Here is a 72089-nt window from a genome sequence, read left to right as displayed (position 1 = left end):
CAACAATATGCAAAGTGTTATCACCTGGGACGCTCAAAAGGAAGTAGACTTCGGCATTAAATCACTGGAAAGTCATTATTCAAAGAAGGTCTATATTTTTGTTTTCATAGCACACTAAAACACATGATTTATCTACACTGAATTTGTAATGTGGTATTACATATGAGAATGATGGGATCGTTGTATTTCACATTGAAGTAATTTACCACATATGTGAGCGGCTGCATGTTTTCAAGCTGTATGAGGGGATATTTTATGTTTGAGTCTGTTGTGCCCGTCTAATAAAAAGTCAAAAGTCTCTGTTCCTCACAGCTCTGAAAAATGTAGACCTTTTAAATCCAGCTTTGCCTCAATGGCTCCATGTATCACTTTGCAAAGTGCTGGTCAGATTTGTCCTGAGGCACTTGTGTGCAGAAGAGATGTACTTTGTAACCCTTGATCCAGACATATACAAGGAGAAGCAGAGGGGAGAGCCATGTTTGAATGAGCCATTTCTTCTGATGCTGCACCCAGAAAGGCTTTAACAATGCAGTAAAGCTTAATGACAGGGCCCTCTGAACAGCGCCATCATCACAAGTAGTAAAACTATGCAGATGGTGGCTGATGATCAGCGCTGCCTTAACAGAATACAAATGACCGCAGTCCAACAGAGTGAACTGCACATCCCGTTAGGACAAAGGCACGGTAATGGTCGCCTATGGGATAATACGTAGCCTGCTGCTCTTGGTGATTTTATTGAAACAAACTTTTCATTTGTGCAAAGTTATTAAAGTTATTTGCAGAAAGCTGCAAAACTGACAGTGTGCTCATGTTGCCCATTAAATCCCATATGAAGGGTAAGTGTGATCCCATTGTATGTGCTATATCTGTTAATACAGCTGGATATTTACTGAGGCAATTCAGGTTAAGTACCTAAGATACACAGCAGCGTCCCAGCTGGGATTCCAACCTTCTGGTCACAAGCCTGGTCTTTTAAATATCCCTGCTAATTGGGCTGTGGGTAGATTTCCAAAACTGTTCAAGACACCAGCTCTCCCCTGGTTACCACTGCCAGACAGAAACTTTGATCACACTACTCTGTTACAAGCGCATTCTCTTAAAAATGTGAGTAAAAGCATACGAAGCCTTTAACAGTAGTTAACATGGCCTTTAATAAGAAGGTTTTATACCGAGAGAGAATTATATTTCATTAATCTTCCCTGCAGTTTTTATTTTCCAAAGATTTCCATCACATCAAATCTCATTTAATGACTTGATGTGATGTGATCTAATTTTTCTGCTATGTCCTTACCCATTAGTTAGCTGTATTACCGACCTCCGGGAGGGCCTGATGAAAGCATGAACAAAAGCATCAGTATAGACTGAACACCGAGCAAGCACAGGCTTCTAGTCTGGAAATTTTGCCCACTCTATTCTTTTTCCAAAAAGTAGATGTGAATTTATAAGAGGGAAAAGTAGCAAGTTATGTAAAATTATAGGAATCTGTTTGAAGGTGTCTGAGACTAAAGTAAAACTTTTTTGGACCCATGAATGAATCATACAGGCCTGCATAATCCCTTTACCGCCATAATTACAAGCATTAAGCATTGAGGTGGTGTTTTCCTTCAGCAGCAACTGTTGGTCATGGTGGTGTAGCTTGCATCATTGATTTTATACTAATTAGGAAAGAAATGTGTAAATTTAGATCTGATAATATACTGTATTTGTTTGCAAGAAAATAATTTTTTTTCAAATGTGATTCAGGAATTGTTTCTGGAATATGATTAAAATCTTGCTTTGCTGGATTCAAAGGAATCAGTGGCAGCATGGAAACTAATAAATATTAAAAACTGGAAGCTCTTTGTTGACTTTGCGAGTGAAATTATGTTTTATGGGACTTAATTTTAGTATATATAGAATGGGTAAGCGCAACATTATTTTCTAATTATCATCTATTATTACAAATATCATAAGAAAGTGTGACCACAACTATAAAAGCTGAAGTTTTGACAGTTTGCTGGTCTGGAGCATTCAGGTGTGTGTTAACACAACACCAAGGAGGAAAGACATCTGGAAAGGCTTGTAATTATGAATTGTAGAAAATATAGATAGTCCATCATTCTGCAGTGAAAAAGATTATTCACAAGTGAAAAACAGTGCCTGAGTGGATCTCCCAGCAAATTCACCCCAAGGTCAGACCATGCAATGCTTGTAGAAGCTGCAGAAAATCCAAGAGCTACATCTCAAAAGCTTCAGTTTGCATGTTAAATGTTAAAGTTCATGACAGTACAATTAGAAAAAGATTAAATGTGTATAGCGTGTTTGGAAGAGTTACCGGAAGAAGACATTTTCTCTTTAACAAAAAAACAAAAATATGGCAGCATGGCTTAGTTTTTTGAACAAACTGCAAGGATTCTGGAACAATGTCCTTCAGACCAGCGGTCCCCAACCCCCGGGCCTCGGACCGGTACCGGTCCGTGAGTCGTTTGGTACCGGGCCGCGAGAGTTGAGGCTCAGGTGTGAAATGTATGGTTTTCAGGGTTTTTATCGGTTTTCAGTGTTATGTTTTTTTTATCGTTAACTCTGTTTTCCTGGGTCTTTTCACGTGTGTTATGAATAAATCTTCTTTTTTTCGGTACCGGCACTAGTTTTATTTTGTTATATTTATCCGCGACACCCTAAAGGCCGGTCCGTGAAAATATTGTTGGGCATAAACCGGTCCGTGGCGCAAAAAAGGTTGGGGACCGCTGTTTTAGACAGAGAAGACCAACGTGCAGATGTTTTTACGTGACACAAAGTGCTGTCTTTGGAGAAAACCAAATATAGCATCTTAGCACAAACACCTCATATATGGAAGAAAAGAATGAAGGCACTGCAATGGCCCAGTCCAAGTTCAGACTTCAACCCACCTTAGACGCTTTGGTGGGACCTTAAGAGCTATTATCTACAAGCTGTTCAGTCACGGAGTGTACATATTCTTTGACAGGAATGCATAGATGTTACAATTACATTCCATCTTTTCATAGCACAGCATTTTTTTCACACAGGACAAAAGATGACAGCTCTTTGCAAGAGGTTCTTCTCATGTGTTGCCACAGACGTTTCTGCCCCCTGTGATTGATAAATACAGCATTTTGAGTGAGTTTTAAGGTGGCATGTATAAAATGTTGATTTAATTTGTCAGGTTGTTGATGGCAACCTAGGCTTTGTTGTTTAGTTGTCAGCACAGATTAGTGAAAAAAGCTTGAAACACGCTGAACCCCACAGTAGTACTCAAATGAGTTCAAATCTTTCCGTTAATGTGTACGTACTTGTATATAATTAACAACCAGCAATTGGAAGTTATAGGTATCACCAGTTTTTACACCATGTGAGATTGGCCAGTTGTCACTCATCAGATTAAACCAAAAGCATGTCTCCTGTCATATTTTGTCAGTGTAATATTCGTTGGATGATTGGGCTTGCATGGTTTTAGTGTGTGACAAACCCTGACAAAAGCAAGTGGCACAAATAGGTCACTATATTTTTACAGTTATAGTTCATTACCGTAAATGAAGTAATGACTGATAAATCAAGCTGATATCATCCTTTTTTTCCAAAGTTATAATGACAATAAGAAGATCTCTGATTTAGACGAGCATTGGTTTGTGTATTTGTATTGAATGTGAAGCAGACAATAACTAAATTAATCTAGTTTGTAATAATCACAGTGCAGCTTAAAATTTCAAATAGAGACTGTCTGGTACCGGGAGGTTGCTGCTGGCAACTCAGCTTTTGTTGTGTAACAAACAATTTCTCCATCCTGCATAAACACAACATACTGCCAGACGCTACACGATCTGACTGCTAAATCATTGCGCAAACTGCTCCCATGATGGCTTCTGCACAGCTTAAAGTGGGTTTGAGGTTGAATTACTGAGCTGAAAATGTTTGGGTGTGGAAAGTAGGTTTAGGGGACTGTATGTAACCCCTTTATGCCAACCACTAACACACTTACATATACGGCTGTCTCATTCATACTGTAGATTAAATCATGTTGAGGTATGTCATGCAGCATTAGATTAACCTTTAACCTCTGAATCTTGACTGAACTGTGCATAATTGGTTGGTCAGCTCCTTTGCTAATTAGTGTGGCATTAATGTGTGCCGCCTTGGGCTAGCGTAGAGTTGCAGGGGGTGTATGGGGGGGCTGGCATGGCTCTGTAGAGCAGCCACCATTAACACTGGCCCAAAGCAGCCTGCTGGGAGGTGAGAGTGCTCTACACTCAGTCCAGCCTCGACCCGGGCTGCAGGCCCAGAGCTCCCTCTGATCCATATATATATGATGTCCTTGCGAAGCAGGGCTGACATAGGCGCACATAGCAGCGGTGATGTTACAGTAGCCCCTCTGTGATCCCTCTCTTTTTTAAAACCGTGACAGGCATGCGACCCATGCCACTCCTCAGCAGGCTGCCCTCTCTGCCGGCAGGGCAGCATCGAATGGTGACTGATGTTGGCATGAGATGTGCTGCCAAATGCCCTAGCTTGTGTGTCCAATCATGGATGTTGATTTCAATTAGCTCAATCACATGCTCCAATACTGACCTCTCGCTTTCAAGGGCTTTTTCTTTGGTTGCTTTTTTCTTGCACTTTGCTTCAACTGCCCCTCGGCAAACAGGGTCAAATTGTTTGGTGTTTGTGCGGCTTCTGGTAATGGTGGGTCCTTGGTTATGTTGGCCAAGACATTTCAGCTGCAGCCTGCCAAGCCTTGTTGGTCATCAGGAGGTGGGGTAAAGGGGCAGGGGGTTGGGCCAAAGATGTAAAGCTTCTCTGATAATCAGTCTGAACAGTGGTTGGTCCTGATAGCTGGTGGCTGCCTGGTGCTTGGTTGATTGATGCTGGCTTGTGCTTCCATACAGAGCCCTGCCATGCAGACCCCACTGTGTAAACACTGTCACTGCAGTGAATCTCTTAGTCCCTTAAAGCCTAGATCAGTGGTGAGCTTTGTAATGTGCAGCAGTAACCAAAAGGAAGCATGTTGGAAATCACAGGACTGTGATCGCATGCATAACTTGACAGTGTTTGGGGATTTTCGTGGACACTAAATGTAGCTTTGAGGTAAAATACCAGCTTGAGTTTTAAATTGATTTATTGGCACCATTTATCTCCAGTTTCAAGACAAAAAAATCAGTATCTGTTAGCGTTTCTATTTTTTAAAATCTTCTATCATACCTCAGCGATGAATTTCCTTGCTATTGTCTGAGGCCCAGTGGGGGGAGGCCATTTCTTTAAATATCCTCAATGTCACTGTGATGCAGCGTAGGTCGGTTCTGGGGCCTGCAGACCAGAGCGGTACTCCTCTCTTTCATCTCATCCCAAATGCTGAGCTCACAGTCAGAGATAAGTGCTTCTCCAGAGATGGCCTCGCTCCCTCAAATTGCCCTCCACATCTGTGTAAGAATGTCCACAATGTGCATGTTTAACATGTGATCATTAATCAAAGCGAGACAGTCAATTAAAGCCATCAGAGCCACGGGGGCTTGAGCCAGACGCATGCACTGGCAAAATGATACGGTCACTAACATCAGAGGACACTTTCTACTTTTAGCGGGGTTGCAATTAATCAACGATTTCTCAAATATATCTAACCAGGATGAGGACTCCTGAAGGCCGACAACTGACCTCCATGTTTCATTTTTAAATAACCAGCTGACATTTTAGTACCACTTCATGGTGAGAAAGTGTAATTTCTTTTATCAGCCTAGAATATTTCTTTTAAAATTAGCCAATTTATTTAAAAAACAACAACTTTTCATCATGTATATTGCTTTGTACCTGTACAGTCTATTGCAGTCCAATACCTGGATTCAATTGTAACTTTACCAATTTGTGATGTTACGATTATATTTCTATACAATTTTTTTTTTCATAGTAAGACCTCGTCATTTAAATATTGTACCTGTACTACAATATTCAAACTCTGCACATCCCTGTGACTACAGTGCTAAATCGTATATCAGGAATAAGGTTTAAAAATCTATTTTGCTAGCAGTGTCACAATTAACTTTATACTAAGACAACTGTAATATAAACTATATGTAATGAAGCTATAGTAGTGTGCCTTGTACACTGGACATTGACTGTATGTTTCAGCATGATCGTGATTTTGACTGCATAACCCAGCCCCAGTTAAGGTTAACATTTAGCTACTGCCAGCGGTGGATCGAGCCTTCACATTATGCACTTTCATAAAAATAATAAGGCAAGTAAAAGAATACAGTATGTTCTGCATTCAAAATGTTACTTAGTGAAAAGCACAGATGTACTGTCAGTACAATGGCATGTTTTTAAGCAAAATTGCCCCCTGTTGGTTATTATGGAATTACATTGTTATTGTTAATGCAATAATAAGCATATTTCAGTTAAGAGGGGATAATTTCAACTTATAGAAATGCATCATATTTAAGAAAATTAAGTTCTGAATGTAGCTGAATGTGCAAAGTAACCAGTAACCAGAGCAAAAACAATGGAATAAAAAATAAACTGTATCTATCTGAAATGAAATGGGGATGTAAAGTTGCATGAAATGAAAAAGTTAAGCACAAGCAACCTGCTTAGAATTGGTTACTTTCTACTGCTGGTCAACAATGTAGGCTTGCTATGTAATTAAAATATATTCCAACAGACTGGGAAACACATCAGCATAAACATTTCAGACATCATAAACATACAGAATCAGCCACAGAACTGACATTTAACCATGCAATTATCCTCCTTCAACAGATACCTTTCAGGTCATCATCAGAAGCGCAGTCTGCTCTTTTATTTTCTCTTTCTATCTGTCAGCTGTGCCTTTGTCATGGGCACAGACTATAGATAGAGATGTCAAGTCAGACCTGTGGGTCATGGGGTTGGGGAACCTCTTCACTTCTGTTGACCTTCAGACAGACAGATTTATACACTGTCAAGTCTCGGCGCTCCAACCACGGCAGTGCCTTCTGCAATCGGAGACAACCATAATAAAGACGTCAGGCTTTGACCCCTGTCTCTCTTCATTTCACCAGTAATTGTCATGATTGCTGAATAACTTTCAGATTTCAAACAAATGCATTAGCCAAATGAGCTAAGGTGAAGACTTTGATGGGTAGCCTTTCTGTCCTCCTCTCAGAGACAGACTGATTGCAGGGGAAAAAACCCCAACTTGGCTGATTTGCCAGAATAATCACAGTAAATTGCTTGTAGCTCATTTGCAGATTGTTGTCAGCGAGATGGAGAGCAGTTTACCCATTTGACAGCTTAGTTAGCAGTCCAAGGACTTGTGAAATATCACACTTCATATGTATTCCAATTTGAGAACCATGTGAGACTGGAAATTGTGAGATTAAAGCGAGACTCAGCTCAGCTGCATTTGGCTGCGTGTATTCATATGTTTCATAAGAAGAATTCTTTTGATTTTAAATGAAAGATTTTATGTGCTTTTAATAACGAAACGGTATTAATTACAAAACCAGAAGAGTTCAGTTTTCACAAATAAATGCGAAAGGTCCTTGTCATTGCATTGCAGCATCTTCGTCTCCCTTTTTGTCACCCCATGTGGGTAAACAAGCGGTTGACATGAGTTAATTATTAATTAAACAAGAAGCAGGAGTGAGGAAATCATGGAGCAGTCCCTAAAGAGACCTCTAAACAAACGGGGCGTGGAGCAGGTACCAACGTGACCCTTCTCCCAAGAGTGCTGTCTACGGTGAGACTGCCGACTCACTAATGAGCTGTTTGCAGAAGTGGGTACACAGTGACAATGACCTCTGACCTTTGCCTACGCCGTCTGGGGAGCAGGGAGGGCTAGAGAACAAGAACCTGTCCTTTCTGTGCTGCTTTTTTGCTTTGATGAAACAAGTTTTGTGGCGCTTTCTCAAATGTTCTCCCTCTGAATGAATCGCTGCCGCCGAAGAGCAGCATTTCATTCTCGACGTGTGAAATTCACCCTGTGTGCTTCATAATGTCAGCGTGTTAGGAACTTGTTAACACTGGCTGAGCTGCACAATCACTTACATAATAATTATAGTAAAAAAGCCATAATGAGCATATCGAGACACATGACCTTCAGGCACTCTGTCTCCATACTTTTTTTAATTACCCTGATCATACACGATTTTTTTTATTGCGACATACAGTGAAACAGTATGAGACGCTAATGACCAGTTTGACAGTTTGATAGTTGGTGGAAATACTGCGTGTGTTCGAGGATGCCAGCGCGTCGACCGAGGAGCCCAGCGACAGTAAAAAGCCATCTAATTAACCCGCCTGGTATGACATCATGTGATTAAATTAAACCACATCATCTCCCTCTGGGTTTGCCTGGAAACAAACCCTAACAATTCATTCGCTAAGCTTTAATTTTCAAACCTGTTTCAAAGGCCTGATGCAAAAGATAATTACCAGCTTCATCTCGGTGGGTTTTTGTTCCATCCGCTTGTTCATTAATAACGATAAGAGGTTGGAGGTTAAAAACTCATTTAATTGCCTTTATATTAATGACATTATGAATAGCAGGCACTGTGGAGTCTAATTCTGTCCAGTAGTTAGTCGACATGCAGGGCCCCCTGGAGGGCCGCTCATTTTGCCAGAATTACACTACGGCAAAAACTAGAATTAATGTGCACCACACTATAACAGCGATGACAAACATGCTCTCCAGCATGGAATTATCTTGAGAAATGGCCACGAAGACTCACTCTCCACTCTTTTTCCACATGCACACTCACGAACACGCACTCTGCGGTTGCATCATGAATCCTGTTTTGTAAACAGAGTCCAGTCCAACCCCCCCCGCCCCCTTTTTAAAAAGATATTCTGTTGCCTTTAGTGCCCCAGAACTAATTAGAGTCTCTTTACCCTTATGTCCTGTAAAGGTGAATTCCCTCCCACCTCTGGAAAAAAAAAAACCCTGAAAAACTGGAGCCGAGTTGGGCACTGATGACTAAATTGTACTCTACTTAGGAATAATGATAATGAAAATGCCTTTCAGCCAAGCCATTTCACCCATGAATATTGCAAAGAGGTAATTTCAGCGAAGCGTTGGCATTTTAACTAATTTAAATTCTTGTTATCTCTCCAATTCTTTTGGCTGGTTTTATGGTTACTGGAGCAGATTTAGTTGTGTATGCATTATAGCCACAAGAGCCTAACCATACATCTGAATGCTAATTAAACATTTGAATAATCATCTGGGAAGTTCAACACAGGGGGTGCCCCTCTATTCTGTGAGAATCAAAATCCCGATTTTCAAGACTGATAAATACATCACTGATGTCCCAAATGCTTTTGGTAGTGTTAGTTTTTGGAGTTCATTATTTCTTTTCGTCGTACCTTCCTTTATCTTTTCACTCCCCACTTTCCTGTCTGAATAAAGTAAAAGTAAGTGAATTTGTAGAATAAGGATCTTAACTAAATAGCACAAGGAACTTATTAGTTTACAAGTATCGCCAGCCAGAAATGAGGCCAAGGGGGGATGATGAATGAGTATATTTCCCCAAGCAAACGGCTGACCTGGATACTGCTTCCTTCCTCCCCTTCCCCAGTGCCAAGTGGGCCACCATTTTTCACTGGCCTCACACTTAGCTACGGACAGCTTTATACGGGCCCGCGCTAACTGTGGACCCGACCCACAGTCTGTCTCCATCGCAGATCACCTCCTTCTGCAGTCATCTGAAAATTGTAATCCCTTAGTCAGGGCCCCTGTAATTTGATCAAATAGCACGCACCCTTCCCCACCACTTACTGGCCAATTAAGTCAAGTTCTCACGCAGGGGGTCCAGCTGGCTCGGTGTTATCTGGGGATGAATTGATTGAAGCCATTCCACATCTATGAACCCTACTTTAATGATGTAGGTGATAATACTTGTAATTCTTCTCAGTCAGGGGACTCATGGGCACAGCTGTTACCGCCGTAATCCTTGTCCTGATACACTGAAGTACCAGCAAGGCATTAATCTGTCTCTCAGATTCTCCTCCGCCAGGTTTTTCTCCACCCTTTTCCCTCCCTCGTTCCTGCCTGTGCTTGTGTCTCGTAGCTAATACTACATCTGCGAAATGTGACATTGAAGTTGGGGTGGAAAAAAAAAGAAAAGACAAAGATGAGGCGTAAAACACGATTGTGAAGGATTCGCTGTTAATGATTACGCATAGCTTACATTGCTCACTTCAGGCCCTGACCACTTTGTTAAAAAAGAACCCCTCCTCCCGTCGCTCCCCCACCCCCTCCAACTAAACCATGACAACTTAAGAAGGATAGATTTAGGAGTGAAAAATCAATAAATACATGCATTAGTTTCAAAGGCAGACATTAACATTCTAAAACAGACTTCTCTTATAATCCTGCCTCTAGCCATTCAGTCAAAATATCAAATTATCATAATGAGGTCTAACTGCATATAAATGCTAAGCATTAAAATCAGAGAAGGAGGTTACATATAATGCAATACATTCTTTATTAGAAGATATCATTATACATGTGTCTATAGCTTCTATTCTTAATATTGCAGGATTAATTTGCATTGGAGCGCATTTCATGACTCTTAAAATACCTCTGTGACAATGGGAACAGGTTAATCACAGAGCACAGCGTCGGGCCTTTGTTTTACATATTTCTTCATGAAGGTGGAAGACTTTGTCAGAAATTAAAAATACAACAGATGACCTGAATTTTAGGCATATTATGCACAAAAGAGTTGAGCATGCTCTTAAGAGTGTCGACACTGTCTTTTAACTTGAGATCAGAGAGTGAGAATTGCATAAAAAGTAATCTGAAACCAGCGCCTCCATCCCCGTCCTGTTCCTCAGTTGGAAATGAGGAGAGGTTAGCTTCATCTGCTGGAACCTTGACAGGCCCTGTTTTACCCACTTGACTGGTTGCAGTTTTACCCGTCATGCGCACACACAAACAACAGCCGATAACACGCTCCCAGTTGCCATCAAGTCCCGATTAGGGTCCTCAGGGGTGCTTCGCTGATCAGGCCGGGGTCAGAGGGCTGCCGAAGCCAGGTGGAGTCTGGGAACGAGATCATGTAAGCTACACTTTAAGGTAGCATCAACAAGGCCAAATGCATTCAGGCCAGCTGCTGCTCTGTGGCACTGATAAGAATCACCTGCCAATAAAGAATGAAGATATTTATCACTGCTGCAGTTCATCACGCCGCCTCGCTTTGTATCGTTCCCTTAAAATGCTTTGCTGGGCATCTACTGTCTAAAGTTATTAAAATAATTTCCACATATTAACGCTCACAAGGCAGAATATCCATTTATCTGTGCCATTAAATTTACATTACCAACTTCTGTAAAATGTATTTCCCTTAAAGCTATTGTGTCTTGTAGGGAAACATAAAATCTTACATTTTGTATTATGTGTGTAAACTTAAGTATACTGATAGAATTTGCAAATCACTCTGAAAATGCATTGAATAATTATGAATAATACATAACCGCTGAACAAATTAGCCTGGTGTGAGCTCCAGTGCATTAGTGTTAGCTGAATGCCATGAAAGATGTTTGATATTAAGGATGAAAAATTGGGTGAGTAAGCAGCACTAGCAAGCTGGATCAGTCTCATGGTAAACAATTTAGCGTGGGGGCGTACAGTAATTACTGCTTTCAGTCTCATTTAGAAAGCCTGTTGGCACTCGGGAGCACGATGTCGCTGCGATGCTGGATGCGTTTCTGGATTTGTGATGCGCAGATATGAACAGTGATTTAAGTGACAGGAGGTTTGAGCTGTCATGCCAGCTTTGAGCACTTCCTACTAACCCCCCATTTTTTTATTATTTTTTTTGTCTCTCTTCAAGACAGTGTCACGCCTACATTTGTCTGAACACATATTGCTCAGTTTAACTGCTACTTTTTCTTCTTACAAATAGATGCGTGTGTGTGTGTGTGTGTGTGTGTGTGTGTGTGTGTGTGTGTGCGTGAAGTGTTGTTTATCTATTCAACTGATATAGGGCTTCATTGAAAAATCAAATGGAGAATCACATTATGTACATGTATGTAAAAACATAGCGAATTAGAAAAAGCAGTGCAGCTTTGCATATGTATGTGTATGTGTGTGTGTGTGGCTGCAGGATAAAGCAACAAGCATTTTGGTCTTGTAAACACAACCATAGAGGAGCGTCTGTTGGTTTCTGTCCTTATTATTTTTGGCAGGGTTGCATATGTTCCCCGTGCAGAGCCGAGCTTGATTATCATTCCAATCAGCTGAGGTGGAGAGAGTCACATTAATTTGTAGTAATTAATAGCACTGCCGCATCTGACAGCACATGCTAACGAGACCCTTTGATTGTTTGGATCTCTAAGTGTGCCTCTCCTTGTTTGCATCACCTCGGAGGAATTCGTAATATCAAAGCTTAGCGCTATCTGATAGTTGTCAAAATGCAATTTATAAAAGTTTAATTCTTTTATTGATTTAGTTTAGGTTTGATGCCTGCAGTGTCAGCTCCCTTGGTAGAACTTAGTGGATTCAAATGCTTGTCACCAGCTCGGCCTCCTTTTTACTGAGAACAATTGCCATAGGCCAGCCCAACAGGCATGGTTTAATTGCCATTAATTAAAAGCATAAATCTTTTTCTTCAGTTGCTCTGCTCTTAAACAGGGCTTTGCGTATCTGCTTTTTTCCTCTGCTTGTCAGAATCCCTCCTGGCTAGTCAGGGTTCACCCCCCACCCCCCTCTTCCTCCCTCCCTCTCTCTCTCTCTCTCTCTCTCTCTCTCTCTCTCTCTCTCTCTCTCCCTCTTCACCAGACGTTTCTGGAATCATCTTTTTAGCACACTCCTGCCTGATCTGACATGAAGTGTGGGCAGCATGGTGATATTTAGTAAACCGGCTTCCTTCTTTATTGATGTATAATGAGGTCAAATGAATCCTCTCGTACGCATGCTTAGATGGCTCCTCGCCTCAAATCCTTTCTGACAGCGAGTAAAACAGCCGGCAAACACAACGCCGGCTCCCAGAGACATGGTTGTGAAAAAGCAGGAGAGAGAAGGGGGGGAGAGCTCTTTTATACCTTGGCAATTTTCCTCCTGTCTAGTCCTTAATTAGAGACTTTTTACCCTCTGAACAGTATTGCTCTTCTGCTCTAAGCCTCTAATACTGCAAATACTGGATGAGAGAATTAACATTAATGCTGGGTTTATTATCAAATGACAGCTCTATTTACTTAAAAAAATAAAAACACGGCTTGCTATCTTTTTTTCTCAAACACTGCGCAGTTTTATGAAGCTTCTGTGTGAACCCCGCTGTGTTTTTCAGTCATGTTGGGGTGATGTTTGACTGCACAAATAAAGTCACCATGATTTAAAAAAGAGATTGCTGGCATCCTAAATCATCAGCGGTGTCAAAACAATTCACTTCCCTTTCGTTGCCAAGCCTCTGCCTGTCGCCCTCAGCCGCGTGGCCTCCGCTCCTGGGTGGCCGTGTCACCACGAGCGGCTCATCCCGGCCATGCGCCTGTTTATGCATATTAGCTTTTTTTGCCTCATGTGCCTGCATTCGCAGCTATTCCCTCGCGTAACTGCATATCTAGTCAGGGCTGAGGCTTCCCAGGCCTTATTAAAACCAAGAGAGTGTTTCAATTCAGGGTCATCGAGAGAGTGCAGCACATAAATATGTTAGGGCAGCGCTATCAGCCGGTCAGTTTACAGGGGGGTGATCGATGATGGTCATGGCACACTCGCACAAACATCTTAAGCGGATGCGGCTTTTGCTTAATTGGGAGCTTTGCCGCTCAGATTCCGACTTATTTGATGTTGATGATGAAGTCCCAGGAAGGCTGTGAGATTCTTGTAAACTAAATGTGCATGCATGCTGTCTTCATTTGTACGCTGGTCCGAACTGTTACCCGTCAATTTAACCTGCATAGTTTACCTCTTCTTCTACGGGAGTATCAACACACACATACGTACACACATGCCCCGAGCTCATTTTTAATCCTCGCGGCTCACTGTGAAGGCAGGAGGAAGTTCCAATTAAAATTAAAATAAGCTCTTTTAACGGTCTCTTAAATTGACAACTGAACAATGATTTTCGAATTGGTATCTGTCAAAGGTCTCGGAAAATCCTCAGTTGATAAGGCCCAACGCATCCAATTAGTAGCAGAGTAGGGCCTCAGCCAGTAATGATTTCCAGGTCCCTTAAGATGTGGCGTGGACACTTATTGCAAATTACTGACAAAGAGCCCCGCTGTATTGATGAGAGGGAGAACAGCCAAGTCTCCGTGTTCCCATCAGGTGGACGAGCACTAAGAGGGGTCTGAAGGAGAGCCCAGGTGTCTCTCTCGCTCGTTCTCTCTCTCCTCTTTTCCGCAGCCATAATGTGGCCTTGCTGTGTAGCTCGTATATAGCCCCCCTGCTGACACGGACTCTCAGAGACCAGCCTCTCTTGACATGAGCCCCAGCTCAGGGAAAATGCTAATGCTAACACGAGGAAGGTGTCAGGAGCGGATCATCAATAATGTCTGCAAGTTTATTGCCCTCTTCTAATTATAGCTTCTATCTCTCAGGGCCGCAGGAGACTGCAGGGCAGCTCCTTAATTGAGCTGAGGTAGATTTACTTCCCCATCATATTCGCGGCTCCATTGTTTACAGTCCTTGAAACTGATTGAAAGGAATCAAAAGATTCGTTGAGATGTGATTCAGTACAGAACATGTTTGGTATGCAGGAGGAATGACTAAAGGAGGATGATTCTTGCTGGTCAGGTAGGGATTTAGATTTGAAGGCCATGCTATAGCCAGAGGTCATATCATTTAATTCTCAGCATTGATGCCTCTGGAATGCTGTATGTGATGTTTTTTTGCTTCTTGCTGTTACATCGCAGGCTGGTTCCGGAGGGGCAAATAAGAGCTGCTTCAATGACAGTCTAGTAAGTAAGAGCTGCTCACCTCAATTATGGGAGTTAATGAATAGATAATCACATTTTGCATTTAGATTTGCTGCTTGTGTTGCAAGATTGTTGCCCACATTCCCTCCATGGTCTCTGGGGAGGGTTGCTGCTGGTCCACAAAGCTCTCAGGCCATGCTAAGTCCCCTGATGCTTCCACGGGTCTGCCGCTTCCATCCTGCTGTAGGCTCAGTGAAGAAGGTGTTGACCCTGGTGACCTGAGCCTGCTTCCATTGGGTGAGGAAGGGCTGCTCTATACTCTGTGCTTCAGGGTCAAATGGTTTTGTAGTTTGTAGTTTCCTCTAGTTAGATGTTTGTTGCAAATGACTGTTGAGAAGAGGGAGGGCTGATAGCTGAGTAGGTATCTCCAGCAGGGAGGGGTTTGGGATGTTTTTGACATTTTGCTCAAGGTGATGATTGTGCTTGTGTTTTGTGCTGCTTGCGAATACAATATGAGCTAAATACTGATTGGTGATTATCGTTATGTCACTGTTTATCTTCATTTTTAATTCATGCCCCCAAAAATTCAATTTCTGTGAGATGATTTGCATCTGCTCATCATCTGGATGCCGTTGTAATCCCCGCTAAACTTGTAGCCCTCTGCTCGCCTGTGTTCCTTTAAGATGAGAGAGGCTTTGATTTCCCCCATCTTTGTGTCACACTGACTGGCATGCTATTTGACAGGTGGAGTTAAAATAGAGAAAATTGTGGATGAAAATTCGTCAGTCTCAATCTCTTGCCCTGGGCTGTAGGCAGCAGAGACAGAAGCCCACTGCTTCGTGTCAAATGTTTATCAAAGGGCCTGATTAAATTGCTGTGTTCAGGGTAACAGCCTTATAGAAAAAAAAAAGTGAAATCCCTATACCTTGGCAAGGAGTCCTTGTATGATTGTGAGCAGAATAAAGCAAGTGGATGTTTAGGTGCCAGAAGAAACCTCTGACCAGCCAACTGTAAGGAAGGCTGGAATATCATATGCCCTTTGTTGTCGCACAAAAAGAGACGCAGGCTCTGAGATCTGTTGTTGTTCTCACTTTCCTCTGTCTTCTCAATCATTCTTTTTTCTTTTTATTGCTGGAGGAAATAAACCTGGCCCCTTTTGCTGAGGCTAGCTAGCTTCCCCTGGCCATTCCTCTCTGTTTTGTTTCAAAAGGGCAAGGCTCTCCAGCCTGAGCAGTTTGCCCTGCAGTCCCACGCCAGGGGCGATGCTTGCCTCAGCTGCTTCATCACTGGGGGACTGGGCTAACGTCTCCTGACTGCACTTAGCTGTGTTTCTCTGATACGGTCATATCACATCAGCCTGGGCACATGTGACATTGCATCTCTCCCTAACTTTAAGCAGTTTGTTGCCATCCACGTTCTTTCTGCTTTTATCTTCCCATTTTTTTGAGTGATGTTATGATTTGCTGCAATATTTTCTGGCAGTGCTGCTGCCACACGTTTGTGTCGGATAACAGGGCCTATTACAAGATCTCTCGATCTGGCCAGTTTTCCCCTACAGGAGACAGAGAGAGCTATGACTCCCCCTCCCAATTTTTTTTTTTTCGCTCATCCTTACCCCCGCATTTGAATTTCTAGATAATAGGCTTTGACTTCTGGCTGCACGTTTATGGGTCTTTTCATGTTATCAGCTTAGCTCATAGCGTGGAGCTGAAGAACACAGACTCCTAGTGACAGGCCAGCCAGTCAGCAAGGCGAGCCTGTCAGGATCTCTCATACACTAATGATTTCCCTTTAGTCTATTTTCTGTCTCATTGGCTGTTTCCTTCAAAAACAAAATTGCTCATTTAAATTCTCATGCCTGGGGCATTTTGGTCTTCAAATATTGTTGGAAAGTGAAAGGATTAGGCAAAATATGCTTTTTTAAAATGTTAATATATTTTCTGGTTCACTTTCTCCTCTGAGGCCAATTAGAGAATTTCTGCTGGCTGCATTAATGTCAAACTGACATCCCCAGCTATAATTACACTGTGCTTGAAACCTAACTTTCACTTGTGGGTAGATGAGTGTGCCTTGCAGTGACACATAGACTCGCTCTGCCAGCTTTTGATCATTTAATCATTGCTTGCTTTCTTTCACTCTTGCCTCCCTTGCTTGCTGATGATCTCACCTTTTATTCTTTCTGTTGCAAAATGCAGTGTTGTGTTTCATTATTCACCGCCGTATTTTGCAGGGTTCATTAGTGACATCATCCCCCCCTTCTCTGCCTGCTCTCGCAGCAACACGAGGAGAATGGGATGGTCCCTTCAGGTGCAGATACCATATGTACATTGTTTACTCGCTTGATTCCCGATTTACATTGTCTTGTTTGTGTTCTCTGCATGTTCTTTTTTTTTGTTTGTTTGTTTACGGTGCGACGACTGAGTGCTGTCAGGATTTGAAGGATGGGTACACATTCACCGTGTTTTTGCCAGTCCTCCTGATGCTGTGTCAAGACCAGGGAAACAGTTAAAGTGGTTAATGCTTTCACTGTGAATATGAATGCCTCCACACAGCACTCTGAAACTCTGTGACAGACTCCACAATTTGGGCTTCATTTCCCTGTCAGTTAATATAGAGGCAGTGACGCTTCATTCTTAATATCTATGAAGAGAAGAGTCGCTGACATGTTGAATGAGCAATAATACTAAACAAAATTAGAAGGGAGAGATTTTCAGAGGGATTGGTGCAAATGTGTGCAAATCTGTAAACACTCCAAATGAGGAAAATCACAAATTGCATTGAGACTTAAATGTGTTTCTGACACTGGATTTCTCTGGAAAGGGAAAAAGAACAAAATGCTTCAAACGCTCAGATTTCTGCTGTTTTACTGACACCTTTTAAAGGCTGGAGATGATAGGAGTGTTATCAGACATCAGTTTTCTTCACAATGCGCCCTGCAGAGGTGGAAATGCTCGCACACCTACACATTTTAAAACCAAACTCCATCACTGTTTTCAAAATGACTTCAGGCACCAATTGCTTCTGTCAGGAGAGCAGAGTCTTGTGAATGAGCTGCACTCCTCCTCCCCATTTAGCCTCCAACAGCTTGACAATTGTGATGCCAATCAGCTTAATGACCCTGTGATTGTTCTGAATTTCCATTACCCCGTGTTGGACACCATCAATCTGTTGCAGTATGTGGTGTTTCTGGAGGGGGAAAAAAAATCACAGCATAATTTGACAAAGTGTACCTAAGCTTCCTTGGCTATTCGTAATGTCTACCATCCACCTCTGTTCACCCCCCCTCCTTCGTCTTTTCTCCCCGCCTCACTCTGTTTGCATTGTTTTACTCCTTTGCTTGGACTTCAGGTAATAGGAAATGGCACTGACCCCTCCTGATCCCCCCGATTACCTTCGTGAAGCGTGAATGTGGTATGGAATCACACATCAGGAGACGAGTTGTAATTATTTCTGCGATGCCATCAGCATGGATCAATCACTCAGGGAGGCTGCGAGTGGAACGCCGCTCACAGCCATAGATGGAGCCAGCAGCGACCATCTTTGACTGACAGCTTTGGTAATTAAGTGATTGTATAGACCCCTCCGACTGTTATAACAACCTTGTCAGGGCCAGCCTGTGTTTGGAACACACTCAAATCAATGTGTTCTCCACTCCCTAAGCATTTCTGATCATGTACCTCAGACAGAAGAACTCTTTGCATTGACGCTGCTTTCCTTTAATAATTGACATGGCAGTAAAAGAGATTTTAAAACGCACATTTAAAAAATATACTTAACATTAACATTTTTAGCATATTTGTTTCTCATAGGAGGCCAAAAAATTGCAAATTTCAAGGTTGCTAAGGCTTGATGAATAAAAGCAGATTTTACTCTCTTCCTTGTATCAATCTTAGAATTTCATGGCATATAATAACTCTAACGGGCACTTCAAATCTGAACTTGAATGTCACATGTTTCGTTATTGCGTGATGTGTAGAAGTTGAAATAATATACAGTGTTTCCATCTTAAATGTCAGGTCACTTTAACGCTCCAACCTTTAATTCCAGAGCTTCAAAGATCTAAATTACCATTGGAATTTGCTTCCCATCGGCATATTGTCATATCTTTGCCTTATTTCACCACATAAAATGAAAAATGTTTGACAGCAGAGAACTAGGTTGTCCATATGGTCTCAAAGAGAATAATTGGTGTGAACATTGGCACACAATTCTTTTAGATTGATGGGCCATTGATAACTCATCTATTTATTATGTCAAACAGTCAAGAGTTCTTTCTGTTATTTAGTCTGAACTTTTAAACTGGCAACTGCAGTATCCAGGTCGAGTTAAATCAATAGTGGGTCAACGTGCTAAATAAACCACTTCATTTTACGCCTTCAGAGTACTCATAAGAGTAATATAAATGGTGAATAACTGGCTTATCACGAGGCTAAACACATAAGATATTTTTAAGGCTTTATTAACATGTCTGTTATATTTGCTGATGCAATTAGATGTGGCTGAAAATCACAAAAAAAGCCTAACAAATGACCTTCGAGTTAAGTTTTTTTTTTTTTGAAGAATTTGTTTGTGTAAAACAGCTTTTATGACATATGATGTCATGCATATGATGTAATGTGTGGTTATAGAGAACCCTCACATGTTCATTGATACTATATGTGATTACAGCTACATTGCAACAACATGTGTCATAAACCATCTGTTAAATATTTTTCAGTGGGTTTTAGTGGTAAACAGAGAGGCTATATTAACATATTCACAAAAATGTTGGCCAGGAAGGTTCTGATTTGATTGCATAACTTTGTGTTCACGTTTATAGCATCTGCCTTCGCTGTCAGACTCCTCGGAACAGCTTTTGGTCAGCTGATGTAAAGTTTAACGTTAGGGGGGGTGTTACTCAGCTTGCTATGAGGTCAGAGTTTAGCAAACTACTTCAACAGTTGTGCCAACATCTCCCACAGAGGGTCGATCCAAATTAAATTCAAGTGCCGCAGCCTCACTATTGGTAAACTCTAAAACATTCAGAAAAAAAAAGATGCAAAACATATTTTGATATCCGACATAATAAAGGACAAACTTTGGGATCAGCAGAGGTTTTCTGTGTCAGCAGCAATTCTGAACAAAATTAAGACATCTCTCTACTGGTGTCAAATTCACCCTGTTTGTTTTTCTTTCCACCAGTTCTTCACTGAACCAACAATTCTCTTGTGGTTTCTCTTGGCCACACACACACGCACACACACACACGCACACACACCAAAAAAGGTTAAGTGTGTGATATTTGCCAGAGCTGGATATTTCAAAACACAGAGGACCTCTAGGCACCCAGTTAATTTTTTGCATTTTTATTTGTTTTCTTTACTAGAGGTCATCATTGCAACAAGCTGATATGCACCAATTTTTCAAGACGTAGATTTCTGGGAAAAGATTTGTGAAGAATCCCAAATTCCCGCAGGGACTCAAACAATTATCCTTTTAAAAAAATGTATTTCTCCCTCTTAAACACTGACCACCTAACATTAGTGACGTGCGGGTGATACAGGTTTTATTTTTCAATGTGATACTCTGACTTCATACATACCTGCTATCCTTGTTGTTGTCCTTTTGCAGCTTTTAATCAATGCAATACTTCCCATCCTATTCCCACCATCTGTGATGGGATGGTCAGTCACAGCCCGTATGCTGACACTGACACTTAAGCCATTTTTACGGCACAACAATGTGAACTGCTGCGTGCAGCACTTGGCTCTGTTGTGTCTAATTTGAGATATTTTAGCAAAATTATAAAAGTTATACTAAAGCTTAAAATTCATATTAACATTTATTTATTGATGAATAGTAATAGTAGCTTAGATCATATAGAAATCCACAAAAAGACCCATTGTCCTCTTAGCTTGTGCAGTGTTATGGGCTTATGTTAATCAGGCACTTTAGTAGCTGATAAACTTGGATTTAAATATAACTGTGTTCTGAATTCCAAGCAGAAAAAAATCAATACACATACTGAAATGCTTCTCAGTCACTCTAACTTTTGTTTTACTGGCCCCTGAATGTGTAAAGTGTTATGATGTATTATTAAAATATTTGTAATACTGCTTGACAGACAAAGCGTGACACATAACATTTAAAGCTGTAGGTACTAAAATAGGAAAAGTGGCATTTTTACTTGCATAATTAAAATAAATCTCTAAATAGGCCTCCTCCTGTCCTGATTGGATCCTCCTTTTAATGACGTTGCTCATGAAAATTAAAAATATATAACTGAGTAAGATCTCAAGTCTGCGGTCATAAGGCAAGCTGCAAACCATGAATTCATTCTCATTAGATAAACACTACAGCCGACTGTTAAGTTTGTTTGTTTTCTTTTTTGTTTTTTAACTTGTCTTTTGTGAAACTCCTCCACCTCTCCGTGCGTGTCCGGCTGTCGCAGCATCCTCCTAACGACACCACCCTCCATCCCCGCAGTGACTGACAGGCTAAATGCGGGGGTGTCTCTGCGTAAACGCTGCAACTGTGCAACCTAAAGGTCGCCAGCGGTGAAGTGACAGCTTACACGCAAAGCCGCCAGAGAATCAATATGGTGCCAGCCACTGTTACACCGTCCCATCATCGACCATCAGCTGAGGCCAATAAGACGATACTCTAACTGGTAGCATTCAATTTGCTCCTGCGGCGCCTTAAACCTAATAAAGCGATTGATTGTTCCTGTTTGCAGTTGATGAGCTGCCCATGCGCCTCTCCACACATTGACTGACGTGTTTAAGCATCGCTTTGATCCGATCTATGCGATTTGTAGGGAATAAGGCTCAGAAAAGGCCCGATTACAGGCTGCATGTGGACAGGATATTCTAATTGGCTCTCCACCGCGGGGATGATGCACTTTACAGCCATGTGTGTCATGTTGTGCTCGAAATCTTTGTTTTATTTTTGGAGCTTCATCCGTGATCGATAACTATTTTAAAATAAGTTGTATAAGTTAAATGCGAAGCAATGCGACTCATTAAAGGGCAGCTGAGGCCCCAGTTTGCTCGTGAACTTCATTCCAGCACCGCCGGGTCACGCTTTGTCGCCGCCTTGTGTTTAAAGCCTGCCTGCATCTCACGCTGGAGGAGGGCAACATCAGCTGAGATGATCCAGAGGTAAAACATCATTTTAATCTTCTTAGTGTCCGCGGCTTTTCATTTAAACAATTATGAAATAAGGTTAGAAAATGTAATAGACTTTGTTTAAAATCTTAAAGAAAACCCCCCCAAACATATTTAGATTAAGAGAGACATTATTTTGCAATGAAAATATTCATATTTCACCGCACTGAACGTTTTCTATACGTGAATAATATTTATACAATATTTATGCAGTTAGGTAATAATAGATATTTAAATTATTTAATTAACACAAACGTTTTAATTTTAATTATGGTGCCGTTCCTAACAAATAAACGAATAAATAAATATAGTTATTTTGTTTTTAAGCAAAGTAATAAGTATATATTAGATTCCAAATTTGTTAAAAATAAAAGCTCTATGAATTCAAAATAAATAAAAAAAAACACTTTGCTGTTTTAAATCCCCGGTGTTATTATTTTTAAATGAATAAATAAATTAGGAACAAACCTACAAATCCGGATTTTGGACAGCAAAAAAAAATCTTCCTCCCCTTCACATGAATAATCAACACCAGCACCGTCTTCCCTGCCCACCTGCTGAAGGAGCAGAAAAAAAGAGAAAAAGAAATAACAACAATAATCATAAGAAGAATAATAAATGAACCCTTTCCGATGTCCCTGCATCAAATTCCAGAAAGGTCGCAGTGGCTGTGGAGAGAGGAAAAGATTCCATCTGAGAGAAATTACACGCGTCTGCCAAACAGAGAGAGAAACGTGCTGCTACATTCGCCTACCTACAAGAAGTGGCGTTTCCCATCATCCGGAGAGTGTGGAGCCTCTCTCCGCAGACACTTTGTCAGCTTGAGCCGCAGTTTTTTTTTTCTTCCTCCGCATCCTTCAGATCCACATGGAGAGGGGAAAAGTGCTGAATTTCTACTACCTTTGAACGCTCATTAGCACCTCATAATTACTTTACTAATTAGGGTGACATGGTTATTAACAAGATGCGCTGTCATGACAGTCCCCACTCCTCCCCGCTCCTAAATATGTCGACCTTGCGGCTCCTAGAATATATCCTTAAAGATAGATCAGATGCCAGCAGCGACACTGGAGCCGGTTCTCAGGGCGCACAAACGTCTGACCTGATATTTAGCTTTTTATCTCCACAAACTATTTTTAAAATAATAAATCAGGGCTGGAATTTGGCTGTGGTCAAATCTGGCAACAGCTGCACTTTTCTTTTATCGTCTACGAGGATAAAGAAAGCTTTAAAAAGAGTTTGACGGCTGGAAAATAAAGTAAATGTTTGTACTTCATCCTACCATGCTGGAGTTTCCACTGAGGACTTTTTTTTCGCTTTATAAAATTATTTCAAATCTGAATTTAATTTTTCTTTTTCTTTTAAATTCCCACATCTGTAGCTTTTTCTTGACGGCCAGGATTTAATATGAAATGTTCCCAGTTTGGCCTTAAAGCACACGCGTGTTTTTTTTTTCCTCCCTTTTTTTTTTTAAAGACCTGCACTAAACTCGGTGCAATGGTTGGATTGAACTACCTAGATAAAGAAACAACTCGCTGATTGGTGAGGTGCCCGAGCCGGTCAGGACGCGAACCAATGGGAGAGGAGGAAGGTGGGTGGGGAAGTGGAGGGGGAGAGAGAAAAAGGCGTCGAGTGTTTATTATAAAGGAGAAAATATTAATTCCCCCTCGCCGTGGGCCGTGACGTCAGTATAGGAAGTCATTGTAGAGCTACACTGAAGCGATTAGCAGCAAAAAGGGGGAGCCTGATGTCGAGGAGTCAGCCCTATGTATATCTCTCTATACGCCTCAACTTTTAACACAAAGTTCAATATCCAAACACAAAAAGGGACGTGGACTACGCAGACCCACACTTTGCTTTTTCGCATTTTCACTGAATGTAACTTCGTGGACCATAGGCTGTGTGAGCCGCCTGTAAACGTGGATTTTGTCTCTCTCCGGGGTTTATTTCTCAGCTCTTTTAAAAAAATTGATTTCATTTATTTAATTATTTTTTTTCTAACTCCGAGTTAATTTCGCTGACTTTCTTGTGATTTGCGCCGGAGGAGAAGCATCTCGCTGTTGTTATGAAGACTTCATCCGTCCTTTCTTAATATGGAAGGATCCAGCGGGTCGAGTTTTGGGATAGACACTATTTTATCCAGCGCGTCTAACTCTGGTAACCCTGTGCTAATGAACGGAGATTTTCGGCTCGACAGCAGGACAGCGGATTTCAGGAGCCAGGCGACCCCGTCGCCATGCTCGGAGATAGACACTGTGGGAACCGCTCCCTCGTCCCCCATCTCGGTCACCATGGAGCACGCCGCCGATCCGCATCTGGTCCAGGACAGCCTTCAGCATCACCACCATCACCACAACCAGCCGCAGAGTTTGCCGCTGTCGCCTCAGCAGCAGCAGCAGCCGCTCGCCGGGGCCGGCTGCGCCCCGAGGACTGCCACCTCCTCCTTTTTAATCAAAGACATTTTAGGCGACAGCAAACCCCTGGCTGCCTGCGCACCTTACAGCACCAGTGTATCCTCACCCCATCACACACCAAAACCAGAAAGTGCCACGGCTCCGGACGGCTTCAGGCCCAAGCTGGAAGAAGACGAGAACAGAAGCAAGTTGGACAAAAGAGACGACATTCAGATCGAAATGAAATGCAAGGGTAAGAGCTCGTCATACTAGCAGGCTTGTTAAATTCACATTTTCAATACAGTAGAGTTCAGGATGAGCCAGGGACTCAATAATAATAATAAGAATAAGAATAATAATGATGATGGTAATAATAATAATAATAATAATAATAATAATGATAATAATAATAGCGCTCGTTGTCTTAGTTCCAGCTTCCTTTATTAGTCTAATAGATGTGAAAACAGATGTATGCCTGGTGATTCTCCCCGTGCGCGGGGCCTCCCTAGTGGGTCAATTAGAGAGATTATTGTTCTTCCTGGAGGGGGGATTATGGAGCACTGAAACACAACTACAAATAGAGATGGATTGATATATTGATTTCTCGTTTTATGATAGAAAAAAGAAATCTTCAGGTATCAAATGCAGACGTTTCTTTTATTGCTGTTGTCTTGCCCCACGTGTGGCTGAAGGAAGTATTTGTACAAAGTTGGTCAAAGTTTGAGTGGAGGTGACGCACGCACGCCTCTGCGAGGTTATTATTCGAGTGTCGGTGTTGGGAGGAAGACTTAAAAAACGTTGGTGTGTGAAGAAAATTTCCAGCAGGCCTTTTATGGTTAACCACAATTCATCCGCCTTGCTCTGCGCCTATAGGGACTAAAGAAGAGGGTGACCGGGAAATCTCCAGTAGCAGAGACAGTCCGCCGGTGCGCACGAAAAAACCTCGCAAAGCACGGACAGCCTTTACCGACCACCAGCTCAACCAGCTTGAGAGGAGCTTTGAGCGACAAAAATACCTCAGCGTGCAGGACCGCATGGACCTGGCCGCGGCTCTCAACCTGACAGACACACAAGTCAAGACCTGGTACCAAAACAGACGGTAAGCGGCCATCATTTTTAATAACTGCTGCAGACACAACGAGCGAGACGAGGTCAAACTGGGGAGCAAGAACCCCTTTTGGCTCTGTAAAACAAATGAATACAGCTGTTATATCGGCCAACACTGGGTATTTAAATCTAAAGATCGGGTTTGCAAGCACTTATGAAAATCAATCTGACTTATTAATTGATACTTTTATTTTTTTAAAAGTGTTTTTCAGCCACTTACAAAGATCTGCGTTGGTTATATTTTTGCGCTGCGTGATCTTAACATTTCTAATCCACGTGGAGGGAGAAAATAAATTACACCACAAAAGAATCTCGTATTTTAATTGATTTAATTGTCGTTCTGGAAAAAAAATAGATTTTGATCATGTTTCATTTTTATTCCGTATAAAAACAGACAAATAGAAAAATAAGCAAGTTTTATTTTCTGAGTATTTGTGGACAAATGTGAGGCTGACATGATGACACGTTGATCAGGAGATGATGTGTAAAATAAGGAAGTGTATGTAATTTCGGACATTGTAGATCATATGAAAATATATTATTTGTCTTTTTTATATTCAGTTTTGTAATATTCATTAAGTCTTATTACATAAATTATTTCAGCAATAATAAATTGGTGCATTTGTTTAATTACTGGAAGTGTCCTGATTTATATTTTTCCTGCGCTATAAATATGGAACTTGTGCTTCTTACTCCTCCAGTCTTTCAGAGTTTCTAAAATAATCTCACTACAAGGCCCTTTACATTTTATCCCGCTACCCTTCACAGTAAAACTTGATCTGAAATTGAAAGAATGTGCGTGCATTATATTTTGTACAGGTGTGAGAAAAGTAGGTTTAGCTAAGTTTGGATTGAAGTGTATTTCCCCCCATCTCCTTCTCTCTTTTGCCTAATTAAACCATAACCATATATTCGTGCCCGCAATAATTAGGCCTCTGCATACCGATTAAAGGGGCGTTTGGGAAATCAGCAAGAGAGCGAAGTGATTAAATAATTCATCTGTTGTATTTTGATTTCCAGGACGAAGTGGAAGAGGCAAACGGCGGTCGGATTAGAGCTCCTGGCTGAAGCAGGAAACTACTCGGCCTTACAGAGAATGTTCCCGTCGCCCTATTTCTACCACCCGAGCCTGCTGGGCACCGTGGACAGCACGACGGCAGCCGCGGCGGCCGCAGCCATGTACAGCAGTATGTACCGGACTCCTTCCTCGCCGCATCCCAGCCTCCAGAGACCTCTTGTCCCGAGGGTGCTCATTCATGGCCTTGGGCCGGGGGGGCAACCGGCACTAAACCCCATGTCTAACCCCATGCCCGGCACGCCGCACCCGCGGTAAAACGCAAAATTAAGACGCTGACCAGAAACCTGGTTGAACACGTGATGTGAGTAACTGCATCGGAACCACATTGCAGGACTTTCTCTCTCTACCCGACCCCCCAAAAAGACACATTTAAAGACATTTTACAGAAGTAAAGGAGGTATTTAATATAGGCCCGAATAGCCTAAGTCCAGTCCTAAAGACTTTCTGTCCGGGCCCAGACACACCGCGAGGACTGCTCATGTCTGATTGTTTGTTTGTTTGTCTTTTGTACAAATACACTTACATTAGCAAATAAACTTATAAAGTTTATTAGATGGAGAAGAACTGAATGAATAAAGAAGTAATGATACTGATTGAATTGTAGAAGCTTTAATTCAAACTCGAGTCCAAATTAATTTCCTTTTAAACGCAAACCTTCATTCAAGAAGATGCAAAAGCCGGAGTCCAATTTTATTCATAAAGCACATTTAAAATAGCAACAGATTACAGAAGTTGTTTAAAATTTCCTTCTATTTTTTGACTGATAATCCCAGAAATTACATTAATCTGCGAAAGAACAGATATAAAAAAGTTTTCATGTGCGCTTTTTCACAATAATCGACCGCGCGCATTAATATTTTAACCTACCTCATTATAGCGGTGGATAACCAGCAGAATTTAATCACTTTTTAGCCTGACTTAATTTAAAGGTAAATAATTTGTTACAGGAGCATATGGTCTTTAAATTGGGAGACACAGAACCGGTGATCACCGACTGGAGGTCAGTTTCCAGCCCTTTATATTTGTGTTTACCAGCACATATGCATATGGATGCGCAGCAGCTGATTGGTGGTGAGATGAATGGTTTTGATGAGTTGGGTATACTGGGAATGTGGCCTTGGCTTAGCAGCTGTTCCCTGGGAGAACAGCAGACAATAAGCCTGAATTTCTCAGCGTGAACGATCAGTGCAGCAGGATCAGGACAAGAAGCCTGCAAGAAAAAAAAAGAAGAAGAAGAAAAAACTGCCGATAATCTGCACATTCTCAATAACCAATAGCCGCCAGTGAACTTACTTTCTTGAGGTTTTGTGGGAAAATAATCTCCAGTGACCCCAGAGCAGAATCGGTGTCATTGGAAGTTTTGCATCAGTCTTAAATCATCTGCAACGTTATGCATCAGCACTGAGTAAAAAATAATCTTAGAATGTTTTTACGGTAGGGAGCCGTGATTTTTTTTTTTCTGTTTTTTACACCCTTCCCGTTTCTCTGAATGTGTCTGTGCTGCGCTAATAGAAGCTGCTGCAGGAGCAAACCTGAAGATGTTCAACGCGGCTCTGAAATGAAATGTTAACGGAATACTTTGATTTTATTTAGCTTCATCTAAGCGCGCACTCTGGAGAATATGGCGAGGGGGCGCTTGGTGTGAATTAACGCCTCGGGGCCCGTTTGTTTGGGTTACTTATCTGGGCCAAATTGACCTTTGCTGCTGGAGTGCATGCAAACCTTCAGCAACCATAGCCTATATATTATTTTTCTTATATATATATTTTTAGTTAGAGATAAAACATATTTTTTTACACATTTTGTTTCTGATAATTCCATTCTCGTTTTGAAAGAAGTAGCCACAACATTCCAGCATTTAAATGCCAGTTCTCGCATATTATATTCCTGTCTTCTAAGAAAAGCGCACACACACACACACACACACACACACACACACACACACACACACACACACACACACACACACACACACACACACACCATCTAATGCACGGACTCGCACATAAGTCAGCTTTGTCACTTTGCCAGTGGAAGCCGTAAACACAGGCTTAAGTTTAGCCGTTCCTTAATACTTTGAGCACATGTTAATGTTGCCTATTTAAGCCATCTGCCTGTCATTCACTCTGTGGACACCTCTCTCAGCCATTTAGAGGAAAAACAGTCCTGCTGGTTTCACCTTCGGCGTGCACGGCTGCACGCTAAAGGACTTACTCGACCAATTAAATTCGTGTTTTCCCATTTTAATCAAATTTCTGAGACAGGGCCGGGATTATTATGGACTCGAGTGTTCGGGGTGCAGTCGCTGCGCGCTTCTTGTGCACTGTAATTCGACTAAACACAGTTTCCGCTTTCATCAAAACTCGGGGTCTGTGGATTTTGGAGTGAAATCGCATCAGGCCGCAGAAGAAGCGTTTTGGAGAGCAGACTGTTGGAGGATAAATCACTCCCTTCTCGGCCTTGTAAGCAATGATTGCGAAAACAACTTTAGCCTGTATCACCAACGCGGAAAAATATTAGCCCACTGTATTGACCCTGCAGCTTTTTCCCATTACTGCGGTATAGTGCCGACGCATGTTGTTCATATGCATGACTTCAACAGCATTATTTATTTATTGCACTCTGCGGGTGGGAGGGTTGGGGGTGTCGGCAGTTGTGGGGGCTGTTTCCAATTCATTAATAATAAGCTAAGCCATACAGCAACGCAGAATTAATAGCCTCCGACTATCTTATACCATCGGTAATTTCTTGGCACTGCTTTAATCAGATTTTTGTATTTTTTTATTTTAACAGTTGCTCCAGTTTAAAGCATTATTAGTTTTTTTGTTGTAGAATCTGTGGTAAATGCAAGAATACTTATCTGCCGATTAAATATAAATTAAATGTCTCTCAAAACTGTTAGATGGCGAAAAAAAATATAGGCTAATATTGTTATTTAGACCGTGAATTCGCTTGTGAGGCCAAACAACGGACTTTTGGGCGAAGATGAGCAATACTTGAGGAAACACAATCACTGGTGGAAAAAAAAAGGGCAGCAGACTTGAATAAAGAGGATTAGGCCTTTCTTTTACATGGCGCATATTATCCAGAACAGATGGGCTTTAGAGAGTCGTTTTCGTCTTCTTCTTGCCTCAAGGAACCTCGTTGGGCACTTTAATTGCCACTTTTTCCAACTGATGTAATGGTGGGATATCTTTTTCATTACAATAATGAGGTAACACTTGCTCTCCTTGGCCTCTCATTATCACAGCTCCTACATCACTCACTAAACACAAATTTAACCCCCCCCCCCCCAGCCCCGCCTTCTTCCAAAAAAAAAGAAGAAAAAAAGAAGAATTGATGGCTAAGATCTCTTACGCAGGTCACATCTTGCATCTTGTAGGCCACATTATCACCAACAGTTTCTGTTTTGTTAGAAGTAAAACATTTTTCATTATTTAAGAGCCTCCAGGAGAATCACATTCAAAAGGTGTAAATAATAGCTTCAGTTAGAAAAATGCATCATTGGGACTCACTGCGGGTCAGGCGCTGTGCTATTCAGAGGCGTGCATGCATCAAGTTGGTGGTGCTTATAAATGGATTTTTAGTCCAAAGCGTGCACACGCGCGCACACACACACACACACATACAGAAAGATGGTCAGCTAGTGGCTTTATCCACTGATCAGCAAAATGCTTATATTTGAGTACAACTTCTTTAAGTAATTTGAAAAGCCAAAGACTCTCCCAGTACTGTAGTATTATTTAGCAAATATGTGAGTATTAATTTATAGGCTAAAATATCTACAGGTGTCATTTAGTTTTACACAAGGTTGTGCTAGTCAGTCGAGCTGATTGTAAAGTTTAAACCTACTCGACCAGTATGCATTAAATAATTTAATAAAACATAGAAAAAAAAGTTCCTTAACGGCTTTTTACTGCTCTAGTTATGAATATTTGACATTCTAGGGATGATTGAAAATGCACCTACTTTCAGAAAAGTTTTGCATAAAATGAATAAAAATCCATTTTATTTCAGCATCAATTAACAACTTAATTATTTTCTTAAGCGTTTATATATATTTGTGAGTTTAATACACTGTATTCATGCAGTGTGTAGGACTCTGTGCAGCTGAAAGATGAGATACAGAGAGTGGCCATTTTTTTTACCTTTATAGTTCTTCTGTGTTGATATAAGAAATTAGTGATGCAAAATATTTGTTATTGAATTATTATTATTATTATTCTTTATGTGCCTTAGGTTTTTTTCAAACAGAAAATAATACTAAGTTTGGTTGTTAAGAGCAGTGAGTATCCGGTGAGCAGACTTGTTGACAGGGTAAGCCATCCACTCATCATCCTTACAAACACCCACCTCACAGCTCAGCCTAGACTAGCATGGACATCTGCAACAGTCCCGTCTGAATGATGCCGTATAGCTGCGACATATCATAGTTTAAATGGCCTCATCATTTCAGCAAATCCAGCCAGTTTCCCTCTCTCTTTTTGTCAAGTGACAGGACAGCTGATGGCAGAGAAGCTCCGCTACCTTTCAAGTTTCAACCAGGCGCCGTCACATGCGACCGCACAACCAGGAAGAAAAAAGTCTGTCAGCAGTGATGTCAAAAGCTTCAATTTTTACAGAGCAATTAGGGGTTTCATCACAGCGGAGCGATGTCAGGATTCATTACGGCTCAGCAACAGCTAATTGCTTCAAGGTTAAAGTAACAGATCTGACGGCATTATATTTTAAGTGACAGACTGAAATTCTGGTGGTGTTTCACAGAGCACAGCTCTGACATTAAGGGAGTTTGCTCAGGAGGATGGTGGCTGAGAAGCAATAAGAATTACTGCACATTAGGACTGTGATTGGTTAAAGTAGTAGTAAGTCTCTAAGGAACATATGGTTACTGCTGTTTTTGTCTTCCTCTTTAAGGGGAAACAAAGGACAATGTAACATTGTACTTGGAAAACACATTTTCCAGAACATCCTTCTTGAGTTGTCTATTTGCCCTTGTGGGTATAAAGTATCCATCTAGTATGAGACACAAATGGAAAATCGAATATCTGTTCAGACTTTGCACCTGCCATCGAAGCATTACAGTATACAGCTGTACCTGCATCTCCTTGTGACGGCGCCAAACCTACAAAGTTTTATCTTTCCACTTGTTTTAACCTCTGTGAGGTCCTTTCATTTTAACCTCTCAGGTGTTTTTTTTAAAAAGCTGAGAGGTTAACAAACTTTCATAAGAAAGAAGAAAGACAATTTCCTTGTCTTTTGTTAACTTACTGCCTATTTGAGACCCCTGAACCTAGCGAAGTTCACAAAAAGAACAGTAATATACAAAATCTGTTCCTTAAACCTTGAAGTAATGAATTCTGACGTCACTTGACTGTCAAAACGTATTGTTTTGTGAGATATGAATATTGTAATACCCAGGATTTTTTTTTTAGAGAACAGCACAGATAACAAAAAAAGTTCTTGTGATTTTTATCGGAAATAAAATCTGACCTCTGACCTCTATCACGTTAAACGACTCTAGGCAGTTAGGCCTGCAATTTTGTTACATCAGAACCAAACTGTAACCGCAGCTCTTATGATTATCTTTATATTAATATGATCAGTAAATGCCTGTTTGCTCCTTCAGATTATAGAGAAATGTTAAGATTTAGGTTTATGTCACTTGGCATCTTACAAATTTAGGACCAATTTAACGCTGGCGTTTGGAATTATTTTCATTTTTGACGAACTTCTTGGAAATGATCTGACTCCTTAGTTGCTGAATATTCACCATTACACTTGCTAATTTTGTGCAATTAGTTGGTGCTTCATGCCCTGGGTTTGTAGAGCATTTTCACTGCTTTCTGTTTTGTGATATCAATAGGCCGGATGGCCAAAATAGTCAGCTGAAAGATGATATAATATAAAACACCTTAGAATGGAGGGAAACTGCAGGTAACGATGTGTCAGTTCATTATTTTACATATGGGCAATCAAATGTAATCCATTTTTAATATAAGATATTGATTGTAGCGGCTCAAAGATATGGCAGCAGTAACCGGAGGCAGCTGAAAGCTCTAGCTTTTGTCTGGGCTAAGCTAATGTTCTTACATTTAGACCTTTTCATATCTTAATGACCCCAATTTAAGACAGAAAGTGAACATTTTTGAGCAAAATGAAATATGGACTGGGGCATGCATGCCAGAGAAGTCTGCTGAAGTCGTTTCAATTGAGCAGTTGTTTACCCTTGGCTTTTCCCCCCCCTCTTAAAGTAGAATACCTGATCCTTTGAACTGATTGTTTGTTTAACTGCTGCTGGGAATCAAGAATCCCTGAGGTCTGAGTAAGTGTTGATCTAAGGTTGGATTTGAAATAGCCTAATGAGGAACTCTTTGGATAATTAGTGATAGCTGGAACGCTTGTGGATAATTTGAGTGCTTCGCCACCCTGTAACAGCAAGGCAACGGGGAGGAGGGCGGATGATGAAAGAACAGAAAGATCAGGGTTAATGAAAATTAGCATGTCAAGTTAGTCCCTACCTCTGTTTTTTTTTTTCTTCTTTTTTTCATCTTTTGTTCTTCTTGAGATGCGTTATTGTTGATGTAATGGAACAATTAGCAGCGTGGTTTAGTGCAGGGATAAGGTGCTGTTGGAGAGAATGGTTGCTGCTGCTGCTGCCGCTCCTGGAAATGCAACTAACACTGTGGTAATTAGAGGAAGGAAGGTGTCTAGAAGAGAGGTCCAGCAGGAAATGAGGTGGTGGCAGTGGGCCTATGGGGACAAAAAGGCTTCCCTCCTTCTGTGCCCACTCGGTATTCAGTGGGAGACCACAAACAAGAGCTGTGCCCAGTTCAGACAATCATACAAGTTTGGACTGGTCTGGACAAAACCACCAGTTAATTCAGCTTTTGATAGTTTTCACAGCTGTGGTGTGTATGTGTCAAGACACACAGCCATGACTGCTGCTAATAAAGGTTTAGTATTCTTTAAGGCAAGATTTGTTGTTATAAAAGCTGTGAGTTTGTCACTATAGAATAAAGCGTGCATGATGATCTACTTTCAAAAACAAGTGTGCGCTGGTTGGGTAACAGTTAGAGAAACCCCAACTAAGCAGGACCCTGCGTTGCCATTTTGCAGTTCGGAAAAATGAGGATGATGCCGTGATCCTCGATTCCATCGCTTTGTTTGTTTTTGTTTGGAATCACAACAGTAAGCAGTGAGCACTCGCCGGAGGTTGTGTCATGCCACAGTTAATTACATTTTTAAATTAAAGCGGTCTCCAGATCAACCTGCTGAAGATTGACATTAAGAACAGCACTGGGTGTGACGAGAAGTACCTGTGACGCGCAAGCACGGGCCTGCCGAGTGGTGAGATGTGATTAGGAGCTCGTGTTAAGCACTGTCTGGCCCTCTCACCACTTCAGTGCTGCAGGCTTCGGGCCAGAATGCAAGCTGTTGATTGGCTCTGTGTTTTTAGATATTTCACAAGCATCTCCTCCTGCAAGAAGTGGAATGACTTTAACACATGCACACGGGCATATGCCTGTATCTCATACACACAGAGTGGTGAGAAACTTGGACATATGCATGCGCACACACAGAGTCGCTAAATGTGTTGCTAAATGGATAAGGAAGGATCAGATCACCAAGGGAGTCAGAATGGTACAACAGAACAATAGTTATATTTCTCACTGCAGTTGGAAATAAACAGAGCTTTTTTTCAAGAGACAAAACTGGTCTTTCTCTGCATTAACTATTGCTATGGGCTTTTTATATAGTTATTCTCCCCATAGTCACACAAAGCAGCTACCCCCCTAGTTGAAGCGATTTGCTGTTCACAATGCCTCAGCTTAACCAGCTAGGTCAGGTCAAGTTGACTCAGACAATAGGGACTTTAGTGTCTCACCCACAGCACAGAGTGTCGCAGAAACAAAGCAGCTCGCAGCAAGTGGAGCAAACATTTCATAAAGTCGTGGCCTCAGTCTATAAATGTCCTGTCTAATTTGTTATTTCTCATCAAGCAGGACTTTTATCTATTCTTACACTCTGAATAGATATCAATATTTGGAAAAAATAGTTTTCTTATTCCAGACCCCGTTATAACTCCAATTGATGTTACAGGACATTTATTTCCAAGCCTGTTCTTTGGTACCAACATTTTATATGTGGGTATAAATAAAAAAAAACGAGGTTCCATAAGACACCATTTACCAGTGAAACTGCAACAGAACCACTTTAATCAATAATTGATTAACCATCTGTGTTCAAATTCTTTAGCAAAAACGCACAGAAATAATTGTGACAATGTGGATATATATATTACGTTTTATTTTATGAGATTATCTTTTATATTGGCATTTTTTGGACACATGTGTGACAAAATGAGACAGTTGAAATGTTCGTTTTGTTATACTAACCTTTTCTTTAGACTAGCTGGCAAATTAATAGATAATAAGCAGTAGTTTCTAGCTGCTCCCATAGAGCGCTTAAATAGATATTTTTTTAAACCTACATGGATGTGTTTTTCGTTGAATGACCTTTAGAGTTTTCAGCACACACGGACCATCCAGGGAATATGAATGCCAAGTCAACGCCTTGAATGTAGTAATATCATTAGAGTTTGCCATTCACTGTCAATGATTCACTCCTCTGAAATGACAAGGGGAGAGGCCCAATTATAACAGAACATATGTGCGATAATAGGGAGATAATTGCACGGTGTTCACAATACCCATTTTAAGAGCCAGCAGCTAAGTCTTCACTCAGATGGCGTCTGAGAAACATATTCATACTGCACAGCCATTGCAATATACCAAACCATGGCTGTAATATCCTGTGTATGTGAAGTACTAGCTGAAAAAAGTGTTGCTATCATAGGGTGTGCAATCACGAACGCAAAAATTCAAAGAGAATTCCCAGTCTGTATGCATTGTCCGTACTTTATGGATGTGCACCGAGAGGAATTCATATACAAAGGTCTTCTAGCAGCATACACAATAGCTGCATATAGAAGGAGATGAACATCTGATTTGTCACATTTGAAACACTAATGTTTAAACCAAAAGGAAGAGCACACAGTAATGTGTTCATTCATCTGCATAAACACCACCTGTCCCGGCACAGACAACTCCTCAAGCAGCGAAAGTTTAGTGGCAGCCTGCGTGCAAGCCAATCAGTAGGGGCCCAGCTGTGGTTTCACGAACCCGTAGCGTTTTCAAGTGTCAGAAAGCGCTCTGAGTACTGTTGCTGGTGCTAGAGAGAGAATACTTTCATTTCATGTCATCCGCCAGCGAGACGAATAGGCGACACGATAACAAAAAGAAAACAGGGTGTGCTATCACGATTGACATCCAAAGGTAATTTATGCTGGCCCTTTATTTACTCACGCAGCTTCCATATACACACTGAGAGTTGTTCTTGAAGGCTAATTTGGAGCATATTTGGCATATTGCAGGCCCTCTCTCCTTAAGAATTTCCATCATTTGTCTCAGTCATGAGCATTGTGTTATCAAAATCCAGAACAGCATTGATCACTTCGCTTTTTTTGTGTGTGTGTTTTTTTGTTATCGTCCCTGGAACAGCTCCTTAGTGCCAAAGCTTTTGTTTGTTTTTCCTGTTGTTTTTTCCTACACTGATACTAGAACAATACTGTCAGCTTCTGTCTTGACTTCTTTCTAAAAGTGGGATATGGCATGTTCCTCAAATGGTATCTGTAATAAAAAGGAAAGCTTGCCTCACCTGACACCTCTTCAGCTGCACGGGAGGGACAAAGCTTGTAGTTTGTTTTGATGGTTAAAGAGGGGATGGCATCTGGCATCGTAATTATTGGAATAAATTACCGTGCGGCACTCATAAATGAAACTGAAGCACTGTCAGATCTTGATCAAATTCTGTTCTTTTTCTTAAAACTATAATTCGTCTGCTACCTTTGCCATGTGTATTTTTTTACTATTTGATAAATGCCTTCAATTATCTGTTGCTTTTGATGGATACAATTCAGTGGAAATTCTTTTTTTTTTTCTCCATTTTTTTTCTCTCCCAATTGTAGTTTAGGTAATGGTCACTTCTTTCAAGTAGTCCACTTTCAAGAGAAGCTTTTAAAGGTAGAATTGTGGGTAAGTCAATAGTCACCACCAAAATCATACGACTGATCCACAAGGAAGAAAGGGCCAATTAGAGATCATTTGGCAAAGAAGCTTTCGATTGCTTTCACTCTGGTATTATTTGGTCTTTTGTTGACCTCTGCTGAGAGCAAAGGCGGATTCTCTGACAACCAGGAGAGGGGCCGCCGCCACGCTGCTCTTTCATCTAGCATTGTGAGAGCACAAGTGCCCGAGTCCGCCAAGCACTTTAATCAACTTAATGCAACTGATACTGCCTGTTGTTATGAGCCTCCGGTCCGATTCAAAGAGGCCCACAGATGGACGACGCTGTGGAGGCTTTTCTGCAGACCTGTGCAAGCCAACAAGTGCTGGGGGGGTTAGATGGAGGAACAGGGAAGATGGGGGTCATGGGAGACACAGACAACACTCAGACAACCTGTCTGCACAGCCATGCTGGTTCCTCTCTTCTATTCTTCCACATCCACGTCTTTACAAGGGCTACGCAGCACATCTGATATGAAATGTGGGTGATGGACCTTTGTTTAGTTCAAAGGTTCGTACCTCTTTATTCCTAAGTCCCTTTGTAAAGCCTTGGGCCTTGAAATATGTATAACTGTCCTTTTCATTGAAGCCATCTGAGGGGGAAATCAAAGCCAGAAGTTTCTGTGAGAATCAGTTTGAAATGGTGTGTCTATATGGTGTCATCATTTCTTAACCTGATACCTAGCGCAGAACCCTTTGCGACCTTCAAAACATGAACGTGGACTATTGCCACTGCATATTGCCACAGATCACAGAGATAAAAATACAAATACAGAAAACAGTGATGAGAGAGCCACATAGTTCAAAAGGACACGGTTACCACTTGCAACTTGTTAAATGTGTGGCAATAAGCACAGATTATGGCCTTACATGGTCGTGTGAGGCAATCAGTTTTGGACATCCTCAGGGATGGATGCTGAGTTTATACACAGTCAATATGAGAATAAAAAACAACACTATAACTTTTGTAATGATTGGTCTGAAGGCAACAGTTCTGGGAAGATTCAAACAAATTTGTGCTGGGCAAAAAATAGAAACATTTTCATACCATCAGCACAGCAGTAAAGCCAATATGATGGGAACTGATGTCAGAAAGTGTTTTGAGTTTCATCCACGGTTTCCGTGTACTTTTGATAATTGACATATGATTATGATTATTGATTCTTGTGTGCTTAAGACTCAGACATAAAGACTTTAATTTCACTTCTTTCATTCAGTCCTTTCTTCAGTCAAACTTTCTTACTGAAGGTTCAGGATAAAAGTTCATAGCATCTCCCATTGTCTCTCATTGTCATTGTGGAGAAAACGAGCAGAGAGAAGGTCTATCGACAGACAAACTTGCAGTAAAAGGGAATAAAAAAGAACTACTTTCTTTTGGTTGAGGGTGACTTTGCCTCCACACCTAAACAGTAAACAACATTTTATCATCAGCTTAAATGCAAATTCATCTCTGCTACACTTGATGTAACCTAAATCTGACCATGAGCACCACAGTCGCTGTAGACCAGTCCAACACAGAACTTTACTGTGAACTCACCACATTAACCTGTTTATCCTGGACAAGGTTACCAAGTATTTTCATGCAAGTTATTTATAACTTAATTTCTTTTGCACGATGTTTCACAAAATGAAAATACATAATTTGTGAAAGCACATCCTGTACAAATCCAATACCTGATTAAAATTATGACAGTTTATCAAACGTCACGGAAAAGTGCTTACCTTCAAATATAACTTCTCTCTGTCTTCTTCCTCTGCTGTCATGTCTGTCTTCCTACATCTTTCTCCATCTCTGACTAATTTATCTCACACTCTTTTCTCTACTATGAAATACAGTAGCTGGGATAAGTACTACAATCAAAACTTACAGACCAGCAGTTATTCCAGCCCACTTTAACCTGCAAGCAAAAGCCAAGTAACCTCCAGTCGAGGCAGATGGCCCCGCCCCTCCCTGAGCCTGGTTCTGCCGGAGGTCTCTTCCTGTTAAAAGGGTGTTTTTCCTTCCCACTGTCGCCAAAGTGCTTGCTTATAGTGGGTCATATGATTGTTGGTCTTTTCTCTGTATGTATTATTGTAGGGTCTACCTTACAATGTAAAGCACCTTAGGGCGACTGTTGTTGTGATTTGGCGCTGTATAAATAAAATTGAATTGAAGTATAAATGCCATAGATGAACCTAAAGTCTGTTTTGGAAATGTAAGAAGTAGAATACTACCCAAAAATTCTACTCAAGTACAGTAATAAAGTATTTGTACTTCGTTATTTTCCACCTGGGCGGCAGGGATGAAATAAAGTAATACTGGAAGAAGAGGGCGAATGCTTCCGTTTGACAAAGTCCACATTGGAAGGCAGGGTGGTGGTGATGGAGTCAATCGCAAGACTGTCAGCCTGTTCTGTGGGTAACTTTCTGTACTGTTAGAGTTTGTTTTCTTTGTTATTTGTGTAGTTTTACCCATCAAAACTGCTCTGTGAGTGTTAGATAAAGATCATGGTTTGGGTTAATCTAGGCATTTGCTTTTTCACAGTGTTCACCCTGCACACTGAAAACTTACACTAAAGGGCAGAGCTTTAAAATGTGATGGCAGGTCAAACATCTTCTACTTCTGTTTATTATATATAAATTTAAGCATAAACTAACTTAGCAGACCATATAAAACCATATTTCCAAAAGGCTTTTTTTTGTGTGCTAATATCATTATAATAAAACCCCACAAACAGTAGCACAGCTGTGAAACTATTTCAAAAAAAATCCCACAATTTGGTTTATTATAATAGTATACTTGCATACTTTAATAAGAGTTCAAGGACATGCAGCCTAATTCTAGAAGAATGTGTTGCACACAAGCCAGTGGAAAAGTGCCAGTTCCTCAAATGGCCAATAGGGGGTGACTCTTAAAGTGTTTTGGTGTCTATAGTTTCCCATGTTAAAATGCTCAGCTTTACACCAGAAATAAATGTGTTTACAGCTTGATTGAGGATTTTTTTTTAAATTCTCAACAGCTAATTCACTTCCTTATTGCAAATGTAATTTTTAAAAATGATTATATTACATTTGGAAAGGTTTGTAAAAGGTTTGACTGTGGCTGTTGGAGGGAAAGATGGATGCCAAGCCTGGCTTCTGCAAATACAAATCACAAAACATTTTGTTTTAGTGTGTTGGCCTTTTATTGGTCAGTGCCTTATCATAATAGTTACGTAGTTTAGAGTTTGCATACAAAATTAGAAGGATATTGGGTAAAGACGAATATACGACAGATATAAATGTAAAAAGTGTCACATAATCAGGCCTGATGATAGGCTACAAAAATAAAGATAGTACAGTAGTTACCATGGCAATAACTGAACTATTAGAGTGAGTGCAATAAGTCTCTGAAAAAATGCTGCAAAAAATACAAATTATGTTATACCTGTGCCTATTGCCTGCTATATGTAGGAAAATTTAATTGAGTGTTGCAGAAGCCTTACAGAAGGACAGAGAGACACACAGGCCTCCAAGGCATGACATTGTTTTTGACTTGGCAAAGTGCTGAGCTCAACAGCAGACCACTAACAAGGAGACAACCACCCCTGAAGGAAGGGGTGATACACAGAATGGCAGGAGGACTCTTCTTTAAAGGGAAAGTGGAAAGCACTCACTGCTTAATACTCCTGTGGTTAGTTCCTCAGTCATAACAAAGGTCTGCTGGACAGTGATTTTCATACTCTTAGTTCCTCCCGCTTCATTTTGTATTTGCACTGTGGCTCAGCATCAACATTAAGATTTCTCTTGAATATCAATAATTCAGCGTTTGCTTGGAATTCATTTTCAAAGGGCTGAGTTAGATGAAGAAAACTGTATCAACTTGCTTTTATCCAACATTGAGAACAAGCCAATCTAAGGCATTGATGTTATTTCTCTGCTTTGTTGTCTGAATTGGAGTCTTGATCCCTGAGACACAGCAGAGGTTTTGTTTTTATCTTTGGATTAAGGAAGCATAGGTCTTTTTAGATTGGGAATGCTCTCGCAGGGGTCAAATAACAGATTAATAGGTCCAGTAATGAGCTCCCTTGAGTGTCAAGTCTCTCAGACTTCCCCAACCTCCGTTATGTCCTTTTATGATGGATGGCAGCAAACATCGTTCACATATCTCAAAGAAAAATGACTCAGATGCCATTTGTGTGAAGGAGAAACATCAGCTGTAGTGATATATTGTTCTGATATGATGTTCTCTTTTGTATCTTTGTTTGTCATCCATGCTTAAACTGTCACTGCTGTCTCCTTTTGTTTGGTCTCCTCACAGCATCACCGATGGTAACACGCCTCTCTGGGTTTCTTGAAGGTGCTTAAAGGAAGTTAGGTGTTAGATCTGGTGAATTTGTCTGCTTTGATTCAATCACCCTCTTCGTGCACAGACCACACACATGAAAATATGAATGGCAATACACCAATGCCACTCAAACTTTCTTCACAACAACACCTTTACTGATAAAACAGCACAAATTCATCAGTGTTTTAGGTGATCAGATCATCAGATTATACAGCTGATTTTAAGGGGTTCATATCAACCCGATCGTTCACCTAAACACATCCTGCCCTGCTTCAAATCACGTGATTCATTCATTCACCAGGTAAAAAACAAGAAAATACTAGTAACCATGTCTATAGGGGTTACATGTGTATCCAGATTTCTGATGGCCAAAGAGTCATGGCCAAAAGTTTTGCCAGTGGCAACACACTGCCACTAAACTTTTATTTATTTGCCAGTAAACTTTTTAAAACGTATGAAGTTTTTTTTAATTTTTCTTCACATGGATGTAAAAATATAATCTAAATTAAAAACTCAAGTAGCATGAAAAATAAACTTTGTGCCACTGCTAAAACTTTTGACCAAGATGGTAAATCTATTCAAGTCAAGTGGTGTAAGTAGCGATACTGTGTAATCCCTGGTCCTATTCAGTAGCAGCAATATTTCTCCCTTTATGTTTTTAAATAATCATGCTCTACAAAATATATAACCAGTAGATACAGTATTATTGAAGGAAAATTGAATGCCGGTTAAAGTACACTTAAGGTGTGATTGTCATATGTCATACATGACACATGACTTATTTGATCCCAGTAGGAAGTAATTGTTTGGGCTGTATGTCTCATTACTTCTTTGTTATGACTTGAGATGTATTGTCATGCAATTATGTTAAAATCTGCACAAATCGCTAACCAAACTGCAAATTTAATTCTGAATTATTTGGAAGGAAACGGTGTCAGAGAGTCTTCTGTGATTGCATTCGACCCTTCAATGTCCAACCTTTGCATTTCTTTCCTTTTTTTTCTATGTCTGCTCTCTAGCCAGTACCTACCTTAAATATGAGTGCATTTTGCCTCCTTTTTCCTACAGCTTTGAAAAGTAAAGTACTTGTTTAAGACTGGGAAAAGGTTAGTGTGGTTATGGTTGATAAAAAGGTCTCTATGTGAACTTTGAAAACCCGTCGTCACAAAGTGCCACTCCACCGTGCTGCATGCAGGGTGCAGTACTTCCTGTGCTGCCACTGAATGTTGACCATACGCTGTAAATTTTGCCATAGTCCAGTACAGATGTCATTTGGTATTTCAGGTGGTCACTTTCACACGGTTTTGCCCACCTATTATAACACTGAATCATTATACTGTCATTTTTAGATGGACCAGGGATGGGTAAAATTATTCTGAAATGTCATCAGCTACTGAATAAAAATTACATGGAAGTGATGTAATAACCTCTTTTTAAAAAATATTTATTTATTTTTGTTGCTGTTAATCAATTTCAAGTCACTTTTTATTTTGATGGCATCAAATCACAACAACAGTTGCCTTAAGGTGGCTAACCCCCAAAATTAGATGATCTCCTATGAGCAAGCACTTGGCGACAGTGGAAAGGAAAAAGTCCTTTTAACAGGAAGAAACCCCCAGCAGAACTAGGTTCAGAGAGGGCCGGCCATCTGTGACTGGCTTGGGGTGAGTGAAGGAAGACTGGACAAAATACTCACTAGTTTTAATTGACTATTTTCTTAATGAAAAAAGCTAATATTAACTAAGGTATAATAAACAATGAGGTAAATGTATTCCAAAGTGAGTGATTAAGTTAGTAAAATGTACATTAAGCATGCACGGATAAAATAAAACCTTACAAACATTCTGTTTATGCCATAATTTTAAAGATTTGTTGGCATTTTAAAGCTATAATCAATATATACTCGTGCAGTACTCATTAATATAACATATTTATAACACATTTATAACATATATAACACATTTCAACATGTAATCCATACTGATTATAGTTACTTATTTTTGTAACCTCCTTACAGTGCATCTTTTACTGTTCATAAAATTAAGTTATATTTTTTTACATGAAAATTATTCAGGAATAACATTTCTTTATGAAAGGCAGTAATGTTGTAGGCAAGTCAGAGTTTCACACCTACCTGCTTTGTCCAATTTATGGTCAGCCTGCTCTCACTGCAAAATCTTTGATGAGCAGCGGGCAATGTTTAAAATCCTTAACAGTGTCGGCCTTGTCATCTCGTGGCTGATTAAGAAGTGTCAGGCGCAGAGCATAATCAGCTGCCAGAGTGGCTCCCCTGGTCAGATATCTCTGTCCACCATCATTAACTGACCTTACACATGTAGAGAATAACCACAGGGGGAGAACAGACTGTACAGCAGTCACAGGAGACAGATCTCAGGAGGTGATTATTTTATGCTACACCATGGAGTGATGCTAATGACCTCTATGCTCTTGCATTAATAACCTTTGCTGTCACATTATCATGTGGCAGAGGTGTATGGCAAGGTCTTCACCTCTCTGGAACAGTTTAACCGGAAAAAAGCTCCACTAATGCTTGGAATGAGCTTAGATGTTTAGGACGTGCAGGGGTAAGCAGCAATGATGGCGATAGGCAAAAAAGTTCATATAATCAACTACAACAGTGTCAGACATTGTTTGTGACTCAATATTCTTTGGACCTTAGGCTTAGTTTATAGGACACATAATTCCTAAATTATTTGGCATTTATGTAAAGAGCAAAAATATCATTGTTTGGGTCTGTGTGTCCACAAAGGTTTGCATTGGACCCCTTTGAACATGTCCATAAGCAGTATACTGTAACTGTGTGTGCATCATGGAATTACACAAGAAAAGTGAACTGTATGGAAGAGGCTGGCTGGCTGGCTTACTTCTGCAGTCCCGAGACATGCATGTTATGTTATTGGTGACTCTAAATTTGCTGTATGTGTGAATGTGAGTCTTGTCCTGTCCTTTCACATAGGAAGCGGCATGCACTGTGTTGTGCTCTAAAACATCTACCTTTCTATTACTTGCACTGTACAGTAACAATTTGCCATTGCATTGAGCAAAGAGCAGTGCAAGCCTGCCAGTACTCGTGTGTGGCATGGTGTAACTTATATTGATGCAGTTAATAGAAATGCAGAATTGTAGTACATTTGAAAACCCTGGCCGGTTGCAAAGAATTACAGTAAATGGAGAGAGCAGCGGACAGCTCAATGCAAATTTTGCACTGTTTGCTGAATCTAGCGATCACTTTCTATGTGAAAGGACAGACTGGTGATGTATCCAGGGTTTAGCCTGCCTCACCTTTGATTTATGACAGCAATGGAGACTAGATGGCAAAAAGAAATTCTAGGCTGTTTTTAGGAGAGCTTGCTGTTTCTTTCTGTTTCCAGCCTCAATGCTAATCTAGGCTAGCCACGTCTTAGCTTCAGCTGAATTCTTAAAGCACAGACATGGGACTGACATAGATCTTGTTACACAATGCATCTGGCAGGTTCGGTGCAGAAAACAGATTTTTTTTGTTTGTTTATTTATTTTTTCTCATTATAATAAAATAACTGTCTAATGCAGAAGTGAGGCTGTGTGCACTGTCACAGAGGAGAAGAGTCTGCCATTCCAAATTCGGCAACAGTTTCGATTACAGCCTAAATACATCCCATGCAGAGAGGGAAAGCTTTATGTAATTTAGGAAACAACTTCAGAATAAAAATAGCTGTCTGATGTTGCAGCCCAGCCAGAATGAATGCAAATCATAGCAGCTATATTAACAGACATCTCTCACTCTATGAGACACGGACTTAACACCATGCTAAATTGTTTGTCTTGCGCTTTGGGCTGATCTCTTCATTATATAGCTCTCAGGTGATTACTCTAGGATTTAACCGATCTGTCTGACTTGTAATTGAAAAGGAGAAAACACCATAAAGATAGTGTATGAAGAAAAAAAGCTGGATGATATTAAAACACTTGAAGAACAGTGTTTTCGCTGATGTGCTAGTTATAAAGAGTCTTTGCAACATTTTGCATCTGTGCTGAGGCAGCTGACACTTGAGAGGTAGACTGCCTCTGTGTGTGACAGTTAAGTGCAATAGCCTCTATCTAGTCCTGCTCATATTCAGTCTACAGAAAATATTATTTTCTCTGTTGTGGCTCACTATTCACATGTCAAGTGGGGCCATAACTTGTGTGTTTGGGTTCCACACCAGTACTGATGTCATTGTGCTTTTGTCCCCTCTTTGCAGACCGAAGCCCTGAAGGCAAATGTGCACATTCACAAGGTCGAGTGGACAAAGGTCTTTGGGTTCATGGATGTAATGTACGGAAAATATGAAAAGCTATCATGTTGTATTTATGCCACCTTCTCTTTGGACTGTTTCAGATAGCGCTCACCAACTTTTTTTTCAAACCTGCCTTATTTTTCAACATAATTAGTCCGCCATAAAGTGGTAAAAGTGAATCCACTGATTTTTTTTTTTAACTTGACCAGCCAACAAGAGAACATAGCTCCTTAGTCTTTATTTCTCTATAGCAGACAGCAGTGGTTAAATGGTTGCCATGTGATTCCTGCGTCTTCAGCAGACCCAGGCCTAAAGGAAAAGTGTCGTCTTTGAATTCGCTGCAGAGACACAGAGCTCTGGCCCCTTTCTCCTCTCAACTTCCCCCTTGAAGTTTTTTTCTTGTAGCTGAAAAGAGAGCAGGATTGTGCTTTAAAAAAGAGAGCGAAGGGGTTTTTAATCTGAGGAATGAGTGCTTTGCCATGCAGCCCAGCTCTAGAGAGAGTGCCAAGCAGGGCTGGGCAGTGTATTAATATTTAAATTCCAGTCCAGATAATCAATAGAAGGGGGTACTTCTGTGCGCTGTTACCCTCAGATGGGAAGCGATAATAGGGAGAAAACCTGCTGATTAGCCTCCTTAGAAGCTCTCTTCTCTGTGTAGTGCTCAATACTTTAGGAGTGATTATAACCTATTGAGGCAGAAAACCTGATCGAATATAACCTCTTTTGAATTCCTTGTTCCCTCAATAGTGTGTCAAAAAGAGCATTCAGTGCTTCGTGTTACAAAATCACCGCTTCTTTAAGTTATTCTCATTTCTTCTTTGCATATGGTGCTCGAGAAAAATTTCAGGCAGCCTTTATATCGTAACATAATGCTTTAATATGGGTGGCACAGCCATAACAGGCACCAATAGAGAACTTATATTTTATTCTTCTTTTCAGTGTACATAAAAAAATCCCAGCTTAGTCCTTTTTGTCTTTTGAATGCTTTGAACTCCTTTCAGCCTTTAGGGGGACTTTTTGTGCTGTGGACTGTGGTGTGCATTCACTGTAAAGGCACTCAATGCCGCAATAAGACCACAAGCAAAACTGAGTGTCTTAAGCGGGACCACACATCTAAGGCATTTGCATAATTTAAGGAGGGGAAAAAGAGAAAAGGCAAAAAACCAACCCTCTTCATTTAAGACGAGAATCGAGGCAACGCATACCTCTCTCGACCTATCGGGTTACTGCATTTTTTGGTTAAAATGGCCCAACAACAGCTAAAACATAAAGTCTTCATCTTTAAAGCTTTCAGACCTAGGCGTTAGGCTTTAGCTATTTTACCAGTGGCTGAAAATCTGTGTTTAAGAGAGGTCAGGTTTTTTTTTTTTTTGCCATTGTGCTCACTTAGTTAAAGCATCACAGATAAAGAAAAGGGGGTGTGGGGAGGAAGGATGGGGGGGGCGCGCCAATGGTTTTCCTGAGGATAATATCTCGTTTGAAGGGCCAGCAGAAAGAAAAGCAGAAGGAGCTGAAGTAGTGGTGGTGAGTATCTTGAAAGAGAGCAAGGCCAAAGCTGAACTGCTCAGTTCATTTTCCACCTCACTGGCCGTCGTAATCCATCTTGGCCAGCTGCTAACAAGATTGAGTCTGAAGTTTACCTCCACAATGAGATAATCAGATTAAGATGCACAAAGATCAAATAATGACCCGGCTTTAGGGCAAGTTCAGCAGGCCCTTGATTATGATGTGTGGTCTTTCAGATATATTAAGGAATGAAATTGTCTCGCCATAACGTGTTTGAAAGTATCAGAGGGACCCATCTGAGTGGATTCGAATGAGTTGGACACTTAATGCATAATTGTTTGAGCGTTTTATGGTGACTGTTTTTAAGTTCACCCTCAACTTTTCCTTCGTTGCACCGAAAAAGGGCACAAGCGCATGCTATTAAGCTTTGCAAAGTGATATATAATTGAGAAGTTTTGTCTTTTCTATCCAGACTTCTCTTTCTCTGCATTCTGGTTTGCTTTAATGGAGTAACGGGATTATTCAGAGAGGCATACAAATGTGATTGTCTCACAGCAGATGGTGCGCACTGCTTCACCTTTGAGAGAAGTTAATTAAGCCCGCCATATTGTGCCTATCCAAGGAAAAAAAATGCAGATGAATATTGAGCAATCGAGTCCCGTCTTTTTCTCAGAGCTCAGCACCGGGACAGAGGAGGCCATTGATGCAGAATTATGTACAGACTTCAGTTAATTCGCATCCATTTTACAGCTCTCTGTCTTTTCCCACGTTTACTCAGACCTCCTGAAAGTTCAACCCTTCCTAAATACGCCACACAATGACGCCTGCCAAATTCTCAAGCAGCCTCTGTTGTGCGATATCAAATGAGTTGGTGGGAGGGAATGCTCCTAATTCCTCCACTCTCTCTACATCAGCAAATTACCTTCCGTGACCTTACAAAAAACTCAGCTTTCACGCCTATGTCACTCTAGTTATATTTTAGCCACTGAACAAAAGTCAGAAAACTTAACCTCTATATTAAATCATCGGTTAACTCCACAAATGCCAGCGAGCTAAAGCAGCAACTGCATGTTTCCACAAAACATCAAAGGCCTTCAAGTTATGATGAAAAAAAAAATATTGCCACGGAAGTGCGGATTATTAAACCAAGTGAAGTCAGAATAACAAAATAGTGTTCAAAGTGCCCAACATGGAAGGGGAAGCCTGCTGAGTGCAATATAAAAGTAGGGGTTAAGCTTATTGTAAACTCCCTCTGCTACGTTCCAGAGGTAGATGTTACATATGATTAGAGGAACTCTGCTGTGGCCGTCACCACAAGCTACTTCCGTTCCAGTTGAGCATTGCTAATTTTTTAAAACCCTTGACCACATGTGTGGCACTACTATGCAGCTCCTTTTTTCCCGTCTTTTTGATCTTTTTCAGGGAGGTGGGGGCGACTGCAATTTTATGGTAAAATGCCTACTTGAACCTTATCCTCTAATGTTTAATCATGCTTGGTGTTTCCCAAATTAGGTGAGGAAATAAGTTAAAGTATAGTTGAAGAGTTGCTTTTTTTGTGCAGTTGGCTCTGGAAATTTTCAGACACAATTTTGTGTCTGTAACCGCCAACTGAATTAAATACCCAAAATGCAAATGATGGCTTTAATTCAAGGTTGAAATAACTTTGAAGACTTAGAGCCATTTTAAGCACAAGGGTATCAAATGCATTTTATTTCACTCAAATGGTGTTTCATAGACAGATGTGAGCAATTGCTTCATTATCTCTTCATAAATTAAGCAGGTAAAATGTCTGGAAAAGATGTGAACCCACATTATATGCCACATGAATTCTCAGTGTGACATAAGCTTACATATCTATAGGACACAAAAACAAAGCCAATCCATTCTACACACATGCAAACGCACATACATAGAGCTAGATGGAGAGAATAAGAAGATCAACAGTTTTAAAAACAAAAAGTGCTGGTGAAATAAAAAGGCCTGGATGTCAACAGAAGACAACAATGGTGAGTGAGTGTAGACATAGCATTTGGAAACGTCCTAGTCTACACAAAGGGTTTACTACAAAGATTAGGAAGTACACGATAGACTTCACCAGACCAGCTCTGAGGCAGCATTCTTTGGAAAAAAGACCACAACATGAATATGACAATATGGTGAATTAAATATGAAAATCAGAATCCATTTATCCAGCTTCCTAATAATAATGGAGCTAAAGTGCTTCTTAGTTTTCAATAATCTGTACCAGTAAATCGCCACCAGGATCATGTATTGAATTTATTTGTGTTCATACTTTATTTTAATAAAACTGCAATCTGTTATGACTCTAAACTGGCTGAACCTACCTGCAAACAGGACTTTGAATGTCTCCTTTCCTACACTTTGTTTCCTCATCAAGTTATTGGTTCAAATTCACTTATCATATTCTGATAAGTCCTGTCAATGAACGTACTCCAGGTCAAATTTCAATTTCCTACACTCACAGAAATTTGTACTCAGAGCAAGTTAGAAGCAAGGTTTTGGCCTGTGTTACTCGTGCAAATACATTTTTGGACATTTCACAACTCACAAATGTCTTGACAAGCCAATCACAGAGCTACCTCCTTGCAAACATAACCAATCAGTAACATATTATCAAATTAACAGAAAGTTCTTTGATGTTGATTACTTTTACGGCGTCAGCTTCCCGATCAGTGGTATCAGGATAATTCAGTTTAAAGGAGAATTTCAGCTCAGATGCATATTTGCCTCTATTTGTGTTTTCCAGTGTGAATTTGTGTCAGTCTGTGGCGTTGGATACTTTAGTCACATTTTGTCTTATTGGATCATTATTCTAACAAATATTTTGTTAGGAAATTCTACATATTTTGCCCTTTTACACACACACATATATATATATATATATATATATATATATATATATATATATATATATATATATATATATATATTCCAATTAATTCTTGTATTTGCAGTGAATAAAAACAGATTTTAAAATGGCTGTTTTCATGTTCATCAAACAGACTATCGGTGTTCAGAGGAGTAAGAATAAATTGCTAATTACTTTTCAATAAATCAAATGACTGAAATTAAACTTCATTTAGATCACACTGGACCTGTGCACCTGCTCAGTTGATACACACAGGTACAATCTGTCATTCAAAGATATTTTTCCTTATTTAACAGAGTACGTAACACGGCCCGAATGTGACAAGAAGAGCAGCCTGTGATTTACGACAGAAGTAATATGTGTGCTGTCCGCAGTGACCATCTCTGTGATTATACCTCTGCTCAGGCTAACACTCATTAAAACAAGGGTAGCACTGCAGGGTAGAGGGTCATATTACAAGGTTGGGTATTATGCAGCTCCATCACTTTTAAATTGACAACACAAGTTACCCAGATCTATAATTATACTTCTCTTATATGCTGTTACATTGGCTAATGATGGAGGAAACTTGGAGGTTTCTCTGGGTTAGTTTTAATGAGTCCCCTTTCTTTAAAGACCACAAAATGCCACCAATTTAAGTCCTGCCAATGTTCTCCATTTCAAGTCGAGAAACACCCGCCGAGAGGAAAGAAATCTTGTTGACCAGCCGTGTCAGCAGTTAAGAAGCCAGCATGAGCCTGCTCATTCTCTGTGGCAGAGATCAAATTAGAATTCATGAAATAAAAGTTTTCTGGCATGCGATGATTTTCGTGTCACTCAAGCTTTTAATCAAAATAAGAATAGTAATGTGCAATGTGTGAGTTTTAAAAGGCAACACCGGTGAACTAACAATCTGTGTTCTTGTTCATTTGTGAGATTAATGTAAGTGTGTGGAACTGTTATAATTAATTCAAACAACTCTCTGCCAAGGCATGAAATGAAAACAAAAATCAAAGACAGAATTTATTTCAAATGTTATCACCTAGACCAGGTTGGTAGAGACCTCCAGTGATAACAGTTCGCCTCAATCAGGTTTAAAGACAACTCAGCTACCTGAAATTCCCCCTTTGCTTTAAATTGCACAACCAGAATATAAAGTCTGTACAGAAAGAAGCATACAGTTATAGCAAGACGACTCAAGCTTGCAAGACCTTGAATAATCAGGCGCCATCTTATCTTAATGACTGTATAGTACCATATCACCCCATTAGATCACTTTGCTCTCGCACTGCAGGCTTACTTGTTGTTCCTAGAGGATTTACAAGTAGAATGGGATGCAGAGCCTTCAGGCCCCTCTTCCATGGAACCAGCTTCCAGTTTGGGAGAGAGACACTATCTCTACTTTTAAGTTTAGGCTTAAAACTTTTCTTTTTGATGAAGCATATAGTTAGGGCTGGATCAGGTGACCCTGAATCCTCCCTTAGTGATGCTGCAATAGGTGTAGATGTTAGGTGAGGCTGTGTGCAGGCAGGAATAGGACCCAAGGTGCAGACTCCGGAGACAGACGTGAACTCAAAAAAGGCTTTAATTTAATACTCAAAATATAACAAAACTAAAAAAAAACTCAAAACAAACTTAAACTAGAGAAATGACAGAACACACAGCTAAGAAAACGGTAGATCGCGACATGGACACAGAGAAACACAGGGCTTAAATACACAGAGGGAGCAATCAGGGAATGGGTAACAGGAGGGAAACACAGCTGGGGCAAATCAGGCCTAACGAGACAAGGGGAAGCAAAACCAGACACATTAACATTACTTTCAAAAGTAAAACAGGAAACACATAACACAGACTGAACAAAGACACAGACTCGCACGCACTGCAACAGAGGGAACAGAGACGTGGGACCAGGGCAGACACAAACACTGACTGGACACGGGGATATAGCCACTAAGGACACACAGAGACGCGAACTAGACAAGGGGATACAGCTGACAGGGGAGACAAAGCAGCTAGAGAAGACAGAGACATAAACTATAAAACAGAACTCAAAGAAGCCAAAGACTAGAAAGTATAAATAATATAATAAACTCAAAACCCCTGGGTCAACGACCCAGGCATCCTAACAGTACCCCCCCCTTAAGGGCTGGCTTCCAGACAGCCCAAACCAAAACACCAAAATCAAAAAAACCCAAAAACAACCCAACCAGGGTGGGCGGCGGGGGAAACAGGATGGAGGGCCCAAAACAAACCAAACAAGGAGCCAAAAACAACAAAACAAAAAAAAAATTCAAACACTGGAGCCCGGAAAGCAACAGAACAAAAAACAGGAACAAAGTCCAAAACAACAGCACCAAGGCCCAGGCAAAGTCCCAAAAAAAGTTCAGGGGGCCGGCCCGGAGGCTGACAGCACGATAGTCCAAACCCGGGCAGTTCAGGGGGGCGGCCCGGAGGCTGATGGTCCAAGAGCCCAGAAAACAGTTCAGGAGGCCGGCCAGGCGGGAGGCACCGACGGCGACGTAGTTCAGGGGGCCGTCCATGACGGCAATGACGTCCAGTCATCGGCCGGACAGGACGAGCAGGCCGGACAGGACGAGCAGGACGAGCAGGACGTGCAGGACGAGCAGGCCGGACAAGATGTGCAGGACGTGCAGGCCGGACAGGCCGTGCAGGACGTGCAGGACGGACAGGACGTGCAGGACGGACAGGACGGACAGGACGTGCAGGACGGACAGGCCGTGCAGGCCGTGCAGGACGGACAGGACGTGCAGGCCGTGCAGGACGGACAGGACGGACAGGACGGACAGGACGTGCAGGCCGTGCAGGACGGACAGGACGTGCAGGAACAGACAGCATGGAGACCTCAGGAGCAGACGAAGCTGAACACTCGGAGACTGGACCAGGCGAAGCTGCAGAGGCCGGACCAGGCGGAGCTGCAGACTTGGAGGCCGGACCAGATGGAGCCGCAGACTCTGAGGCCGGACCAGGCGGTGGAGCCGGTGGTGGCTGAACGGCCTCGCCAGAACCATCAGCAGACACTGGGACGTGCTGGCTGGGTCCTCCCGGACCCCCAGCTGACGAGGCAAGAGGCTGAACGGGCCCCTCGGATCCTCCAGCGGAGACAGGTGGCTGAAGCGGTTCCTCGGACCCTCCAGCGGAGACAGGTGGCTGAACGGGCCCCTCGGACCCTCCAGCGGAGACAGGAGGCTGAACGGGCCCCTCGGACCCTCCAGCGGAGACAGGAGGCTGAACTGGCCCCTCGGATCCTCCAGCAGGATGAGACGGCTGAAGCGATTCCTCGGACCCTCCAGCGGAGACAGGTGGCTGAAGCGGTTCCTCGGACCCTCCAGCGGAGACAGGAGGCTGAACTGGCCCCTCGGATCCTCCAGCAGGAAGAGACGGCTGAAGCGATTCCTCGGACCCTCCAGCGGAGACAGGTGGCTGAACGGCCCCTCGGACCCTCCAGCGGAGACAGGTGGCTGAAGCGGTTCCTCGGACCCTCCAGCGGAGACGGGTGGCTGAAGCGGCCCCTCGGACCCTCCAGCGGAGACGGGTGGCTGAACGGGCCCCTCGGACCCTCCAGCGGAGACAGGAGGCTGAAGCGGCCCCTCGGACCCTCCAGCGGAGACAGGAGGCTGAACGGGCCCCTCGGACCCTCCAGTGGAGACAGGTGGCTGAACGGGCCCCTCGGACCCTCCAGCAGAGACAGGTGACTGAGCAGGTGACTGAGCCGATAGGTGAGCTAATGTCTGAGCTATGGAGAGAAGTCTAATATGTATCGACTGTTGTAAAGATGGTAGTAATGGTGGGTGAGGTGGTGGATGAGCACTAAGCTGAGCTATGTCTTCAGAGCCTACGGAAAACTGCTGGATGGGCTCACCCGAGCCTCCAGCGAGGACAGAAACCGGTGCAGTGGCCTGCTGGGCAGTAGCCGCTCCCACCCGCGGAATAGGCACGGGCGCAGAGACTAGCGGAGCCTCAGCTGGCCTGGAAACTGGAGCAGGGACAAACTGGGCCCTAGCCCCCCTCACCTGAGGAACTGATACAGGTGCAGGAGATGGCTGGACCGCAGTTGCCCTGGGCAAAGGAGCACCGGAAGGCAAAGGAGCAGGCTCACTGAAAACTGGCTCATCAAAAACAGGTGACGACCCTTCCCCACCACGTTTAACAGTCTGTACAGTCTTAGATTTAGCAGTGTTCACAGTCTCAGAAAAAACAGACTCGGCAAACTGAGGTTTTAATTTGTTCCCACCCCAACGAGCAGACCTCAAACTAAAAATCTCAGACGAATGCTTATTGCGATGAACTAGCGTGGGAAGATTCAAACCAAAACTGGCCTCCCAATCCAAATCCTCGTCGAGAAAAGAAATCCCAAAAGTGTCTGAGGTGAGTTCATAGTCTTTACTGTTCAACGGCTCAGGTGGAGTTTGGAAAGTGTAGTCCTTTTGACTCACCACCTGAGGTTGCTCAGACGTGTCCATATGACGGCGACGTGAGCGCCGTTTCCTTCGGGCAGAGGTAGCTGGCGGCGTGAGCAACTGAGCCTCCGGTGCACAGAATGGTGACGCTGAGGCCGGAGCGTGAGTGCCTGAAGCCACGCGGAGGACTCCCAACTGAAACGGCCGCATCTTGCGTGCTAGCGGAGCAACAGGTGGAGACTTCTGGCAGCTCCGGGGACCGCCGAGAGCCAGCCGAGTGCCATGGAAAATGCGCCCGACGTCAGGGGTGAGCCATGGCTTCCAGCGGAGTTCCTCCTCCAGCTGGGCAAAGGCTGCTCGGCGTCGCTCCTGGAGTTCAAAGTCTGCTGGGTCCATAGTATGGTCGCGATCTTCTGTTAGGTGAGGCTGTGTGCAGGCAGGAATAGGACCCAAGGTGCAGACTCCGGAGACAGACGTGAACTCAAAAAAGGCTTTAATTTAATACTCAAAATATAACAAAACTAAAAAAAAACTCAAAACAAACTTAAACTAGAGAAATGACAGAACACACAGCTAAGAAAACGGTAGATCGCGACATGGACACAGAGAAACACAGGGCTTAAATACACAGAGGGAGCAATCAGGGAATGGGTAACAGGAGGGAAACACAGCTGGGGCAAATCAGGCCTAACGAGACAAGGGGAAGCAAAACCAGACACATTAACATTACTTTCAAAAGTAAAACAGGAAACACATAACACAGACTGAACAAAGACACAGACTCGCACGCACTGCAACAGAGGGAACAGAGACGTGGGACCAGGGCAGACACAAACACTGACTGGACACGGGGATATAGCCACTAAGGACACACAGAGACGCGAACTAGACAAGGGGATACAGCTGACAGGGGAGACAAAGCAGCTAGAGAAGACAGAGACATAAACTATAAAACAGAACTCAAAGAAACCAAAGACTAGAAAGTATAAATAATATAATAAACTCAAAACCCCTGGGTCAACGACCCAGGCATCCTAACAGCAGACTGCTGGGGGATTCCCATGATGCATTGTGTTTTTCCTTTTCAGTCACCTTTCTCACTCACTATGTGTTCATAGACCTCTCTGCATTGAATCGTAGTTGTTATTAATCTCTGGCTTTTTTCCACAGCATGTCTTTTATCCTGTCTTCCTTCTCTCACCCCAGCCGGTCACAGCAGATGGCCCCGCCCCTCCCTGACCCTGGTTCTGCCGGAGGTTTCTTCCTATTAAAAGGGAGTTTTTCCTTCCCACTGTCGCCAAAGTGCTTGCTCATAGGGGGTCATATGATTGTTGGGTTTTTCTCTTCATTTATTATTGTAGGGTCTACCTTACAATATAAAGCACCTTGAGGCAACTGTTGTTGTGGTTTGGTGCTGTATAAATGAAATTGAATTGAATTTAAATTAAATTGCAAGTTGTCCTGAGTTTAGTCCAGAACTCAAACAGCGCTGTTGGTCAGAATGCAAGAAGCTCTTAGTACACAGTTTATGGTTCAGTCTGTTCAGTCTATTTTGTGCGATTTGTTTTTTGTCTGATAATTCTGTAATTACAGTGTGGGATGCAGCCTTACTGCAGTCCCTAGCTGAAGTTGTGGTGATATTTACCCATAACACCTGTTCATCCAAACAAGGTTTTCTATATAAATTACATATATTTATAATCCTTCTTCATGCCCATTTGATTTGCTGAAGTATCATATGATGATTGGATACTGTATGAGAAAAAGAAATCTGTTTATCCACCAGGTGAAGTGAACTGGCAGGTGCTAGGTCTCGCAAAAAGGATTTTGATTTTCAGTGTGACTGATGTTGCACTCAGAGCTTGAGTGGTATTATTGGTTAGTGATTTATTTAATTTGCAGGCGCAGTTGGTGTCCGATCCACTCAGTAGCAGTGAATTACGCTGTTGAGCAATATTATAAACTGACCTGAGAGTGTCCTCATTCACAGCTACACTTACTGTCTGTCTTTTCGGGTAATTGTCGGGGAGATTTGGGTAAACATCCGATTTCATTTCAAATGTGACATTCAAGTTTTCAGACACAGATGTGTAGACCACTTAATTCATTATATATATATTTTTTGCTTTGTTCTTACTGATGAACAACATTTTGTTTTTTTTACATGAACTATCAAATGTCAAATCTCCGATGGAAACACTGAGAAAAAAAAAAGTTTCATTTGATGCCAGTAACACCTTTCAGACTTCACACAGCTAATTAGGTCAGTTGACAAAACACTAGATGGCTGAGTATAATAATATTATCCCAAAGTGGCTAAGGCCCAAGACTAGTCCTTACCCTAAGGCTTAAGCCCTAAATACATCATCTTATGACATCCATGTAATCATAATGTTAGATTGTTAGCTTAAATGACCCACCATCAGTAGCCTTGTTGTTGTACATAAGTGCTAGCAGTGAGTTACAGAATATATTCTTGCTTATTATTTTATTTCATGTAAACTTTTCTGGTAACGTTAGGATCTGTTGCTTCTGCCATTCCTGTTTCTTGTCTTTTCTTTTTTTAAGTTTCTCCTGGTAATCCCATGTTTAATGTTGCAGCCCTGTGATATGTATATAAATCCCTCAGACAAAGTGTTCAGAACTTGGACTTAAAAAAATGTGCATTAAGGGCTCAAAAATGTCTGTGAGAGAGGCCTTAATGCAGATTTCAGTTTTACATTGTGACAGTGATAGGTCATCATGGTTTTAGCGGCAATGTACCTCAAAGTTCCTGAACCTGTGGGTGTGAAGACTGGGATTGGGTCTGAGTCATTTGGGCTTTGTAAAAGTCTGTGTACCAAACAGTTTAACAATTAAAGAATAATATTTTTCAATGTAAAATTGCAAAGACTGTAAAGATTTAATCATCTAAGCTACATAATATTATTTAAGAGTCAAAAAAATGAATGAATCTGTAGAAATCTCTTAACTTAAGGGACAAGACTGGGACAAGGGGCAAGCACTGCACTAAACCAGACGTAAACCAATGCATTGGTTTAAAAGTACTACTAAAAACTATTTTTTTGAAATGAACAAAACATTCATACAAAGAAGGCGTTCTCCAGGCTGAAACTGTCATGTGCTCAGTAAGATTTTTGGAATTCGCCATCCTAAAAGAAGAGGACCAGCTTCATTTTCATCAGCACAGAGTTTGGAAGCCAGCACGTACAACAGTACTGTGAGGTTTTCGGCAACACAAGTTGTTAATTGCTTGCCTTTAATACTCAATAGTATAAACAGGGTTTAGAGAAATATACTGTATGTTGCCATCCACTTGTGTCTTTTTTCAGGAAAGACAGTGCTTATTTCAGCAAGACTATGCCAAACAGCTTTCTGTATTACAACAGCATGGCTCAGAAGATTAATAGTCTGGTTCCTAGATCTCACATACACTGACAACATTTGCCGTATTATGAAATGAAAAATATGCCAAAGTATGCACTGAATGGTTGAACAGCTATAAGCAAAAGTGCGAAATTACATGGGCGGTGAATGTCGGTGAAGATGAGGAATGAAAAATCCGATTTACTGTAGCTTCTTGTACGCTTCTCCCTGAATCATCTTTGCAATCAAATTTGCACGCACTGAGGCTGGGGGCAAGAGTCTTTTTTTGAATAATAACAATAAAAACTAATTAATCCCATCAACATGGATGCCTGTTATTTCTCATGACTGATTCATCTAAGCGACTATATTCAGTTTTCATGGTGGAGACAAAGTCTAGAGGCATCATTCTGGTGAAAAACATAAATGCATGGTTATGTTTTCAAATCACAGCGTTCCCCCAGATTCAAACAATGTAGGCTAGACAAAACAATGCAAAGCTATTTGGCTTTTTTAGTTTGCAACCCCCCTTCCCCTTTTTTCTCTCCTCTTCTGTCTCTACAGAAATGACAGGAGAAGTGCACATTTGTAGCTTGCAGGTACTGGTTGGGGTACAGATTGAAGCTATGATATATGACATGTGTTGCAAGCAGTCTCTGTGTATCTCCCAAGGACCTGTCACAGCTCCAGCACAGGCAGTTAAAGGCTCTGTTATACGCAGTTTAATCCTCCATTTAGGTCACAATTCACCAGAAAGAATGCAGGTTTTCGTTCACACACACCTCTTAATTTAAGAAAATTGAATGAGCACAATTCCCCCTTTTATCAGCTTTGGTTTTTAAAATTTCTCTGATTCCTGGCTATAAATGTTTAAATACACAGTGGCTAAGGAGCAAAACCACATGTTTTATTGGATAGCTTATTAAATATAGCCATGATCATGTTATTACATGCTCTCTTGTTCTTTTCACATTGTACTTTTAACACATATAATACACATTTCATTAGCCTTGTGCAAACAAATAATTGCTCTCTGTTACATTTAAACGCTTGTGATTTCCCCCTCAAGTTTTTAGCCCCAGATCATCTGCTTATTAAAGCTGAATTATTCACTCAAGGTTGTGTCATCGCTAGAAGCTCAAACATGCACGAGCCTTGTCCAATAGACTTTATCTCAGTGGATAACTGTATACATGCGCATGATAAACCGTGCTGTAAAGAACATGCGAACGCATGTGTGTTTTGTTTCAGGACGTTTCATGGCCACACATGAATGTGGTAAACTCTGAGAATCTGAGAAAAGTCTGATGGAAAAAAGAAAAGAAAATTGAATAACAAATGCGAACCATAGGAGCTCAAAGAATCGATCTGCTTGTGGTGTGTTTTAAGGAATCAAATCAGGTCAAATCTCACTGAACGTTTTCTCTCCAGCTCTTTTGAAAAAAGCCTACATAAATTGAAACGGCAGTCAGATAGCAGATAGTAGCTGCAAGCCCTTAATGGATGCATTGTTGTGTTACTTTTACCCTCTGGAAATTGTTGCGATGCTTAGCCCAATAATAGTTACGTTTGACCAGAAGTAGATCACACACGAAGAAAACTAGGTTGATATTTTCCTCTAAATGGAACAAAATATCGAATTACGGTGACTTGAGATGATGAGAAACAGTCCCTGAAATGCAGTCTGAAGGTGTTTCTGTGCTTAGAGGACACAACCTGTATGTTTGACATTCCACCAGGCTATATGCCTGCGTTTTCCCATTGTGACCTATGGGTTGGGGGTTGTGTGCCTCTGATCACAGGAACAGTCTGAGGGGGAATCTGCTAAGAGTACAGTAAAGGGAGCTTGTCTTTCTCCAGAGCCTGCGGCCCGCTGGTGCTGAGTAAGCCCATGCAGCAAAGGATGCCTGTGAATTAATACTCCTTGACAGTAAATGTCAACAGAATTTAAATTACACTGCCTGCTCTCTCTCATAAGCATGAGAATGTCTTTAACTTATATTGGGTGCCATGAACACGGCCACAGGAGCCTTTGGGGGAAATCTTTTTTTGCACTTGAAGATGTCTCCGCGTTTGAAACCACCAGCTCAGTATTTCTTGTCGCATATCTGAAACCAGCAGCAGATTTAGCAGGCATGCATGTGGCTAATTAGTTGAATTTAACCGCAATGATCATTAGCCTTGTAGACAGATCTGCTGCGATCTCAAACCAGTGCCCTCCCCTCTCCTGGTCAATGGAGCGTTTCACTGTTCATTAGGCGAAGACGTTGTGATGGAGCGAGCCTGGCTGCCTGCGTTAGTATTAAGCACTATAGGAAGAGCAGGGTAACCACATCTATATTAAGATTACATCCTCAACAGCACAGCTTTGCCTCGGAACAGTGTGCTGTTGGCACATTGAAATTTTGTTAGCATTCCAATTGATTCTGAAAGCATGTTTTAAATGCATGAATTTCATTAATCCCAGTATTAAAACATGAGAAGAAAAGGCCTTTATTATTGATACATTAGTGCAGTTCATACAACAGTTGAGTTTATTTCTATTGCTTCTGGGTTGTCTTGATAATCATTTATTGATATTTAAAATAAATAAAGAGATATGATTATGCTTGACCCATAATTTAAGTAAAATGAACAGGAAGTGAATCAGTGTGCATCAGAGACGGTCATAATAATGACAAACAAACGATTTCCTTTTACAAAGGGAAACTTACAAATGTTCTGTTTAGAAGGTTGGTGTTGAAAAGTAACACAAATGTCGACGGGCAGTGGCTACCCTGCAGTGACCCCTGGGACTGGCCTTGTTTCAAAAAGACCACAGTTGACAGGCCAGCGGTATCAATGAGCTGACCTCTCCGGAGCTCATGCCAGCAGGTATTTTTCCAATTGTGTGTTTTTTCTTCTTTTCTTCACCTTGCCACAATTTATTCAAGTTGTGTTAGGAGCTGTTGATGTAGGATTTCATTGGTTGTTCTACTGGAACAAGCAGTGATATTCAATCCACTCTGTACCAAATGTAATTAAAATCCAACAAAAATCTCAAGTACTTCATAATTTCTACTTTCATGTCTGTGTTTGATTGACTCGTGCTGGCAGGTCGAGCTCTCGTACGGTCCAGCAGTGGAAAAAAAGAGAGACGAGAAGAGAGACAATTTTAGCTACACCTTCCAAGTTGATGACAAAGTACTTTTAAAAAGTGATATAAGGACAACAATAGCATCTGATAAGTGTATATTCTGTTTATTGTTATCCAGTTGCTCAGATTAGCGAAACCTCTGCCTAAAGAGAGCAGACGTGGCAAAAGTGCACACATTCGTCACTTAAGTAGAAGTAAAAGGCTGCTTCTTCTATTCAAGCAAAAGTGGAAAAATACAGGCTCTGAAAAGTACTCAAGATATGAAAGTAAAAACTAGCTTTCTAATCTAAAGGGCATTTCTATCATCTATCTTGTGCAAAACGGAAGCACATTGTTAATATGATCGTACAATAATATTGAGGGAATACAAACTCTGTTTCAATTTAAATTGTAATTCTAATGAATTTATGCAGCTTCCACTTCTATTATGTAAAAAAAGAAGAAGAAGGAAATAATCATGTCCAGACTTTAAAGTGGGATTTGCAGTTTTCAACCTTAAGTTTTGTTGTGGTGCAGTGATCAGTTGAGCTATGGTATTCCTCTTTATGGATTTAACCAGCTGAATTTAGCTAGATACAAGCAGATGCTACATGAGCTATCATGGCTTCCATGGCTATTTCAGCCCTAGATGGTAAAAAGGTGTGAACCAACTGCTTAAATTTAAATAAATGCCTGTTACACTGTTACACTCTTACTCCCTTTATTCTCTCTTCTCTTCTGTAAAGCTAGCTAGTTGCTAATGCAGTGCATCCGCACCAAAAACATAATTATATCACAATAGATTATATGTTTATCGCCATTTTCATTTTTCTGTTTCAAATGGGTTTGATGTTTGGCCTGCAGTGACAGGAAATTATAACTTCCCTCAGTTGTCTTGTGTTGAGATTTTGATATCAAAAAGTGGATTTCGTTCATGTGGACGTAGCGTTTTCATTGGGACAAACGCTATGTCCAGATGAACGGAATCCACTTTTTGGGATTTCCTTACCTGGATGATTGAGCGTGCATCAAGATATTTATCTTTGTGTTAAAATGTGTGAATTAAAAGTAAAAATGTGTCCAAAAAAATCAATTTAATTAAGTACAGTTACAGAGTATTTGTAATTTGTTACTTCATAACTCTGATCATGATTCACCAGCAAATGTTTTCTTATTTTGAGTCTCATCTAAATGTGTATTTAGCAGCCCCAAACAAAGCTTAGTAGTTAGTATTTGCCCCTCCCTAACAATAAGATCAAGAAAATGACCAATTCAATATACACCATAATTGGGATCATGATCATAAGTGACCCAAGTTACCATATTAGCATTTATATACTGAAGATGTGGATTGTTTTTGACCTCATACCTCCAAGTAGGCTTACGTTGTTAAAAAAAGATGAATGTCTGAATTGTATCAGTATGCTTGATCTAGCAATATCTAACTATAGCTATCTATCTTGCAGGTTTACTTTAGCGTAAATTGCAAATGTTATTGAATGTAAGAACAGTGTCAAATCGCGGACAAGAAAGGAATATTACATGTCAACAGCATGAAATCACCTTTATATGAATAGGCTCTAATAAGCTAATTGACCTTTTCCCATCACTGGCTCTTTCACTGCTGTCTTAAGCTGAGAGAAATTGTTGAAAAGTGAGTGTGCTTCTCATTTTAGAGAGTACACGTGAAGAACTTTGTTTCTTTACTTAGCTTTTAAGGATTTGAGTTTAATGAGCAGACTTTCTCCTATCTAGCTGCTCAGGTTTCTTTCATCTCTAACCTACCACATTAGATGCAAGCATACCTACCTACTAACAACTCTCTTTTATTTGTGTGCCGAGAAGACAGAGGGCAAATGTCTTCTTTCATTTATTTCTAGTGTAGCAGTATTGTGGTGCGGGAGAGCATAAAATGTATTAAGGTATTTATAAATTGTAGTTGGAATATATACATGTCAGATGTGATTCCATTACAGTTGTTGTGCCATGTGTTCCAGCAACATTGCAGACTGCTCAACAAGGAGGCCACATTATAACCAATAAACATCAAAATTTTTGTAGAGTCTCCCACTGTGGTAGTTTCAGGAAATACATTTGTGACACCCTTTGGTTTGAATTCCAAAGTGTATTTGTTTAATGCTCTTTAAAGCTTGTCTCTGTAAGTTTTCACATCTGTCTTTGGATTCTCTGTCCTACAGAATTGTGGTGCAAGAAATGTCAAGACAGATCTTGACTCCACCTCCGTCCTTACCCCCTCTAAAACCACTTAGCCATGCTGAAGTGCACTTTGTCCGTAACTAGATATAAAGGCCGTTGTTTTGCTCCATTTGGAGAAGCCGCAGTGTCCAAAGCATTGAGTGTAAAGCGCACATCTCCTTGTATATGCAATTTTCTGTGCAAATATGTGTTTTGTTTACAGAGGGAGGAAAGATTCATTGGCAAACCAAGCATGAAGTGGAAAAAATATGATTCTGATGGAGCATGAGTGGTCAGTTAGAGATGTGTACCTTCTTTTCTTTCTTGACTATCCTAAGGTCATTTCTTTTATTCTGTGAGCTCGTCTTCCTACCCCATCCTACCCTCGAAGCCTGCTTTATCTCTTTAATTATAGCCCTCAAGAACAGACACGTAAATTTAAGAATTGGGTGTAAATAGTAGACTTTTATGCTGCAGTTTTGCATAATCTTTGACATCAGTTGCGTGTACGCTGGAGTATTATCTACATCCGATGTTCTCTGTCCTTAACACTCGAGGGTAAAAAGGAGATCCATACTTTGGAAAGTGCTTCAAATTAAACGCCGAGGGCCGGGCTTCTTCTCAGTAAGAGACGATAGTGTGTCCGTGGGGAGATGACCACTAAGACAAACTGGAGTGCATTTTTCTTTTCGTGTTAGCATCATAAGGATAAATAAAAAAACTACAGCTGGAGTTGTTATTAGGCAAATACGACTTGCTGCCCACGCTGACAGTAAGGGTGTGAAACTTGTTTAAACAAGGATGCTTGCATTACATTAGATATTAATATTTTCTTTAGTTTAGATGTTTTAAAATGTTCGAAGTTGTAATAAAGAAACACTTAGACTTGAAGTGAAGACTGTAGCGTTCCCTTTAGGCCACATGCCGTAACCACTTTATTTACAGTAATTAAACCTGCTCAGCTCTTAAGCAGACACACATATCTCTTATAGCCTGTGGTGTTTTTGCTCAAAGGTTTATCTAGAAGGAACTGCAGCCAGCATTCACATTTCTCCGTTTTTTCTTCTTTTATTGAAAACGACGGTATCAAGCTTTAGTGTAGAATTTTTTAGGGTTTGTGTTTTTAGCCTCTGTGAAGGGTTGCATTCAGCATCCCCGATGTCTCTCGTTTCATTAGAGAGCTCCTCTTTGTGAGTTTTCCTCTCCGCACTGTGAAGGCCTTATGGCTCAGACAAGGGAAGCCAAGAGAGTAAACATGCTGTGACAATCGTGTCCTCCTTTTTATTCAGAAGCTTTCACCATTGGCACGATGGTGGCCAGGTTAATGTCTCCATACAGCATGTCAGCAGAAGCATACTCTCCACTAGATGTGCACACTGGTGCACATGCTTGGAATATTTCACTGAAACAAAAACATTTGAATTTTGTTTTAGTTTAAAATGTTTTACGCCGTAATCATCAGAGAATCAGAGCTCTGTGATTTTGGTTGAAGGTGCGTAAGAGTGTATGTTTCTGTCACGTGTCTTGAGTAGAAATAAAAACAATGATTTATCAAGACTATTTCAGAGCTATTTAATTTTATCTGAAAGTACAGTCAGTTAAGTTTATCATCTTTATGCATCTTTATGCAAGCTCTGATAAATTCACATCACCATTGCATGGACAAGTCGCATTTCTTATCTTTACAGCAAATGTGTGAATCATGGTGTGACAAACCCTGTTAATCTGCCTGTTTACAGTTTTCCGAGCGGTATCACACTATTCAGGCCACATGGGGAGAAGTTGGCTCTCCACAGACTTCTGGATAGTCTTATGTCATTTACAACCCAGAGCGACAAAAGATGTGCACCATGCTTATCAGAGGGAGCAGCATCTCCTTTCAAACTCAAGCGTGTATGGCTATTTTGGATGGATGGTTTGACAAAGGCCAGCAATTTTCCAGCTCACTGCCCAAATTCTTTCATTTAAGGAAATTTTTGACTCTAAATTGCGATGCTGTCTCCAGCTCTAAGCAAATCTGCCATTATTGTGTGCTCCAAACTGATTACATTTGCCTTAACCAGTGCGCTTTCCCTTAACCATGTGGCTGAAATGAAAAGACATTTACTCTACATATGGAGCAGACCTCTTGTACAATGAGAAGATACAGTGGCTTTGTTTTCTTATTTGAGGCATTTTTATGACATGATTTGGTTCAACTTGTCCTGTTAAAGAAAAAAAAATCCCTAAAAATTGATATCAAATAATCATATTCTATGACCTTGGATCAAGCATTTGTTTTCTGATGAAAGTGGACTCATCCAATAAGATAATGCTCCCATCCATAGGACATGAGGAGTCACTGAATGGTTTGATTATTGTGCAACATAAGTAAATCATATCATATGGTGTTCAAAGGCACGAGGTATCATCCAAGTCTTGCCATTCAGCAGCCGTTTTAGTAATACCTCCTATTGGTTGTGTGCACAGTTACACCAAAGCCCTTATCTAAAGGAATGGAGAAATATCTAATACTGTAATTCCAATGGCTAGCTTCACTAGTCAAATGAAAAACAAACAAACCAAAAAACAAACTCCAGCTGCTAGAGAACTAAAAAACGCCTTGCTAGTTGACCTTGTGGATACAGTAAACTAAGAAAAACAATTAACAAAATGATTTACCAAAAACAAGTTGACATGCCTGCAACCACATAGCTTAAACTGTCATCTTACTTTAATGATCGTACCGTATATATGTGTACCTGAATGGATGGGCCAATCTCAAAAAACTTTCAATCGAGATTGTCACACATACAGAAATGATTGACTATATTATTTGTACATGTTTAAGAAATATACATATTATGTTTATGTCATTATCTCCAAGTGAATACGATGATGTTCTCAATTTGCATTTGTTTCACATGTCATATTTAAAGCAACTTAACAGTGAGCAAAGTTGGTATTCATGATGAAATGTGATACACTCACCACTAAATACTCATGAAAAACATGAAAATAATTAAAAGCATTGTAGGCCTTGTATCCACATGTGTCAGTGTAACTGCGCAGTGTCGGGTTTACTGGTTTGATAAGGTACCGAGGCACAACAGTTGCATTGGCTGATAATAAAAAATCCTCCTGCAGATGTCATTTGAACTGAACTGAATATTTTGGGATTCTTTGAGTGTCATGTCTTTACTTCTAAAATGCATTTGTTTCAACCCAACTAGATTTACATTTTGATATTGATCCAATAGCAAGTAAATACAGGGTCTATTGCCAGTACCAATACCAATACTGATAGTTTTAAGTATCCTAAAAGCAGAAAATGAACTATTACAAACCAAACACTTGTTTTTCATTATTTTTGGTGTGTTTAAAGTTGAAACCTTTTATAATAAATAGCAAATATATTTGCTCTGACTGTTGCTCAGGAAAGGAATGGATTTTTTCTTTTAATTAAAACTGCAACCATCACTCCGATGACTTATACTGGGGTGAGATTAAATGGTGTATAGCCACTGAATATCTGAGGTCCAAGTGATCTCAGGCATGTGTGAGCTGTAAATAGAGGAATATATGCCAGGGCACAGTCTCTCAGATCCTCTATGACTGGGTTGCTTAACAGTTTAGAGGATGCTTTGAAAGTGAGATTCCTCCTCGCTTTAACTCATTGTCACGTTGTTTTTCAAGTCTATAGATTCTGCCTTTAATCTGTTTAGCTGTACTTAAATTGGCTGCGTTGACATCCACTCGCTTTAAGGCTGGGATTCCTTTTTTCCCCCTGGTCGAATACCCTTTCACGTAACTTAATATGCCATTTTGGTCTCCCGGGGACAATAATTGAGTTTAGGCGAAGTTTAAATAGCTTAAAGGACAGGGAATACAGATGGGCATCTCTGTGATTAACAAACTCCAACCCAAGGTCTCTGTGTCAGGCGCTGGATTAGGACATTACGAAGAGAATGACAGAGCTTTTTGGCACTTTATTCCCTCTCAATAACATTCTTTCACATATTAACTTAATTCCACCCCTAGGTAGGGACTTTATCATGCAGAAGACCTTAATCCACTGTTGTTGAGTCCATCTCGCCTGAGCTTTGATGAAGCCCCCCTGCTTTTCTGTGGGTGCAGCGGGCCTTGGTAAGACAAAGCACCCGTGACAGAGACAATAAGATGCAGCTTGAACCACAACAAAAAGAGGTTTCATCCAGTGGAGTGGAGAGAAGAGTCGATGTTGAAGAAAAATTAAGAAAACATCAAAGGATAATGAAAAAGAAGAGAAATTGACTCAGGAGTGCAGTGGCGATACTTCTGGTCAAGAAATGTATCACTATTAACACTGTGTGTGCTTTTATTAGTGTGCAGAAGGCCTGGCCCCACTGATCTCTTGTATAGCACTTTATCTGAGGGCCACCTTTGACCCCCTGTTCAAAAGCCCCAGTTGATATGATGAGCGTAAGCTTTGGGTGTTCTTTTAGATCTGGTATTGGCACTATCTTGAATTGAAAAGGCGTGTTTGTGGTGGCAGCAGCCAATTTATCCTTTGGCTTCTGTCACTCTGCATGGGAAAAAGATTAGCAGTCAGATTCTCCCCCGTCAAATAACCACCAAGGGAAAATGAAAAGTCAGAGCTTCAGTCACGTCATCAAACAAAGTGAGTTTTTTTGTGCTTTTAATTGATTAAATACACTGGTCATTTTAAGTAAAGATTTGAGTGATTTCTTAGAACAAAGAAGAATTATACTTTTTTGGTGGTGGTGGGGGGGTGGTGTTCCCGCAGTACGGACACGGTAACAAAAAGCTGAGCAGAGCATATGAGCAGTCCATTGACCGACCTATTGAAAACATCTCTGTTGCACCCTGAATAGTATAATTAATTCAGTCACCTGTCTGAACTTAAGCTGTCCATTTGATTGTCAGTGGTGCTGAGAGTCTTGAAGGTTTTGATCCTTCTAGCACCAACAGATGGTTGTTGTGGCTCGGCCCGGGCTGGGAATCGCTCCTTAAGAACAGACAGTGGGTTGGAGGGGGAAAATCCCCTGTTGCCGTCCCTAAGAAGACCATAAGCTTGAGCAGAGAAAAAGAAAGGGCCTGCTACTGGTGCTAATTACCCAGAAACCACACAGAAAGTGCCCACTGTCACTAACTGAAGAGGTTCACATCCCTTCTTACACAGATAAAAGGCGTAGTACGAAAACATTTCGCAGGGGACAAAGGAGGGAAGATTACCATAATCTTTTGGTTTGTATCCCCTGTAAGCTGTCCGTGTGTCCTTTTCCCTCACTCTCTCCCTGTCCTTCTCCTCCTCCTCCACCCTTTCTCTCGCACTCTCTGCTGCTCTCTTGTTTCTTCTTGTCTAAAATCTGGTTTGAAGGAGCAGAAATGGTGGGAATTGGCTTTACAGCCTAAGCTTGACAGTTGTGTTCTTCCCGCCTTCCTGTGATCATCCCTGTCATTGGTGGGTTGCTGTTGGGGTAATCAGACAATGGCAGGCGAAACGAGGTGTCACTGTGCTGACAGACCCCTCTTCATGTTATGTCATTGTTAATCCTCAGCCTTCAGCCTGCTCCCACTGCTGCTTTCATCCAAGCATTCTCAATGAAGGGAATAGGGGATAAATATGATGCCTTCATATTTCTACATATCAAAGCCCTCTCAAGCGGCTGTTTTCTCCCTAAGTGGTCGAGGGATTGTACGGCACACAACTCGGAGCGAGAACTTTTTAAATGAGGACATCACAGCGGCCACTTCGACTTGGCTCCCTGACTGTCCCAGTCACAGGAAGCCTGGACCAAAGCCAGTCACACAGCCAGGAAAACAGTCGCTTTAAAGGCGTTGCATAAACGCTCTCTTCTCTGGCTGCGGATCACCCCAGAGGTCTGATCCTTTTAGCATCGCGGCTGCCTTAGAGCACCTCTGCGAAGCTCATTGGAGACTGTGATGAGGCGTTGAGATACAGAAGAGGAAATGGTTTCAATTAAAGTCAGAGAGTGACGGGTGACACTAAGAGCCCCGTGTCTCTGTGAGAACAACAGCAAGTGGTAGAGTCTCCGGCAATCATTATCCACTGCTTTTATAACATCTAAGGGCTCAAAACATTCAGACTGATGGCAGGATGTGTGCTCAGTGTATAAGACATCCCATAAATGGCTCCGTTTTCACTCTCTTGCTGTCTGCTTTTTTTGGCTTCTGAGTGGGTGGTATTGAAACAATGACAGGAAACCTGCTAGTTTTGGTAAAATCTCAAGTTTATGAGCGATTAAACTGCTTCTCAGCAGTGTTGGGGAAAGCTCTGCGCATATTTCTCTCATGTCAGTGTGAGCAAAGTGACTATTTTCATTCAAATAGCATAGTCATTGCATTTCTTCAACGTATCCTTTAGATCAGTTGCCGTTTGGTTGAGTGTGTTTGAAATTTAAGACAATGAGTTGTTTCTGTTCACCTGCCTTAAATGCAGGTCACGGTATTATTTATCCTTTGAGCAAACCTTCATTTGTACTTTTTCAGATGTGACGCTTTCAACTAAAATACATTGAGCTGTTCATTTTTTCTTTTTTTTCCTGTTTGGTTTGCTGAGCTCTGATTGCATTTGAAAGCGATGCCACAGGTCCGTTCCCATTGTGCTGTGCTGTGCTGTGAGCCTGTTCCTCGTGTCTTTGACAGCCTCAGTGTGAGACTGATGTTTTAGAAGGTAGACATGTGTGCTCCCTGTAACGCTGTGTTTACAGAGCCTCCCCACCAAGTCTCTGCTCACTGCATACATGGCACAGAAGGCCCAGATGAGATAACACAGTTTACTGCTGCTCTTTCTAGTGGATAGAAGCAGTGAGGGAAAGGCAACCAGCGGACAAGCTGCTCTGTGGCTCAAGCTTGGTTTTTAATAGAGGATATCTAAATAGAACCACAGCCACATTAATTACTGTTGTCGGGCTGATTATCATAATTAATACTGCACTGATCACAATAAACACCCCCATTAACAATATGAAATATGAATCAATCAGCAATGAAGAAAAGTCTTGCACAGGATTTCCACAGCCTTAATTATACTGGTCTGAGCAGAAGCTTCTTGTATTTAATAGAAGGTAATAGTAGGGTGGTCCAAATTATCAGGATGTCCAAAAAACTGAAAAGCCTATAGCTAATCCAAAATGCTGCAGCAAGAGTACTGACAGGGACTAGAAAGAGAGAGCATATTTCTCCTGTTTTGGCTTCCCTTCATTGGCTTCCTGTTAAATCCAGAATTGAATTCAAAATCCTGCTCCTCACATACAAGGTCTTAAATAATCAGGCCCCATCTTATCTCAATGACCTTGTAGTACCATATCACCCTATTAGAGCACTTTGCTCTCGCTCTGCAGGCCTACTTGTTGTTCCTAGAGTATTTAAAAGTAGAATGGGAGGGAGAGCCTTCAGTTTTCAGGCCCCTCTTCTGTGGAACCAGCTTCCAGTTTGGATTCGGGAGACAGACACTATCTCTACTTTTAAGATTAGGCTTAAAACTTTCCTTTTTGCTAAAGCATATAGTTAGGGCTGGATCAGGTGACCCTGAATCCTCCCTTAGTTATGCTGCAATAGACATAGGCTGCTGGGGGATTCCCATGATGCATAGAGTTTTTCCTTTCCAGTCACCTTTCTCGCTCACTATGTATTAACAGACCTCTCTGCATTGAATCATATCTGTTATTAATAGGGATGGGTATCGTTTAGGTTTTATCCGATACCGGTGCCAAATCGGTACTTTTGAAACGGTGCCGGTGCTCAAACGGTGCTGAAACCGGTGCTTAAAGAATAGAGAACACAAAATTGGTCCAAAAACCTCTCATGCTCAGCTGCTTTTTGGAAAAAGATAACAATGTTAGCCTTTTCTGCAGCTATGGGGCATATATGGCATCACTCTTGGCTGGAAGCAGTGCTTAATCAATGGAAAAAACACAAACTTTGTCCTAAACCTCTCATGTTTAACTGTTTTCCACTTTTTCTTTGGTCATTTTAGCCTTTTTGGCCAGGGTGAAGGGAGTATCTGCCATCAAACAAGAAGACAGCCGCATGTAGCTATGATGATGTTTGCTAGTTCACCTTACATGCATTAATGTAATAACGTGGTTAGCCTACTCAACGTAAATTACACACGAACAACATTTAGCTACTCACGCAGAGAAGAACGGCTGCTGCTGCCATCATCATCCGTCATCATTTCTGCTACACTGGCAGGGCTAGGGGCCAGGACTCTCCTCTTCGTGTTTTTGGGGGATGTTGCATAACAGGCAACCCACCCGCAGTAGATGCGCTCGGTGTGAGGTCTCGCAGCAAGCTATCAAATACGGCGCATTTCTGGGCTTTTAAAAAAAACGCTATGCGTCGCCAGGTGTTTCATCGGATTTGAGGTGTTACCTCCTTTGACAGTATCACAGTATCAGCTTAAAGCACTTGTTGCAGGCTGCTGAGTTTGCATATTTTGCTGTGAAGTACAGCCAGACTTTTGACCACTTCGCCTTGGACATTTTTAATCTGTAGCTCCGCTCTAAAAGAACGTACGTACCTGGGCCCGCCTACTATTCTCGGAAACGTAAAATGATTGGCTAGAAGTGTATCACAGCTCAGGAAAAAAAAGCACCGAAATAAAGCACCGAAATGTGCGCTGCTTTTCGGTCTGGTTACTACCGTTTATGTCAGAACCGGTGCCATGGCACCGGACACCGGTACCCATCCCTAGTTATTAACCTCTGTCTCTCTTCCACAGCATGTCTTTTATCCTGTCTTCCTTCTCTCACCCCAACCGGTCGCAGCAGATGGCCCCGCCCCTCACTGAGCCTGGTTCTGCCGGAGGTTTCTTCCTGTTAAAAGGGAGTTTTTCCTTCCCACTGTTGCCAAAGTGCTTGCTCATAGGGGGTCATATGATTGTTGGGTTTTTCTCTGTATCTATGAAGCGCCTTGAGGCGACTTATGTTGTGATTTGGCGCTATATAAATAAAATTGAATTGAATTGAATTGAATTGGTGCAGTGGTTAACACTCTTGCGTCACAGTAAGAAGATCCGGAGTTCTGTGTGTAGTACTCTGGCTCCTTGCGATTGTTATGAAATCCCTCCATTACTTGATTTCAGCTTCATTTAGATCATAACAGCAGCCCAAATTGAGGCCAACTGAAAGCTGGTGTTGTAATTTGAATGGTATTTTTTGATACAGATTAAAGTTGTGCACTACGTTGTAAGGTATAATGGTGATTTAATAATTTTTTAATACTTCTTCAGCAGTTTCTTACTTTGTAGAAAGAGTGCAAAATAAATAATGCTTTCTTTCTCATTTATTGTGATTTGTATGGATATATAAATGAATCACTATGTGTGCTTGCAAACAAAATCTTTTCCCAGTTTTTTAT

General features: G+C 41.2%; 1 protein-coding gene and 1 long non-coding RNA gene across 2 annotated transcripts; one reads left to right on the top strand and one right to left on the bottom strand.

Moving 5' to 3' along the window:
• Positions 1-19382: 19382 nt before the first annotated feature.
• LOC145424416 (uncharacterized) lies at positions 19383-23359 on the bottom strand. Its single transcript, XR_013905496.1, has 2 exons — positions 23248-23359; positions 19383-22820 (listed from the first exon to the last, which is right to left on the bottom strand). It is a non-coding gene; the product is annotated as an uncharacterized LOC145424416 (long non-coding RNA).
• Positions 23360-23382: 23 nt separating this feature from the next.
• On the top strand, positions 23383-27136 carry barhl2 (BarH-like homeobox 2). Its single transcript, XM_026159680.2, has 3 exons — positions 23383-24611; positions 25232-25457; positions 26486-27136. The coding sequence occupies exons 1-3, from the start codon at positions 24059-24061 to the stop codon at positions 26796-26798; spliced, it is 1092 nt and encodes a 363-aa protein (XP_026015465.1). The 5' UTR covers positions 23383-24058; the 3' UTR covers positions 26799-27136.
• Positions 27137-72089: the final 44953 nt, after the last annotated feature.

The sequence above is a fragment of the Astatotilapia calliptera genome, chromosome 23 (assembly GCF_964374335.1).
Source record: "Astatotilapia calliptera chromosome 23, fAstCal68.1, whole genome shotgun sequence".
NCBI classification, from domain to species: Eukaryota; Metazoa; Chordata; class Actinopteri; order Cichliformes; family Cichlidae; genus Astatotilapia; species Astatotilapia calliptera.
Note: the sequence above shows the minus strand (reverse complement) of the source record. Positions and strands in the feature narration are given on the sequence as shown.

Bases quoted from the DNA above. Each gene is read 5' to 3' on its own strand.
- barhl2 (XM_026159680.2), top strand. From the start codon at position 24,059: ATGGAAGGATCCAGCGGGTCGAGTTTTGGGATAGACACTATTTTATCC. The intron at 24,612-25,231 runs GTAAGAGCTCGT...CTGCGCCTATAG, and splicing joins GATCGAAATGAAATGCAAGG to GGACTAAAGAAGAGGGTGAC. The intron at 25,458-26,485 runs GTAAGCGGCCAT...TTTGATTTCCAG, and splicing joins ACCTGGTACCAAAACAGACG to GACGAAGTGGAAGAGGCAAA.